General features: G+C 31.9%; 1 protein-coding gene across 1 annotated transcript; it reads left to right on the plus strand.

The window, feature by feature from the left end:
* The first annotated feature begins 6 nt into the window (after window positions 1-6).
* LOC119606810 (asparagine-rich zinc finger protein AZF1) lies at window positions 7-50,067 on the plus strand. The gene is made up of 2 exons (XM_037960417.1): window positions 7-157; window positions 47,663-50,067. Exon 2 carries the CDS (start codon window positions 47,835-47,837, stop codon window positions 49,668-49,670), a length of 1,836 nt encoding a protein of 611 aa, XP_037816345.1. The 5' UTR covers window positions 7-157; window positions 47,663-47,834; the 3' UTR covers window positions 49,671-50,067.
* Window positions 50,068-50,524: the final 457 nt, after the last annotated feature.

Here is a 50,524-nt window from a genome sequence, read left to right on the forward strand (position 1 = left end):
AAATCCAACAACAATAATAATATACATAATTGTCATCTATTGAAACGTTTATTGATTTCTAATCAACGCCACCATCATCAGAAAATTCCGCTGTTGTTTCTTTTTTTCTTTCCTCACTGGATCCCATCCGTTTTTTTCTTTAATTTCGCCTGATCATGTAAGTAGTGGTTTTTACCGTAATACCTACATATTGCAATAGTTTATATCTGTTTCTACGTATGTACTTGTATTGTTTAACAAATATATTTGAATTATGATAAGGAAATCTATTAAGTTACAACAGTCTCTGGACATCGTCCATCATTAAAACCGGTTAACATACAATGTTTTAAATAAATTGTAAAATACATATTAACAATAAAAAATATTTCCTTATGATTTTATGAGATTTTAATATTAATTAAGAGGAAATTTTTAAACGCTTCAGCATTAACTATAACTATAACTTTATAAAGTTTGATTCTGAACACTAATTCTTTAAGAAGTATTCGCATGTTTTAGAACCATAAGTTTGAAGGGAAACTTAGAAAATCCTAATCGAAACGACCGACGGACGCTCTAAACTTAATATATTATGAAAAAATATTGTAACTACATTTTTCGTAATATTTACGAAAGTTTCGTATATAATATGTAATTGTATTTAATCAAATACAAAATAAAGAAAGTACGTAAAATTCTACACTAGAATTGTCTACACAAAGGCAACGAACTTAAAAGCTTTCATGACCAAACGTTATCCTTCCCTTTCTACTCCTATGAACCTTGTAAGGTTAAGGTGGTTGGTAGCAGTGTCAATAATCTGAATGGCTAATCAGTGGTTAAAGAAGATTAGTCGTTAACAAGGGAGCTGTGCTACGGTGCTACGACACAGGCCGTTTATAATGTCCTAATTTAGTCCATGTACGCCGCCACTGCATGGATCGTACTTTTTATTTCCCCCAACTATCCCATTCCCCACTTGTAAGGTTAAGGTGGTTGGTAACAGTGCCGATAACCTGAATAGCTAATCAGTGGTTAAAGAGGATTAGTCGTTAACAGCTCCCCTCCATTTACGCCGCCACTGCATGGATCGTACTTCGTACTTCGTGGGACCAAGCTATTTCACTTTAAAGTACATAGTTTTCTAAAGCAGACTTTGTATTCAACCCCAACTATCCCATCCCCCACTTGTAAGGTTAAGGTGGTTGGTAGCCGTGCCAATAACCTGAATGGCTAATCAAGGATTAAAGAAGATTAGTCGTTAATAGCTCCCCTCCGATGCTAAGACACGGGCCGTTTGTAATATTCTAGTCTAGTCCATGTACGCCGTCACTGCATGGAGCGTACTTCCCATTATGCGCCTACTCGTGGGACCAAGATAATTCACTTTATATTACATAATTTTCTGAAGGGGACTTTGTATGGGGGCCTAGGGTCAAATGAGGACCGATTACGAAAACCGGTAGCATATTTAAACTTATATAAAACCAAGATTTGCCGAATTTTGTATAGATTCTATAACATTTAACATAATTATAAACTTAAAATTCCTATCGAGGGGTACAGTTGTATTTGGACTAGATCGATTTCTACTATTTTCAATAGCTTTCGCCCTTGAGTCAAGAGTAGAGTATGTGGCAAATTTTATAAAATTATCTTGAAAATTGCGAACTGTTGCGTGCACATAAGGTGTACATAGACAAACAGACGGACGGACGGAAGGACAGACGGATATAGCTTAATCGACTCAGAAAGTGATTCTAAACCGACTGGTATGGGTGTAGCACCCATATTTTTGAGTGTTACAAACATCAGCACAAATTTCAACACATTTTTTATAAATTTACATTTACAAAAGGTTTACATAGACACACAGACGGACAGACAGACGGATGTAGCTTAATCGACTCAGAAAGTGAATCTGAACCGACTGGTATACTTTAAGATGGATGTAGGACACATATTTTTGGGTGTTACAAACATCAGCACAAATTTCAACACATTTTTTATAAATTTACGTTTACACAAGGTTTACATAGACACACAGACGGACAGACAGACGGATGTAGCTTAATCGACTCAGAGAGTGAATCTGAACCGACTGGTATACTTTAAGGTGGGTGTAGGACACATATTTTTGGGTGTTACAAACATCAGCACAAATTTCAACACATTTCTTATAAATTTACATTAACACAAGGTTTACATGAACAGACAGACGGACGGATGGACAGACGGATATAGATTAATCGACTCAGAAAGTTATTCTGAACCGACTGGTTTGCTTGAAGGTGAGTGTAGGACCCATATTTTTGAGTGTTACAAACATCAGCACAAATTTCAACACATTTTTTATAAATTTACATTTACACAAGGTTTACATAGACACACAGACGGACAGACAGACGGATGTAGCTTAATCGACTCTGAAAGTGATTCTGAAACGACTGGTATTCCTTAAGGTGGGTGTAGGACCCATATTTTTGGGTGTTACAAATATCAGCACAAATTTTAACACAATTATTCTAAATTTACATTTACACAAGGTTTACATGGACACACAGACGGACAGACAGACGGACGGATGTAGCTTAATCGACTCAGAAAGTGATTCTGAGCCGACTTAAGGTGGGTGTAGGTCCCATATTTTTAGGTGTTACAAACATCAGTAAAAATTTCAACACAATTATTCTAAATTTACATTTTACAATTTATATATAATTTTTATATAATTAATTTGTCGTACAATTTCTTAAATATGTATAACGAAACAATTTCGATGTATGAAACAACGAAGCCTTCATACTATATATGAAATTTTTCGTATACATTAGGCATAGATTATTGAACGTGTAGTTAAACTTGGAAGCCCAAAAAAATACTTTACTTTATTTCAACTAGATCACAGTGAACAGAGTGAACAAACATGAATTATCACTTATATTGAAAATTTTCAATATTTTTAGTAAATTACACCTTTTAAAAAAATTTTAAAGTGAAATAATTTTATAAAATTATTTGAACGCCAAACTATTACTTTTAGAGAAATACAAATCTATGTGGATTTTAGATTATTTTAAAATTTCTTAAAAAAAGTCAAAATTTTCCAAAAAATTCACAGTTTATAGATCATAACTCTCTAGGAAACAAAAGGGAGCAAGATAACTCCTAAACTATGCTATAGACAGAACCCTCCGCTACACGTGTATACCCCCTTTATATGTAAACTTATAGCAGCCCAGTTCTGTCAGGGAGTACTAGATAAATTTTTCTCACCCAAAGTCGTATATTTTGTGCACAATTTAAGAAAGTTTTCAAAAAATTAAATTTTCAAAGTGGGCGTGGAGCCACACGACGTTATGACGAACTTTAATAGATAGAAAAAACACACATTTTTCATTCATATAAACATTTTGGAAAAAGATTGGTGAAATAGAAATGGAGGGCGTGGCACCTCCCATATGCAGTAATTACTAAACGTACTGGAATCAAGTATTCTGTACTTGGTTTAAGGGAAAACGTACTAGTGAAAACTCTCCGTATTGAGTACGGATTACTCAGTTATTTTTTGAGTGTAATTTTAAAATAAAGTATTAAATATTTCTCTCTTTTCTTCTATTGATATTTATTTATTACCTAAAACGTTCGTTGTTCCTATAAAATATTCCAATTACAAATTGAGGATATTCCAATTAGTTAAAACAGTTGCAATAATATCTACAATTTTCTTTGAATTCATTTCCCCCAGAAACTACAGCTGGTCGGATGTTCATGTAACTTATTCATAGATTTCATATAATGACGAAAATACTTAAGAATTCAGAAATATTTGAACTTAAATATAAATTTTTTTTCTAAGAAAATCAATAGTGAATTCTTTTTTGGAATTTGTTTAGCATTTTAATAACGAGGGAAACACTGACTGAAATTTGCATTTTGAACATTTTCAGTAAGTGCTGATAGATCAAGATGTTCATATAACGATTTCGCTTCGAATGTCTTTTTATGTAATGTGTTAAAAATAGAAGTAACTTCACTGCACTTCGAAGATTATCTATGCAAAGTTATTGTATAAATAGTATGGGACGAAGATGTTACTGCTTATTGAAATTTAACTCAAAATGTATATAACCCTCAAGGCCTCAAGCCGCATTTTGAATAATGCTAATCTTGTAGTTAATGAGCGATATATTAAGGGCTGAAGTCAGGCATGGAAACAATACATGTAATAAATTTGGATTTTCTTTTGAAAAAAAAAACAATTTAATTTATTAAAAAACTTTAATTAAAATTATTTTAATGTTAATCTAGACGTGTGATGATTAGAAAAATGTAACAGAGCATTGCTAACAATTTAATGATTCATATATTAACCTGGTTTTTCAATTTCTATGCAGTACACTTTTTAGAAATTATAATAGTAGTATTCTGTTTATTTACAGAAAAAAATGCATAACTAGAATGAATTTTGTAATAAATAGTATGAACATGACATTTTTCTCATTTCATTCAAAATATGAACAGTTAGTTTTATATTATTATTCATACTAAAAACTTTCATACTTTTAAAAAAATGTAGACTATAGTCGTTCTGGTCTCCCAGATATTATAATTTTAATATTCACTTCTTAGGGTTGGTGCCTCGCCGACAAGCCCCTCAATTTTTTTCCCCACGCCACGCCCTCTATGTCTATTTCACCAATCTTTTTCCAAAATGTTTATATGAATGAAAAATGTGTGTTTTTTCTAGCTATTAAAGTTCGTCATAACTACGATTTTTAATATTTATTTTGTATGTGGGTGTGGCCCCACGCCCACTTTGAAAATTTAATTTTTTGAAAACTTTCTTAAATTGTGCACAAAATATCCGACTTTGGGTGAGAAAAATTGATCTAGTCTATAGTCTAGTCAATAGTCTAGTCTATAGTCTAGTCTATAGTCTAGTCTATAGTCTAGTCTATAGTCTAGTCTATAGTCTAGTCTATAGTCTAGTCTATAGTCTAGTCTATAGTCTAGTCTATAGTCTAGTCTATAGTCTAGTCTATAGTCTAGTCTATAGTCTAGTCTATAGTCTAGTCTATAGTCTAGTCTATAGTCTAGTCTATAGTCTATTCTATAGTCTAGTCTATAGTCTAGTCTATAGTCTAGTCTATAGTCTAGTCTATAGTCTAGTCTATAGTCTAGTCTATAGTCTAGTCTATAGTCTAGTCTATAGTCTAGTCTATAGTCTAGTCTATAGTCTAGTCTATAGTCTAGTCTAAAGTCTAGTCTAAAGTCTAGTCTATAGTCTAGTCTATAGTCTAGTCTATAGTCTAGTCTATAGTCTAGTCTATAGTCTAGTCTATAGTCTAGTCTATAGTCTAGTCTATAGTCTAGTCTATAGTCTAGTCTATAGTCTAGTCTATAGTCTAGTCTATAGTCTAGTCTATAGTCGAGTCTATAGTCTAGTCTATAGTCTAGTCTATAGTCTAGTCTATAGTCTAGTCTATAGTCTAGTCTATAGTCTAGTCTATAGTCTAGTCTATAGTCTAGTCTATAGTCTAATCTATAGTCTAGTCTATTCTAGTCTATAGTCTAGTCTATAGTCTAGTCTATAGTCTAGTCTAGTCTAGTCTATAGTCTAGTCTATAGTCTAGTCTATAGTCTAGTCTATAGTCTAGTCTATAGTCTAGTCTATAGTCTAGTCTTATAGTCTAGTCTATAGTCTAGTCTATAGTCTAGTCTATAGTCTAGTCTATAGTCTAGTCTATAGTCTAGTCTATAGTCTAGTCTATAGTCTAGTCTATAGTCTAGTCTATAGTCTAGTCTATAGTAGTCTAGTCGTCTATAGTCTAGTCTATAGTCAATCTATAGTCTAGTATTTAGTCTAGTCTATAGCCTAGTCTATAGTCTAATCAATAGTCTAGTCTATAGTCTAGTCTATAGTCAAATATAACTGTTATACAAAATTCCCAATTTTTGTTTTAATAACATTTGACTCATATGCATAATGCACATTAAACACTTAATAGATTTCTACAAATTAGAGCATTTGAGCAATAGTAGCAGTAGATTCCATTAAAATCAATCACTTGCTGTTTATTGCATTTAAATATTTGCTCTTTCTCTCTCTCTTTTCCCCATTTTGATTTAATTCCGGATACGAAAGTATTTTAATGATTATGCACAAATCCATTTTAAATTGAAAATAAAAATGTGTTGGATGTGGCTGCGGCTGTGGCTTTTGTAACATGATTTTTTTTTTCTTTTTGTTATATTAATTAAAAAACAATAATAAATAAATAATTTCGTTTTGTACTCTCGTACTTTAACGCAATACATTTAATCACCGTTTAGTTAAATATACATTTTTTTCCTACAATTATAGTTAAACAGTGTTTTGTTTTTGTTGTAGCTGTTGTTAATTTGATTGTTAATCTGGAGGAAAAAAGTGATGGTTAGAAACATTTAAAGAGGTATTTTAAAACAGAGCATTACTAACAATTTAATGATTCAAACTTGGGTTTTTCAGTTGAAATCCATTAAGATTTCTTTATATTAATTGAGCGGTAAGTGAAGTTTGATGAAATGCATTGATTTTTAGGCTTTATTATTGAATTATCAAATATTAGCTAATAATTGTTTTAGTTTTTAAATGCGTTAGTGTTTGTTTATTAAAATTATCAATTATTGTCAATAATCAAAAAATTTATTGGAAATGAATCAATAAGACAATTTATTGAAGAAATAAAAATAGTGTTCTGCCTTTTTATAGAAAAGAAATTATACATAACTAGAATGAAATCTGTAGTAAATAGTATGGACATGACTTTTCTCCCAAAACCACTTCCTTCCGTTATGGATTATTAAGTTTCAGTTGGTTGGTTAGTTAGTTAAGTTTATAGTGGCTTTTTCTTTTATATGTACCACAGAAGGAAAGTCTGATGAGCTGAAAAATCCTTCTCTCAGTTCTGCTCGATCTTGTGTGGTCTCCGCAACAACAAAGAAGTTTCTTACGATACTTTAGAGAAGTATATTTGAAAAACTCCAATAACTTCATTAACCAACCTGGGACAATGGGACGTATAATTTATTTTGACGAAATTCAGTATTATACACCCAATCCCCTCTTTTGAAGTTTATTGAACTCGTTCTCCCCCCGGAGCATGTTACCTTGTTGACCTTCCCTCATCTTCGTGTTATTGCAATCCGGGGGAAAAAGAGGTGATGGTGGACTATCAACTGGTGATGATCAAATGTATCATCGGTCTTTCCTCTGGAATTGATTTAATATGGAGCAGAGCCAGAGAACCCACATAATCTGGTACCGGACTTTGTCTTGTCCATGTTATTGGAGACCGTACTTCGGGGTTTATTCGGAGATAATGATAGTTATTTAGTAGCTCAAGTTCCAGTTAAGTAGATTACTGATTAGTTAGGTTAGTTAGTTAGTTAGTTAGTAGTTAGTTAGTTAGTTAGTTAGTTCGTTCGTTCGTTCGTTTTCGTTCGTTTCGTTCGTTCGTTCGTTTGTTCGTTCGTTCGTTTTCTTACGTTCGTTTTCGTTCGTTTCGTTCGTTCGTTTTCGTTTCGTTCGTTCGTATCGTCGTTCGTTCGTTCGTTCGTTGTTGTTCGTTCGTTCGTTCGTTCTGTTCGTTCGTTCGTTCGTTTCGTTCGATCGTTCGTTCGTTCGTTCGTCTTTTCGTTCGTTTCGTTTCGTCGTTCGTTCGTTCGTTTCGTTCGTTCGTTCTTCGTTCGTTCGTTCGTTTCGTTAGTTCGTTCGTTCTTCGTTTTCCGTTCGTTCTCTTTCGTTTTCGTTTCTTCGTCGTTCGTTCGTTCGTTCGTTCGTTCGTTCGTCGTTCTTTCGTTCGTGTAGTTCGTTAGTTAGTTAGTTAGTTAGTTAGTTAGTTAGTTTAGTTCGTTTAGTTAGTTAGTTAGTTAGTAGTTAGTTAGTTAGTTTAGTTAGTTAGTTAGTTAGTTAGTTAGTTAGTTAGTAGTTAGTTAGTTAGTTAGTTAGTTAGTTAGTTAGTTAGTTAGTTAGTTAGTTAGTTAGTTAGTTAGTTAGTAGTTAGTTAGTTCGTTAGTTAGTTAGTTAGTTTAGTTAGTTAGTTAGTTAGGGTTAGTAGTTAGTTAGTTAGTTAGTTAGTTAGTTAGTTAGTTAGTTAGTTAGTTAGTTAGTTAGTTAGTTAGTAGGTAGTTAGTTAGTTAGTAGTTAGTTAGTTAGTGTAGTTAGTTAGTTAGTTAGTTAGTTAGTTAGTTAGTAGTTAGTTAGTTAGTTAGTAGTTATGTTAGTTAGTTAGTTAGTTAGTTAGTTAGTTAGTTAGTTAGTTAGTTAGTTAGTTAGTTAGTTAGTTAGTTAGTTAGTTAGTTAGTTAGTAGTTAGTTAGTTAGTTAGTTAGTTAGTTAGTTAGTTAGTTAGTTAGTAGTTAGTTAGGTTAGTTAGTAGTTAGTTAGTAGTTAGTTAGTTAGTTAGTTAGTTAGTAGTTAGTTAGTTAGTTAGTTAGTTAGTTAGTTAGTTAGTTAGTTAGTTAGTTAGTTAGTTAGTTAGTAGTAGTTAGTGTAGTTAGTTAGTTAGTTAGTTTAGTTAGTATTAGTAGTTAGTTAGTTAGTATAGTAGTTAGTTAGTTAGTTAGTTAAGTTAGTTAGTTAGTTAGTTAGGTTCGTCTAGTTTAGTTAGTTAGTTAGTTAGTTAGTTAGTGAGTAGTTAGTTAGTTAGTTAGTTAGTTAGTTAGGTAGTTAGTTTAGTTAGTTTAGTTAAGTTAGTTAGTTAGTATAGTTAGTTAGTTTAGTTAGTGTTAGTTTAGTTAGTTTAGTTATTAGTTAGTTTAGTTAGTTAGTTAGTTCGTTAGTTAGTTAGTTGAGTTAGTTAGTTAGTTAGTTAGTAGGTTTAGTTAGTTAGTTAGTTAGTATTAGTTAGTTAGTTTAGTTAGTTAGTTAGTTAGTTAGTTAGTTAGTTAGTTAGTTCGTTAGTAGTTAGTTAAGTTAGTTAGTTAGTTAGTTAGTTAGTTAGTTAGTAGTTAGTTAGTTGTTAGTTAGTAGTTAGTTAGTTAGTTATAGTAGTTAGTTAGTTAGTTAGTAGGTAGTTAGTTAGTATTAGTTAGTTAGGTAGTTAGTTGTAGTTAGTTAGTAGTTAGTTAGTTAGTTATTAGTTAGTTAGTTAGTAGTTAGTTAGTTTAGTTAGTGAGTTAGTTAGTTAGTTAGTTAGTTAGTTAGTTAGTTAGTTCGTTAGTTAGTTAGTTCGTTAGTTAGTTAGTTAGTCTAGTTAGTTGTTAGTTTGTTAGTTAGTATAAGTAAGTACCTATTTTGTGAGCTTTACTGTAAAACAAACCCCTCGAAAGGATGGAAAACTCCAATTAATAAACAATAATTATGTTAACACCATAAATCATTAAAGTGTAACACAGTTTAAAAAGCAATTACTAGCAAAATAAATACAAAAAAAACAAAATTCACACTACAAGCTAAATGTGCGAAAAAATCATAAAATAACCAACAAAATACACACATAAAAAGCATGAAAATTAAAATGTTTAAATTAAGAAAACAGCTTAAGACTTTTAACATTAACCAACAATTTTATTTTACGCACTTTCAATAAACTACAAGAGTTTTTTTTGCGAAAATCAAACAACATAAAACTAACCTCACGCTCAAACGTGTGTAAAGTCGCGCAAACATGTCGGTCAGTAAGTCAAATAGGCAGACATTTAAGATAAATATTTTATTAGTATTTATGTACAACGGATAATAATAGCATAAAGAAAAATCGAAAAAAATACCAGCAATTCAAACCAACCAAATACTTCAACATTAATTTTAAACTCATCCGCCGATTATTATTAAACATCATTTGAATTAAGAAAATTTGCAATTGTAGCAAAACCTTCAGAAAAACACAAACCTACCGAACGGAATCTAAACCAATTTTTAACAAAATTTTCATAAAAACACGCAATTTGCCATACCTTAATTTAAAGCAAAAAAAAAACAAATCAAATATAGAAAAAACAAAACACATCAACAGATCATAAAAGGAAATAACATCAATAATCGTGAATGATCGCAAAATTTCATTCATATTTTGTTTTTTAGTTTATATTATCATTAAATGAATGAATTGTGATTCAATGTTTTTTTCTTTTATGTTGACCATTTTTTTCTTCTTCTTCTTCTAAGTTATTTAATAAACAAAATCAGTTGAAAATTAATGAATGTTGGTCAAGGCTGACTGGAAGATTCGGTACAGAAATATGTTAAACGAAAAATATTTGATGACTAGCAAACTGCAAAAATAAACCAATTTAATTAATTTAATTAATAGGGTTTAATTAAAAATGTATTATTTTTTTTTTTTTTCAAACCGAAATTAAACTATTTTTTCAACGCAGGTGAACCAAAGCTACAAAAATGACACGCCTTGATTTCTTTGTTGCAAATTTGCTTATGTGTCAGCAGGACATTGTTTTAATGAAAATTGAGAATTCATACAGTATAATATATGCAGTATTGTTCGATAATTAAGCAAGTTTTTATTTTACCAGCGTTATTAAAGTCAGAGAACTTCTTGTTCAGTTCTAGTTCAGTTCTAGTTCAGTTCTAGTTCAGTTCTAGTTCAGTTCTAGTTCAGTTCTAGTTCAGTTCTAGTTCAGTTCTAGTTCAGTTCTAGTTCAGTTCTAGTTCAGTTCTAGTTCATTTCTAGTTCAGTTCTAGTTCAGTTCTAGTTCAGTTCTAGTTCAGTTCTAGTTCAGTTCAAGTTCAGTTCTAGTTCAGTTCTAGTTCAGTTCTAGTTCAGTTCTAGTTCAGTTCTAGTTCAGTTCTAGTTCAGTTCTAGTTCAGTTCTAGTTCAGTTCTAGTTCAGTTCTAGTTCAGTTCTAGCTCAGTTCTAGTCAGTTCTAGTTCAGTTCTAGTTCAGTTCTAGTTCAGTTCTAGTTCAGTTCTAGTTCAGTTCTAGTTCAGTTCTAGTTCAGTTCCAGTAGTTCAGTTCTAGTTCAGTTCTAGTTCAGTTCTAGTTCAGTTCTAGTTCAGTTCTAGTTCAGTTCTAGTTCAGTTCTAGTTCAGTTCTAGTTCAGTTCTAGTTCAGTTCTAGTTCAGTTCTAGTTCAGTTCTAGTTCAGTTCTAGTTCAGTTCTAGTTCAGTTCTAGTTCAGTCTAGTTCAGTTCTAGTTCAGTTCTAGTTCAGTTATAGTTCTAGTTCTAGTTCAGTTCTAGTTCAGTTCTAGTTCTAGTTCAGTTCTAGTTCAGTTCTAGTTCATTCTAGTAGTTCTAGTTCAGTTCTAGTTCAGTTCTAGTTCAGTTCTAGTTCAGTTCTAGTTCAGTTCTAGTTCAGTTCTAGTTCAGTTCTAGTTCAGTTCTAGTTCAGTTCTAGTTCAGTTCTAGTTCAGTTCTAGTTCAGCTATCAGTTCTAGTTCAGTTCTAGTTCAGTTCTAGTTCAGTTCTAGTTCAGTTCTAGGTCAGTTCTAGTTCAGTCTAGTTCATTCTAGTTCAGTTCTAGTTCAGTTCTAGTTCAGTTCTAGTTCAGTTCTAGTTCAGTTCTAGTTCAGTTCTAGTTCAGTTCTAATTCAGTTTTAGTTTCAGTTCTAGTTCAATTCTAGTTCAGTTTTAGTTCAGTTCTAGTTCAATTCTAGTTCAGTTCTAGTTCAGTTCTAGTTCTAGAACTGAACTAGTTCAGTTCTAGTTCAGTTCTAGTTCAGTTCTAGTTCAGTTCTAGTTCAGTTCTAGTTCAGTTCTAGTTCAGTTCTAGTTCAGTTCTAGTTCAGTTCTAGTTCAGTTCTAGTTCAGTTCTAGTTCAGTTCTAGTTCAGTTCTAGTTCAGTTCTAGTTCAGTTCTAGTTCAGTTCTAGTTCAGTTCTAGTTCTAGAACTAGTTCAGTTCTAGGTATAGTGTGAACACCTTAATGTTCCTAAACACATTCATACGTTTTTGTCTTTTAACCTCAAATACTAACAACAATACTATTGATTTAATATGTAGGGTATAAATCCAATTATACAATTGTTACCGTTACTTATTTTATTATAAAGTTTTTTTGTGCTTGTAGAAATAAGAAAAAAAAAATATAATATTAAAACATTAAAATTAAAATTTTTTTACATCTTCATCATCGGTATCAATCAAGTAAACATATTTATAACTACTATGTGAAAACAGTGGGTAATAAAACTTTAACTAACTGTTAAAACTAATACAAAATATAAAATTTGTTTCATTTTGTTGCTTTGTTCGATCAGATTAATTGTATATTAAGAAAAGAGTAAGATCAATAAAATTATTGCACAACATTGTACCCAATATTTATGTCAGATATGCTTGAGATATTATAGTATATAAAAATTTTGGCAAAATTTCCTTTCCTCTGATATACAATTTTTAATATTGCTTTTATAAGTTTTAATTGGAAGACGTTGCATAAATTGTATATATTTATCAGCTTCATAATTAAAACTATATATATTTTTGTAACTCTTTTCTTTGCCACTGTTCCCATACATCTATTTATCTAACAACTACTGAGACCTGAGTATTAAATGTATGACTATGAAGAAGTTATGTAGAAGAATAATATTGTTGATTTGTTTTGTATAATGGGAAATAATCTCAGAAAATTACTTTTTTTAACTTCATCATCTTTTTTATTTTTCAAACTGTATTGCAAATCGAAAGAAGTAAAATAGGTATGTAATAATAATCGCAGTGTGTTTATTTTTTTTTTTTTCTATAATTCAAACGTTCATTCATTCCGATACGCAAACCAACATTCAACAAAAAATTATATATATAGAAAAGTACATGTGAATGGATGACAACGAAAAATAATACAATGAAAAGAAGAAAAAAAAAATAAACGTCAAGTGCTTCTGTCGACCTTGGACCATAAAACCCATTGTACTAGTAGTATAATGAAAAGCAACAATAAAAAAACAACAACGGCGACGACATAAACAAGCGATGTAACAAAGTTATTGTTAAGACAGTTAGTTAGTAAGTAGTTAAGAGCATTTTTTTTAATTCAGATCAATTATATAGAGTTTGACTTTTAATCTTTGAATACAATAAATAACTAAATTGTTTTTGTGATGCGGTATGCTGTAAGTATAGGAAATCTCTTCAGGGTAATTTTCTTGTAGTGAAAAGTTGTTAGAAATGTGTAATTCGAGGCGTGTGATACATTTGTAAGGAGTGGTGCTTATTACTTGTATGAATGCAAGTTTTTTTGTTGGTATGTCAAATATGTTTGTGGCATTGTTAGCTATTAATTGTAGAGATTTTATGCAGAATTAAATGAAGTTTTTAAATGATAAATTTAATATCATAAATATTTAAACTATCAACTGTCAGATACAAGTTTCTTATAAGGGAGTTTTTTACAATATAAGAATCACGAAAATTCTCGTTCGATCTATAGCATCAACATAATCAGATCGCAGTATTATCCAGATTGATATAATAAGAACACAGTATTCATACTAGTTAAAAGAAAGAATTGATTTCTTTGCTAAAATACACCCAGACCGTTGCCTATAGTCTATAATCCAGAATATAGTTCAGCACTAGTTTAGTTCTAGTTCAGTTTTAGCTCAGTTCTAATTCACTTCTAGTTCAGTTCTAATTCACTTCTAGTTCAGTTCTAGTTCAGTTCTAGTTCAGTTCTAGTTCAGTTCTAGTTCAGTTCTAGTTCAGTTCTAATTCAGTTCTAGTTCAGTTCTAGTTCAGTTCAAGTTCACTTCTAGTTCAGTTCTAGTTCAGTTCTAGTTCAGTTCTAGTTCAGTTCTAGTTCAGTTCTAGTTCAGTTCTAGTTCAGTTCTAGTTCAGTTCTAGTTCAGTTCTAGTTCAGTTCTAGTTCAGTTCTAGTTCAGTTCCAGTCAGTTCTAGTTCAGTTCTAGTTCAGTTCTAGTTCAGTTCTAGTTCAGTTCTAGTTCAGTTTAGTTCAGTTCTAGTTCAGTTCTAGTTCAGTTCTAGTTCAGTTCTAGTTCAGTTCTAGTTTAGTTCTAGTTCAGTTCTAGTTCAGTTCTAGTTCAGTTCTAGTTCTAGTTCAGTTCTAGTTCAGTTCTAGTTCTAGTTCAGTTCTAGTTCAGTTCTAGTTCTACTAGTTCAGTTCTAGCTCAGTTCGTTCAGTTCTAGTTCAGTTCTAGTTCAGTTCTAGTTCAGTTCTAGTTCAGTTCTAGTTCAGTTCTAGTTCAGTTCTAGTTCAGTTCTAGTTCAGTTCTAGTTCAGTTCTAGTTCAGTTCTAGTTCAGTTCTAGTTCAGTTCTAGTTCAGTTCTAGTTCAGTTCTAGTTCAGTTCTAGTTCAGTTCTAGTTCAGTTCTAGTTCAGTTCTAGTTCAGTTCTAGTTCAGTTCTAGTTCAGTTCTAGTTCAGTTCTAGTTCAGTTCTAGTTCAGTTCTAGTTCAGTTCTAGTTCAGTTCTAGTTCAGTTCTAGTTCAGTTCAAGTTCAGTTCAAGTTCAGTTCAAGTTCAGTTCTAGTTCAGTTCTAGTTCAGTTCTAGTTCAGTTCTAGTTCAGTTCAAGTTCAGTTCTAGTTCAGTTCTAGTTCAGTTCTAGTTCAGTTCTAGTTCAGTTCTAGTTCAGTTCTAGTTCAGTTCTAGTTCAGTTCTAGTTCAGTTCTAGTTCAGTTCTAGTTCAGTTCTAGTTCAGTTCTAGTTCAGTTCTAGTTCAGTTCAGTTCTAGTTCAGTTCAGTTCTAGTTCAGTTCAGTTCAGTTCAGTTCAGTTCAGTTCAGTTCTAGTTCAGTTCAGTTCAGTTCTAGTTCAGTTCAGTTCTAGTTCAGTTCTAGTTCAGTTCTAGTTCAGTTCTAGTTCAGTTCTAGTTCAGTTCTAGTTCAGTTCTAGTTCAGTTCTAGTTCAGTTCTAGTTCAGTTCTAGTTCAGTTCTAGTTCAGTTCTAGTTCAGTTCTAGTTCAGTTCTAGTTCAGTTCTAGTTCAGTTCTAGTTCAGTTCTAGTTCAGTTCTAGTTCAGTTCTAGTTCAGTTCTAGTTCAGTTCTAGTTCAGTTCTAGTTCAGTTCTAGTTCAGTTCTAGTTCAGTTCTAGTTCTAGTTCAGTTCTAGTTCAGTTCTAGTTCAGTTCTAGTTCAGTTCTAGTTCAGTTCTAGTTCAGTTCTAGTTCAGTTCTAGTTCAGTTCTAGTTCAGTTCTAGTTCAGTTCTAGTTCAGTTCTAGTTCAGTTCTAGTTCAGTTCTAGTTCAGTTCTAGTTCAGTTCTAGTTCAGTTCTAGTTCAGTTCTAGTTCAGTTCTAGTTCAGTTCTAGTTCAGTTCTAGTTCAGTTCTAGTTCAGTTCTAGTTCAGTTCTAGTTCAGTTCTAGTTCAGTTCTAGTTCAGTTCTAGTTCAGTTCTAGTTCAGTTCTAGTTCAGTTCTAGTTCAGTTCTAGTTCAGTTCTAGTTCAGTTCTAGTTCAGTTCTAGTTCAGTTCTAGTTCAGTTCTAGTTCAGTTCTAGTTCAGTTCTAGTTCAGTTCTAGTTCAGTTCTAGTTCAGTTCTAGTTCAGTTCTAGTTCAGTTCTAGTTCAGTTCTAGTTCAGTTCTAGTTCAGTTTCTAGTTCAGTCTAGTCAGTTCTAGTTCAGTTCTAGTTCATTCTAGTTCAGTTCTAGTTCAGTTCTAGTTCAGTTCTAGTTCAGTTCTAGTTCAGTTCTAGTTCAGTTCTAGTTCAGTTCTAGTTCAGTTCTAGTTCAGTTCTAGTTCAGTTTCTAGTTCAGTTCTAGTTCAGTTCTAGTTCAGTTCTAGTTCAGTTCTAGTTCAGTTCTAGTTCAGTTCTAGTTCAGTTCTAGTTCAGTTCTAGTTCAGTTCTAGTTCAGTTCTAGTTCAGTTCTAGTTCAGTTCTAGTTCAGTTCTAGTTCAGTTCTAGTTCAGTTCTAGTTCAGTTCTAGTTCATTCTAGTTCAGTTCTAGTTCAGTTCTAGTTCAGTTCTAGTTCAGTTCTAGTTCAGTTCTAGTTCAGTTCTAGTTCAGTTCTAGTTCAGTTCTAGTTCAGTTCTAGTTCAGTTCTAGTTCAGTTCTAGTTCAGTTCTAGTTCAGTTCTAGTTCAGTTCTAGTTCAGTTCTAGTTCAGTTCTAGTTCAGTTCTAGTTCAGTTCTAGTTCAGTTCTAGTTCAGTTCTAGTTCAGTTCTAGTTCAGTTCTAGTTCAGTTCTAGTTCAGTTCTAGTTCAGTTCTAGTTCAGTTCTAGTTCAGTTCTAGTTCAGTTCTAGTTCAGTTCTAGTTCAGTTCTAGTTTAGTTTCTAGTTCAGTTCTAGTTCAGTTCTAGTTCAGTTCTAGTTCAGTTCTAGTTCAGTTCTACTTCAGTTCTAGTTCAGTTCTAGTTCAGTTCTAGTTCAGTTCTAGTTATAGTTCAGTTCTAGTTCAGTTCTAGTTCAGTTCTAGTTCAGTTCTAGTTCAGTTCTAGTTCAGTTCTAGTTCAGTTCTAGTTCAGTTCTAGTTCAGTTCTAGTTCAGTTCTAGTTCAGTTCTAGTTCAGTTCTAGTTCAGTTCTAGTTATAGTTCAGTTCTAGTTATAGTTCAGTTCTAGTTCTAGTTTAGTTCAGTTCTAAATCAGTTCTGGTTAAGTTCAGTTAATTATTTTCTAAGATCGCTTAATATCAATTAGATCTTCACCAAAACTTTTCCTTTCCGTTCCAAACAAGGTTCTGAATTCTATATAAACACTCGCCTTATGCACTGAAAAAAACACCAAAACGGTCAAATACCTTCATTTCCGCACAACCAAAATACCTCCTACATTATAAGAACAATTCCAAATATGTTTAGACCAAAAGTGTCAGACCATAGAGTTGATTTATTAAATTTATTTTACAAAAAACCCCCCAAAAGAAGTAAAATTTGACAACAAAAAAAAACAAATAAATTAAAAAAGCACTATCAAAATTAACAACAATAACATACATCCAACAAATAAGCAAAACTTTAATGTATTTATCAAATTTAACAAGCCAAAACATCTTAACCAATGTTTGGCTTAAATGTGTGGTGCACCCACCAACATACACTCATTCACTCTCCTTACATACCAACATTTAGTTCGTTCGTTCATTTATTCATTCATTTATCTATTTGGCACCACCACCACCACTAAAACCATTACCATCTAATATATTTAACTTCATACATATGCTTCAAGTAAATTACCCAAAAAATAAGCTTCATGTGGTTTGTAAGACATTTGTTGTTGTTGCTGCTGCTGCTTTTTTTGTATTATTCCTCCGCTAACCATACATATGGAAAAAATGAAATAAAATCAGCCAAGTTAATCAATTGTAGTTTCAGTGCTCATAAACGTCAAAATAAAGGCACGTGACATGTGTGGTTGTTTTCTGACATTTTTGTGCAAATGTCTCTTGTTTTACACTTTGTTTTCAGTTCAGTTTTGTTTTTTTTTCGGTTTATTATGTATTTCTATATCTTTAAGTTTGCTAATTTTCCTAAATACAAATACAGTTAGTTTTCTAACGGTAATTGCATAAGGGGGCTGCCAATGAGGTTTTTTTGGCGAGTTTTGTTTACTGTTTTTCTAAAGCTAAAATAGTTGACAGATATTTGTCATTCCGTCTGTGTTTACCTATGTACGTCTGTCTGTCTACATGTTTATTGAAATAAATTTTCTGAAGATCCCTGTTTTTCTTTGGACCCAAATCATTAACAATTCTTTCAGACTTGCTTACCAGAAATTTCCTATATCAGCAAAATCGGTTCATAAATAAGGGAGATATGAGCAAAAATTCGAGACAACCTTTGAAAATTTAGATTTTAGAAACATTAAATTCATTATTTAATGAGAACGTATAAAAGATCCTTCAAAAAGTACTTTTCTATAATATCGAACCTAGAGACCACCAAGTTAAGCATGTAGAGCCCGGAGTAAAAGAGGACATTTTGGTACTTTTTCAATCTTTGAAAGAATCTTTCTGAGTTTTCTGTAATATTGAAGTAATATAGGGCCGGAGTAAATGAGAACCTATAAAATAGGACTTTTTGGTACTTTTTTGAGATTTCTGTAATATTGAACACACTTAGTTAGTTAGTAGTTGTAGTTAGTTAGTAGTTAGTTAGTTAGTTAGTAGTTAGTTAGTTGTAGTTAGTTAGTTAGTTAGTAGTAGTTAGTAGTTAGTTAGTTGTTAGTAGTTAGTTAGTTAGTTAGTTAGTTAGTTAGTTAGTTAGTTAGTTAGTTAGTTAGTTAGTAGTTAGTTAGTTCGTTAGTTAGTTAGTTAGTTAGAGTTAGTTGTTAGTTAGTTAGTTAGTTAGTTAGTAGTTAGTTAGTTAGTTAGTTAGTAGTTAGTTAGGTAGTTAGTTAGTTAGTTAGTTAGTTAGTTAGTTAGTTAGTGTTAGTAGTTCGTTAGTTAGTTAGTTAGTAGTTAGTTAGTTAGTTAGTTAGTTAGTAGTTAGTTAGTTAGTTAGTTAGTTAGTTAGTTAGTAGTTAGTTAGTAGTTAGTAGTTAGTAGTTAGTTAGGTAGTAGTTAGTTAGTTGTTAGTAGTTAGTTAGTTATAGTTAGTTAGTTAGTAGTTAGTTAGTTAGTTAGTTAGTAGGTTAGTTAGTTAGTTAGTAGTTAAGTTAGTTAGTTAGTAGTTAGTTAGTTAGTAGTTAGGTTAGTAGTTAGTAGTTAGTAGTTAGTTAGTTAGTTAGGTTAGTAGTTAGTTAGTTAGTTAGTAGTTAGTTAGTTAGTTAGTAGTTAGTTAGTTTAGTTAGTTAGTAGTTAGTTAGTTAGTTAGTAGTTAGTAGTTAGTTAGTTAGTAGTTAGGTAGTTAGTAGTAGTAGTTAGTTAGTTAGTTAGTTAGTTAGTAGTTAGTTAGTAGTTAGTTAGTAGTTAGTTAGTTAGTTAGTTAGTTAGGAGTTAGTTAGTTAGTAGTAGTTAGTTAGTTAGTTAGTTAGTAGTTAGTAGTAGTAGTTAGTTAGTAGTTAGTTAGTAGTAGTAGTTAGTTAGTTAGTAGTTAGTTAGTAGTTAGTTAGTTAGTTAGTAGTTAGTTAGTAGTTAGTTAGTTAGTTAGTTAGTTAGTAGTTAGTTAGTTAGTTAGTTAGTTAGTTAGTTAGTTAGTAGTTAGTTAGTTAGTTTTAGTAGTTAGTTAGTTAGTTAGTAGTAGTTAGTAGTTAGTTATTAGTGTTAGTTAGTAGTTAGTTAGTTAGTAGTTAGGTAGTTAGTTAGTTAGTAGTAGTTAGTAGTAGTTAGTTAGTTAGTTAGTTAGTTAGTTAGTTAGTAGTAGTAGAGTTAGTTAGTAGTTAGTTAGTTAGGTAGTTAGTTACTTAGTTAGTTAGTTAGTTAGAGTTAGTAGTTAGTTAGTAGTTAGTTAGTTAGTTAGTTAGTAGTTAGTTAGTTAGTAGTTAGTTAGTTGTTAGTTAGTTAGTAGTTAGTTAGTTGTAGTAGTTAGTTAGTTAGTTAGTTAGTTAGTTAGTAGTTAGTAGTTAGTTAGTTAGTTAGTTAGTTAGTAGTTAGTTAGTTAGTAGTTAGTAGTTAGTTAGTTAGTTAGTTAGTAGTTAGTTAGTTAGTAGTTAGTTAGTTAGTTAGTTAGTTAGTTAGTTAGTTAGTGTAGTTAGTTAGTAGTAGTTAGTTAGTAGTTAGTTAGTTAGTTAGTAGTTAGTTAGTTAGTTAGTTAGTTAGTTAGTTAGTTAGTTAGTTAGTTAGTTAGTTAGTTAGTAGTAGTTAGTTAGTAGTTAGTAGTTAGTTAGTTAGTAGTTAGTTAGTAGTTAGTTAGTTAGTTAGTATGTAGTTAGTTAGTTAGTTAGTAGTTAGTTAGTAGTAGTTAGTTAGTAGTTAGTTAGTAGTAGTTAGTTAGTAGTAGTTAGTTAGTTAGTTAGTTAGTAGTTAGTTAGTTAGTTAGTAGTTAGTTAGTAGTTAGTTAGTTAGTTAGTTAGTTAGTTAGTAGTTAGTTAGTAGTTAGTTAGTTAGTAGTTAGTTAGTTAGTTAGTTAGTTAGTTAGTTAGTTAGTAGTAGTTAGTTAGTTAGTTAGTTAGTTAGTTAGTTAGTTAGTTAGTTAGTTAGTTAGGTAGTTAGTTAGTGTAGTTAGTTAGTTAGTAGTTAGTAGTTAGTTAGTTAGTTAGTTAGGTAGTTAGTTAGGTTAGTAGTTAGTTAGTTAGTTAGTTTAGTTAGTTAGTGTTAGTTAGTAGTTAGTTAGTTAGTTAGTAGTTAGTTAGTTAGTTAGTTAGTTAGTAGTTAGTTAGTTAGTTAGTAGTTAGTTAGTAGTTAGTTAGTTAGTTAGTTAGTTAGTAGTTAGTTAGTTAGTTAGTTAGTTAGTAGTAGTTAGTAGTTAGTTAGTTAGTTAGTAGTTAGTAGTTAGTTAGTTAGTTAGTAGTAGTTAGTTAGTTAGTTAGTTAGTAGGTTAGTTAGTTAGTTAGTTAGTTAGTTAGTTAGTTAGTAGTAGTTAGTTAGTTAGTTAGTTAGTTAGTTAGTTAGTTAGTTAGTTAGTTAGTTAGTTAGTTAGTTAGTTAGTTACAATTCCTCAGGTGAGAATGTTGTTGTAAAATATTGGCTGTGACTGGATGCTCTTCTATGGGGAAAAAATTTCCGGTTGATACTTCTGGTGCTGAGTTAGCTATCTTTGGCAGATTCAGAATCGGGTCTTTCCGGAGCGTCATGAGAACTCTCAGATGAAAATCGAACCTACCACTTCCGATCTACCAGATTAGAACACTAACCAACCGGAAGCCACAATAAAAATCTATAAAACGTCTACCTGGTACTTTTTCGAAACATGAAATTAAGCATGTAAAGTCCGTAGTAAATGAGAGCCTATAATAAGGGACTTTTATGCACTATTTCATCCTTCAAGACGTACTTTTCGAGTCTTCTATAATATTGAACCTAAAAACATAAAATTTAATATTCGGAGTCGTGAGTGAATGAAAATCTGTAGGAAAGGCTTTTTGGTAGGTATTACTTCTTTCTTAAAAGGGTACATTCTGGGTCCTGAGTAAATGAAAATCTGTACTAAAGGATTTTTGATAAATTTTCGTTCTTCAAAAGGTACTTTTTGAATCTTCTGTAATATTGAAGTTAAAAACATAAAATCAAACATTCAGAATCCCGTGTAAAGGAAAATCGATAAGAGGAAATGTTTGGTACTTTTTTCAATAAAGAAATCAGTTTAACATTAATACAAACCAGACACTAAGTCTATATCGATATATTTAAAGATATCAAAAGTAAAATATAAAAGATTATGCAAAGACTATAGTTATAGTTACAATTATCGCGATCATCATCTTCTTCTTTTCCATCATCATTATGTTTACGAGATGCTGGCTGCTGTTTGATGATGATAGTGCTGATAAAAATAAATAACATTCAACACATTTGTGCAACGAAAAAATGCAAAAAAAAACAAAAAAATATTGTTAATTTTCAAATGTTAACTCCTCTAAACCAATTTAGCATCATAAATGGATTTTCATTCCATTGAGCAAAGTGAAAGTGCTCCAGATGGTACGAGTGAGTAAAGTAGCTGGATGGCTGGCCGATTCAAGAAACCGAAGATGTTACTATTATTGCTACACTTTAAAAAATAGTATAAGACCATACTTAATGAATGCAAGCAGTCCATTTAAAGCACCACCACCAACGTTTGCCAAAAACACATGTCTTTTACATTTTCAAACCGTTAACAATTGTTAGTTGCGACATGTCAACCACAAAATTTTTGTCTTAAGCAAGTAGTGCTGTTGAGTCCATAACTACTAAAATTTGTTTAAATACTAAAAGCAGGAGGCTCTATAAGTATAAAGTTCTTCTTTTTTTGAGTGTAAAATGTATTGGGTGAATGTTGGTGGTTGGTGGCTTTTGTCTAAATATTGAACTACTAAAAGTGGATGCCTCCAAAAAAAAACCCTGCATGCCAAAGTTTGATTTTTTTTTTTTGCTATTGTAATAAAGAAAATTGTTGCTGTTACCGTTAAATGCTTTTATTTTAACAGTTGGTGCTTTAAAATTTACTGTTTAATAGAAGAAAACAAAAAAAAAAGCTTAAAATGAAATTGTAGTATGGATGGATATTGTGGCGTTGGTTGCTCTTGAAATGTCCACCTTCCAGTTTTTATTGGTACGTGTGCCTGTATGTTTTTAAATGGTTTAAAGATTACCAACAAACAAACACAATTATTATACTCTGCTATACAATGGTCGATCGGTGGTCGTTTCGTTAATAGTATTCGCTAGTATTCATAGTTACTTTAGTTAATATTCACCAAAGAAGCCATTGATCAGTTAAAAGTTTTCTTTATGGTGTTTTTTTTTTTTTTTCAAAATCTACTGTTGTTGTGGTTATAATTTCATTTTACTTTTATATTTGTACTTTTTTTTCTTTTACGTTGCATCCGCTAAACTAAACCATATCAAAAACCATTGCATTTCTATAAGTAGTGTAACAAAAGGAAACTGCTGTACAATTTTTTTTTTCTTGGACTTTATTATCTATAGGTTTGTTTATATGTTCGTATGTGTCTATATAATAGTCGTACTGTTGTTGCCTTTGGACCACAAAACAGTTTTAAAACAGATTAAAATGCATCTAATCCTCACATTCACTCACTAGCCGTCAGTAGTTACTTGCATGCATACTTTATAAGGGGAATAGAGTTTATGCATTTGGTAGTCGTACTATAACTATTTAAGTCTTCTCTATCTCTCCCTCTATATCCCCCATTGTCCCTGTCCAAATACTGTTAACCATATCCGCATAACTATTGTGGTCACTTTACTCATTTAGCTGATAACAATGAATGAAATTAACTACACAACCACCAACTATTTAGTAATCCAAATTCCATTCTAATCGAAGATAGTACCGTGAAAGGGCACTACATATAATCTAATTGTCTTCTCACTCATACATACACAATTGCACAATCTTTCGGATTTGGTTAAAGTTTAACTTTATACAAACATCTAATTGCTAGACTATAACTAGACTATGACTTGAGTATGACTTTACTAGACTACGACTAGACTACAGACTAGTATATAGACTAGATTATGGATTAGACTAGACTATAACTAGACTATAGACTAGACTATAGACTAAACTATAGACCAGACTATAGACTAGACTATAAACTAGACTATAGACTAGACTATAGACTAGACTACAGACTAGACTATAGACTTGGACTATAGACTAGACTATAGACTAGACCTATAGACTAGACTATAGACTAGACTATAGACTAGACTATAGACTAGACTATAGACTAGACTATAGACTAGACTATAGACTAGACTATAGACTAGACTATAGACTAGACTATAGACTAGACTATAGACTAGACTATAGACTAGACTATAGACTAGACTATAGACTAGACTATAGACTAGACTATAGACTAGACTATAGACTAGACTATAGACTAGACTATAGACTAGACTATAGACTAGACTATAGACTAGACTATAGACTAGACTATAGACTAGACTATAGACTAGGACTATAGACTAGACTATAGACTAGACTATAGACTAGACTATAGACTAGACTATAGACTAGACTATAGAAGACTAGACTATAGACTAGACTATAGACTAGACTATAGACTAGACTATAGACTAGACTATAGACTAGACTATAGACTAGACTATAGACTAGACTATAGACTAGACTATAGACTAGACTATAGACTAGACTATAGACTAGACTATAGACTAGACTATAGACTAGACTATAGACTAGACTATAGACTAGACTATAGACTAGACTATAGACTAGACTATACTAGACTATAGACTAGACTATAGACTAGGACTATAGACTGACTATAGACTAGACTATAGACTAGACTATAGACTAGACTATAGACTAGACTATAGACTAGACTATAGACTAGACTATAGACTAGACTATAGACTAGACTATAGACTAGACTATAGACTAGACTATATACTAGACTATAGACTAGACTATAGACTAGACTATAGACTAGACTAGACTATAGACTAGACTATAGACTAGACTATAGACGAGACTATAGACTAGACTATAGACTAGACTATAGACTAGACTATAGACTAGACTATAGACTAGACTATAGACTAGACTATAGACTAGACTATAGACTAGACTATAGACTAGACTATAGACTAGACTAGACTATAGACTAGACTATAGACTAGGCTATAGACTAGACTATAGACTAGACTATAGACTAGACTATAGACTAGACTATAGACTAGACTATAGCTATTTAGACTAGACTATAGACTAGACTATAGACTAGACTATAGACTAGACTATAGACTAGACTATAGACTAGATATAGACTAGACTATAGACTAGACTATAGACTAGACTATAGACTAGACTATAGACTAGACATAGACTAGACTATAGATAGACTATAGACTAGACTAGAGACTAGACTATAGACTAGACTATAGACTAGACTATAGACTAGACTATAGACTAGACTATAGACTAGGACTATAGACTGGACTATAGACTAGACTATAGACTAGACTAAGACTAGACTATAGACTAGACTATAGACTAGACTATAGACTAGATATAGACTAGACTATAGATTAGACTATAGACTATAGACTAGACTATAGACTAGACTATAGACTAGACTATATACTAGACTATAGACTAGACTATAGACTAGACTATAGACTAGACTATAGACTAGACTATAGACTAGACTATAGACTAGACTATAGACTAGACTATAGACTAGACTATATACTAGACTATAGACTAGACTATAGACTAGACTATAGACTAGACTATAGACTAGACTATAGACTAGACTATAGACTAGACTATAGACTAGACTATAGACTAGACTATAGACTAGACTATAGACTAGACTATAGACTAGACTATAGACTAGACTATAGACTAGACTATAGACTAGACTATAGACTAGACTATAGACTAGACTATAGACTAGACTATAGACTAGACTATAGACTAGACTATAGACTAGACTATAGACTAGACTATAGATTAGACTATAGACTAGACTATAGACTCTCCTATAATATAAAATAGACTAAGGTCTAGACAATAATATAAACTAGACTATAAACTACTCTATAGACTAGACTGTAGACTACACTATAGATTATACTATATACTAGGCAATTGACACCTCTATAGTCTAGACTATAGAATACCCTACAGACTGGACTATTGATTATCCTATAGACTAAACTATAGACTACACTATATACTAGACTATAAACAAGTATAAGTCTTCCGTCAAGTATTCTTGTTATTTTCGGAACTCACAATTTCCCTAAGAATTTATCAAGGGTATATTCAATAAAAGCAGGACATATAACGGGAACGACTTAGGAAGTCAAGCCTCAAACTTTTCCTTTAACTTTGGCCCTTTTATAGGAGAAAAAAACAAAGACTCTAACAACCTTCACCCCTTTCCAACTAACCTCTCCGGACAAACATCCCTATCAATTTAATGTACTCTTACAAACTAAAATCGATTCACAAAAAACACCTAACATGACGAATATATTCATTACGAAACATAAAGCAACTGTTTTAATTACCGTTACAATACTGACCATCACGTAGGACCAACATTTTTGGTTTATCCTAATCTACAAGAAAAAAAAAACTAAAAAAAACACATTTACCAACTTGGGCAATCGTCCTAACACTTGGTCTAAATACATATTCACAAGACATCAAATAACTGAAGTGCTGCCCAAGTAAATTTATTTGCTTAGATGCACACAATCTAGCGCAACTTCAATGAAAAATAAGAGTCAAATTAAAAGAAAAAATAAAGACTCTGTAACCAACACGTACTAAAATGGAAAATTAAACCTTGTTTAATGGTTACATCAGAAGAAGACAAAAACAACAAACAAAAAAACACAAAAAAAAAACTGCAACATCAAGAAACCAAAATAGAAGTAAAAATGCATCAGCAGCATTTTTAAAAAGCGCCAGTTTTAGACTAGAGAGACAAACATAACTATAACAGGATCAAATGCAACAACATAAAAATGCTTTTCTATTACAACAAAGTTAGATGCTAGAGCTTGGAATGCATGCAACAACAATCAGTGCGAAAGCAATTGCAACCGAGTCAACTGCTGCAGATGGTGGTTGTTGGACGATGATCATGATGTTGTTGTTGTTGATGACTCTTAACTAGGCAGGCAGTTAGCTGCTGATGCTGCCTGCCTGCCTGCCTGCAACTTCTACTACATACATAGTCGTATACAAATGAAATCGAAACCGATAGACATAAATGAAACAACAACATGCCACATACCACTGCAACACTAACATACAACAAAATATGAATAAAAAGAAGACGCATTTTTAAGTTGCTACTTACTCTAAAGTAACAGCAGCAAGAGCAACAGCAGCTGCTTGCTTTTCAACTCATCTATCGAATGTTGGCTTTTAAATCTATCTTGGCCAATATACTTACATACTAACTAACTATTTATGTATGAATGTGTGTATGTATGATTGTGTGCATGTAGTATAAATATGTAATGTCTTTCAGACGGCAACAAGTGTTGCAACTATTGCAGTTATAGCTGTTGTTGTCGTTGTTATTTTTGCTCTTGTTTTTTTTTTTTTTGTTGTATTTTTTGCTTTAATATAAAAAGTGAGAGTGACATCGGAAATTGTTTCAATTTCTACTATAAAAAACAAGATTTTACTCGTTGTTGTAACGTAATGAATGGACAAATGTCGAAAACTGTAACAGCCACATTTTTTTTTTCGTTTATGTTTTTTTTTTCTATTTCAGCTGCATGCCATTGCATGCTTAAGCTAGCCAGAGTAGCTAATAACGACGACCACAAACAGTCTTCCAAAACGACAAGCTAGCGAATGAACCAGCTAGGTAGAGATATAGATAGATATATTATTAAGCTAGAAATGGATCGCCAACACCTGACTGAACATTGTAAAAGAAGGAAAAAAAAAAAAAACATTGAAACAACATCACACAGCACAGCAAATGGTAACAGTCTCCCCGTCATTGTCGTAATCGTTAAACTCGATCATTTTATGTATGCGAACACTTTCCCATCTTAAAAGACTTTACTTTTAACCCGTTAGGATGCTGGATGCTGGTGTTGATAGGAGTTTACTTTAAGGGGATTAAAAATATTCTCTGTCTTTCATCGGAATGATGGGGTCTAACCAGAGGACCAGACAATCTGGTATTACGGGTGACCAATTGTCCGCAGGTCTTTGTCTTTGAAGTTTCTTCGGGATCCATGTAGTGACTGTGGTTTAAAACCAAAATCGTGGGGAGATAATGTTAGACCCGTTTTACTCTTCTCGTAGTAAAACGCCAGTATTTGTATGTTGGGGAATTGTCAGGTTGGCATTCAGTAATTGCCTGTCATTCTGTAGATTGTTCTTTACGATCTGAGAATGGATCTGATGTAAATGTTTGAGGGCTGTGACGCAAACTCTAGGAGAAATACTTTGGACTTTCCTACATCCTTTGTCACACCATCTTGACATACAGAGGAATTCTGATCAATTGTTTGGGTATTTCGGACTACCAAATAAGTAGGGGCTGAAGCAACAGAGCCTTATTACGAAATCTGCCTAAGCAGATCATTGGAGGATGGGAACACCTCTAAGGTGACACTCATGGCTTTGTATATACTTGTTAGTCCATCCGGTGTCATTCCTGGTGCTAAAGCAACAGAGCCTTATTACGAAACGTGCCTAAACAGATCGTATATACTTATTAGTACATCCGGTATCATTCCCGAGATTATGGATTGTTCAGGTGCGTTTATTGGGGTTTGGGAAATTCCTCTCTTTTGCATCGTCCTGTACTTCTTTGGCATCGCGCTACCTGTCTGTTCGCAACGTTATCGCTTGGCAAGAGATTAAATTACCTCGAGTACACCAGCAAAGTGTTTATATATATGGACCGGCAGAACCATGTCAACTGAGTGTTCTTAATTGAAGCAACTTGAGGGGGGGGGGGGCGAAAAACATCACTTATGTTACAGGCATGCCTGGGAATTCCAATGAGGATTCCATATTCCAAAAAAAATCAAATTCTCTCATTCAGAATGATTTAATTTTACAATTCTGCGTCTTCAGTTAATGGTGGAATTCGTTCTTTTATTCCTAATTTTTGAAATTTAAAGCACCATGTTACGGACATATCCCAGTTATCCAAGAATGATAGTATTTCCAACACGAGCTAATGTCAAGTATAGATCCGAAAGACAAATTCTGCCTTTCTGAATGATTTACTAAAAGTAGCGAGATATTCTGCAACCACTCCTTACCCAAAAGGATCACGTGGATTCGATCACCATTCGATATTCTGCAATCACTCCTTACCCAATAGAAACGGACATGTCTGGAATTTCCAGCAAGAAGAGCACTCTCTCAAATTCTCTCAATTTGGATGATTCACTATTCCCATAACCCGATACATCTGTTTGGCGAATCTTCTTTATTCATTCTAAATTTACAATCATTCAAATTCCGAGCTCTCCGAAAAAGAAAGCGCTATTATGATAGTGTTTAAACCCCAGAAGACACATTCTGCCTTTCGGAATGATGTACAAAGGACTTCTAACCCGAAGCGATCATATGGATTCGATCGACAAACATCTGTAGTCTGTAGCAAACAATCGAATTTAGAGTTCTATGTTACGGACATGTTCGGATTGGAGGACGTTCTTCGAGATGACAAAATTGTCATTCTGGATGATTCAGTTTCACTTTTCTGTGATCACTACAATCAATTAAATTTAAAAATTTGCGAGGATATTCGGATTTTTCAAAGTAGAGGGCGCTTTTAGCGTTCCAGGAAACATAAGGAGTTCTTGAGCAAAATATCTTATCTTAGTTTCCCAAACTATAACTTCCAAAAAAAAACTTAAAGGGTTAATAACAAATCAAAGTTGTGGTCGTACTTTATGGTTATAATATACAAAAACAACAAAAAATTAAATAAACAACCACTATACACCAACAACAACAACAACAAATACTGTGTATTGCAGAAGCAATGCAATGCAATTAAAATTGCAATTGTTTTTTTTTTTTTCTTCTCTGCTTCTTCTCTACGGCATAATATTTGTACACGTCTTCTTACAGACATGGTCAAACGTTGGGTAGACCAGTTTAAATCGACCAAATTGACTTTTGCTTGACATAACCATGTTTTAGTTCTCGTCACTACGAAAGAAATTGTAGTGGACAAGTGATTTAGTTGTATGTAGTTTGTAAAATACTTTTAATTTTTTCTGTTTCTGTTTCTGTTAGCTAAAGCCTCTTGCCGAGCGGCTTTGTTTTTGGCTACAAAAGTAAAGCAAAAATTTTAATTTAAAATATTTGAAAACATTTTGGGAGCAGCGTTTGTTTAAGGATAGGTAATTGAACATTTAAGGAAATATGGGTTAACTAGGATTAATATAGTACCAAACCATTTAAAGTATTGGAGTATTAAGCTGTTTAAGGTACTGCAGTAATAGAGAGTTACTTCTTTCAAGTTAGCGCTAAGTTACTGTAAGATTTCTTGGTATTTAATAAAGTTTTAGAAGCACTGTAGAGCCTATAGTCTAAGTTTAGCTTTATTTTCTCTTCTATATAGATTGCTACTTCCAGAACAGCAATTATTCGAATAGTCTTACTCCCTAGCGAGAGTTGAAAAACAAAGATTTTCAAGAAATCCTTAATGTTGTCAATCCTTATGCTCTAATTTAAATAGCATTGTTCGTCATAGACGAACTCCAACGTATACAAGCATAAATAGTTAAATATAAAAGCAACATGCAGATTATGATTTTTATGACAGTAAAACAGTTGAAAACAGCAAAAAAAAAAAAACAACAACAAAGTGTTGCGTAGAAGTAGAGTTTTTGCCTTGTACGAGTACCGAGTATTTTCATTTAAATTAATTGAGATGATGATGATGATTTCGTTTTCTTTAGCTAGTTATGAAGTTTTATATTAGTCTGCTGTTGTTTATAAGCACAACATGACAAAGGTAATTTCAACTTTTACTTTTGCTTGATCATACCGCAATTGGGAATTGAATTCGAGTGCAATGAATGAATGCATTTAATTTAATTTTCTGTTGTTGTTGTTGTCGTTGACGATGATGATTGTAACTTTGTCACCGTGTATTTAAAATAGATGAAGAAACAAAAAAAAAAAAAGAGATCGCCACAAGGTTGTATATGGAAGTACACTTGCAATAATATGATTACACAGTGATAGTTTAATTTGATGAGTTAATTTGTTGTGTTTAGTTTTGTAATTTAATTTTTAATTTTGGTGTTTCTTTTCCATTTCACAACATTAACATGGAGAGTGGAAAATGTTAAGTTCCTAGTGGCTTTTTCTTTTATATGTACCACAGAAGAAAAGTCTGATGAGCTGAAAAATCATTCTCTCAGTTCTGCTCGATCTTGTGTGTCACGTGGTCTCCGCAGTAACAAAGAAGTTTCTTACGATTCTCTAGAGGCGCATATTTGAGATACTCCAATAACTTCATTAACCTACTTGGAACAACGGGACGTATAAGTTATTTTTGACGAAATTTCAATTTTTCTTCAGTTTATACACACAACTCCCTCTTTTGAGTTCTGTTGAACTTTTTCTTCCCCTCGGAGCATGTTACCTTGGTGACCTTCCCTCATCTTCGTGTTATTGTAATCCGGGGGAGAAGACGTGCTGCCAATATCTCTAGTCCGCCGGGACTATAAACTGGTGATGATCAAATGTATCATCGTCTATCCGATTTAGCTACATAATCTGGTACCATGGAAACCGGTGGGCCTCAAGGCAGAGTTTCGAACTTTGTCTTGCCCTGCTTATTGGAGCGGTTACTTCGGGGTACACGTGTTGGCTGTGGTTTAAACCCAAATTCGAGGGAAGATAATGTTTGTTTAAAGACTGATACATGGTAAAGTCTATAATTCGGGATAAGAAGAGACAACAGATATCCTGATGTTTTTTTTTTTTTTTGAATGAGTGTGTCGGATGAATGGGAAGTGTGCTGGCGATGGATGTAAGGTATCTTATACCAGTGTTACCATTGAATTGTCCTTCCTTGGCCGAGTATGTTCAGAATTTAGTCGATTCATGGACGGGATTACAGCAGTGTATTCTCCGATGAAGTCTCTAGTGGCGGTGCTATATAGTTAGTTTAGTTAGTTAGTTAGTTAGTTAGTTAGTTCGTTAGTTAGTTTAAGTTCGTTAGTTATTAGTTATTATTAGTTAGTTATTAGTGTTAGTTTAAGTTAGTAGTTAGTTAGTTAGTTAGTTAGTTCGTTAGTTAGTTTAGTTAGTCGTCATTTAGTTAGTTATTGTTAGTTAGTAGTTAGTTAGTTAGGTAGTTAGTAGTAGTTAGTTAGTTAGTTAGTTAGTAGTTAGTTAGTTAGTTAGTTAGTTAGTTAGTTAGTTAGTTAGTTAGTTAGTTAGTTAGTAGTAGTTAGTTAGTTAGTTAGTTAGTTAGTTAGTTATTAGTTAGAGTTAGTTAGTTAGTTAGTTAGGTAGGTAGGTAGGTAGGTAGTTAGGTTATAGTTAGTTAGTTAGTAGTTAGTTAGTTAGTTAGTAGTTTAGTTAGTAGTTAGTTAGTAGTTAAGTTAGTTAGTAGTTAGTTAGTTAGTAGTAGTTAGTTAGTTAGTTAGTAGTTAGTTAGTTAGTTAGTTAGTTAGTTAGTAGTTAGTTAGTAGTAGTTAGTTAGTTAGTTAGTTAGTAGTAGTAGTTAGTTAGTTAGTTAGTTAGTTAGTTAGTTAGTTAGTTAGTTAGTTAGTTAGTTAGTTAGTTAGTTAGTTAGTTAGTTAGTTGTAGTTAGTTAGTTAGTTAGTTAGTTAGTTAGTTAGTTAGTTAGTTAGTAGTTAGTTAGTTAGTTAGTTAGTTAGTTAGTAGTTAGTTAGTTAGTTAGTTAGTTAGTTAGTTAGTTAGTTAGTTAGTTAGTTAGTTAGTTAGTTAGTTAGTAGTTAGTTAGTTAGTTAGTTAGTTAGTTAGTTAGTTAGTTAGTTAGTTAGTTAGTTAGTTAGTTAGTTAGTTAGTTAGTTAGTTAGTTAGTTAGTTAGTTAGTTAGTTAGTTAGTTAGTTAGTTAGTTAGTTAGTTAGTTAGTTAGTTAGTTAGTTAGTTAGTTAGTTAGTAGTTAGTTAGTTAGTTAGTTAGTTAGTTAGTTAGTTAGTTAGTTAGTTAGTTAGTTAGTTAGTAGTTAGTTAGTTAGTTAGTTAGTTAGTTAGTTAGTTAGTTAGTTAGTTAGTTAGTTAGTTAGTTAGTTAGTTAGTTAGTTAGTTAGTTAGTTAGTTAGTTAGTTAGTTAGTTAGTTAGTTAGTTAGTTAGTTAGTTAGTTAGTTAGTTAGTTAGTTAGTTAGTTAGTTAGTTAGTTAGTTAGTAGTTAGTTAGTTAGTTAGTTAGTTAGTTAGTTAGTTAGTTAGTTAGTTAGTTAGTTAGTTAGTTAGTTAGTTAGTTAGTTAGTTAGTTTAGTTAGTTAGTTAGTTAGTTAGTTAGTTAGTTAGTAGTTAGTTAGTTAGTTAGTAGTTAGTTAGTTAGTTAGTTAGTTAGTTAGTTAGTTAGTAGTTAGTTAGTTAGTTAGTTAGTTAGTTAGTTAGTTAGTTAGTTAGTTAGTTAGTTAGTTAGTTAGTTAGTTAGTTAGTAGTTAGTTAGTAGTTAGTTAGTTAGTTAGTTAGTTAGTTAGTTAGTTAGTTAGTTAGTTAGTTAGTTAGTTAGTTAGTTAGTTAGTTAGTTAGTTAGTTAGTAGTTAGTTAGTTAGTTAGTTAGTTAGTTAGTTAGTTAGTTAGTTAGTTAGTTAGTAGTTAGTTAGTTAGTTAGTTAGTTAGTTAGTTAGTTAGTTAGTTAGTTAGTTAGTAGTTAGTTAGTTAGTTAGTTAGTTAGTTAGTTAGTTAGTTAGTTAGTTAGTTAGTTAGTTAGTTAGTTAGTTAGTTAGTTAGTTAGTTAGTTAGTTAGTTAGTTAGTAGTTAGTTAGTTAGTTAGTTAGTTAGTTAGTTAGTTAGTTAGTTAGTTAGTTAGTTAGTTAGTTAGTTAGTTAGTTAGTTAGTTAGTTAGTTAGTTAGTTAGTTAGTTAGTTAGTTAGTTAGTTAGTTAGTTAGTTAGTTAGTTAGTTAGTTAGTTAGTTAGTTAGTTAGTTAGTTAGTTAGTTAGTTAGTTAGTTAGTTAGTTAGTTAGTAGTTAGTTAGTTAGTAGTTAGTTAGTTAGTTAGTTAGTTAGTTAGTTAGTTAGTTAGTTAGTTAGTTAGTTAGTTAGTTAGTTAGTTAGTTAGTTAGTTAGTTAGTTAGTTAGTAGTTAGTTAGTTAGTTCGTTAGTTAGTTAGTTAGTTAGTAGTTAGTTAGTTAGTTAGTTAGTTAGTTAGTTAGTTAGTTAGTTAGTTAGTTAGTTAGTTAGTTAGTTAGTTAGTTAGTTAGTTAGTTAGTTAGTTAGTTAGTTAGTTAGTTAGTTAGTTAGTTAATTGCTTCGAAATCAGGATATATTTTACACCCGATTCGAAGAAATACACCTATCGGGTCCATTCTACTACACTACCAATTAACCTAAATTACATTGAGACCAAGAAGTCTCAATCTGCGTTCATCTTGAGTATGGCAGTATTACACAAGTTGTTGTTGTACCGATCCTTCTTCATCCATACAACTTCTACAGTAATTGTTTTGGGGATAACTCACTCCTTCTAACATGGGATGTCCGCAGAAAAGAATTGTTATTAAGATGATTCAATTTCACTATTCTGTGATCCTTCCTCAAACATTGCGATCATCGGCACTCGGTTGGCAAACATCTCTCGGTTTTCTCTGAATTTTCATGCAATTTGTTTTGGTTTTTCAAGAAAGAGTCAGTTTGATATACAGTGTTTAAGGGTCAACTTTTGCCAAAAAAGATCTAAGAGTCAAATTTTCAAATTTAAATAACATTTCTTAGGCATAGAATAATTATTCTGCAGTAAATTCCTTCATTCTGGACGATTTGATTTATGCAAACCTTTTAAATCCGATGCCTTCGTCTTGGATTGTCAAACATCATTCGTTTTCGTCTTCGACTAATCGATCATATACGGAATCGCGAAAAACTTTATATGTTGTATTATATATTCTACTGATTTAATAAGCCACGTTATTAAGAAAGTTTCCACTGATTTTTTTTTTTGCAGTGTATTTAAATTGTTTACGTTGTGCAAAATTATAAAAAAAAAAACAGTGCGACAACTATGATCTGCTTTCGTTTTGATTGTACGAGTATTATTTTAAATACTTTTTTCTTATTTCTAAATACATTTACTATTAGCATACAACAAACACAACTAACAACTGCACACTGAAAGTTTTATTTTTCTTCATTATAAATATAACAGTACGACGATGAATACAATTTTGATTAAAATTTTGTCAAGTAAAAGAAATGAAAAACAAAATAAAACCTCACTTACAAGCCTTCATTTAAATCAGCCAACGACTATTATTCAGTTTACCATAATGGAACAACTGCAGTCAGACGGACAGACGGACGGACGGACACTAAACCCATCCACATTCAACCACAAAATCATTACTGGACAAATGAACCAACCGAAAACAGCAACAAAAAAAAAGCACAAACAATTTACACACAGAAAAGCTGAAATTTATTTTCAAATATAAAAATATAAATAAAAAGGCAAGAAACGAGTTCAGTTATTGACATCGGATATCAACGTCAGCGCGTCATCATGATCATGGTTAGTTAGAGGGAAAATGATTTTCATTTCTATTTTATTTGCTACATTCATAAACTCTAAAAAGAAATAATCATAATGATGATGATGTTGATGTTGACGAAGATTAAGACGATGATGACAATTGTAAAAATTTTTGTCCAAGTTTCATCTTTATATGGAGACCATGAAATTAAGGGAGGGAATTTCATTTTGTTTTTTTTTTGTCTTTAAGTGATTCTGTTAAAAAAAATTTGTTGTCTGGCAATTGTTGTTAATAAAGTGAAAATTACATTTAATCTAACAACCATCAACCTACCAAACTTCAATTCAATTTAATAAAGTTTAGCTTAACTTGACTCACAACTACTTACTACTACAACTACTTGGCAAAACACTTTAGGAGATATTTCTTCTTTTTTTTGAAGATCATCCATGGAAGATGTTCATATAATAAATGAATGTGTTGTGTGTGTTTTGTTGGAAATTTTGTGCCATTGAAAATTATGATAAATGAAAATACATTTCTTTTGAATAACAGGTCTCAAACTATCGATTTATTTAAATCGAGTAGAAAATATTACTGTCAGTAGTTCCTTAATAATACATTTAAATATTTATGAAATACTGCTTGAAGTATAGTATCATCTTTAAGTCATCAGATCATCAATATTGATATATAGTTAACATTTTTGTTTTGAATTTGTACTGATAAATGATGATTGTTTTAAAAGTGAACTATAAACAAATTACTATTTTGGTTAGAGTATCTAATTTCCCGGACTTTATTCAGCCGATACAAAGCGTTGTTACAACAAATGTCTACAAAGACAACGTAAGACAGTGGTCTCAGCATTGACACTTCAGGTGTCAAGTCTTAAAAGAGATGAGGTAATCATTTACTCGCCAGAAGACACAGTTGCGGTATATTCCAAAATTGGGAATCACTAGGCCTGATAAGGACACCGCTATACCATTAATAGTCACTTCAGGCAACCCTGACAGGTTAAATCCAAAGGGCGAGGAGTTGATCACAATCTTGATAGAAAAAACGTATGGTTTTTCTCTCAATAAGGTTGTCAACCTAGGATTCAACGGTGCTGAAGCGAGAGCTTGGAAACATACCTAGCATCTGCTTAATTGTCCTTCGATTCTCACTACCCTAAACAACAATCGCGGGGGACTGTTCTTATGGATTTCTTGAATACGAAAGACTTGATCACAGGGAATAGATTAGATATAACTATATGTTCAAAAGATCTTATAAATGAAATTCAGAATTGGATAGTTTCGTAAGAGCACTCCATTTCAGATCATCGGTACATAAGATTCAAAACATAACTATGGCCATGATATAAGTCTAAAACTAATTGAGAAATTTTCCGGACCTTACTAAAGAACCGTTTAGGATAAGAAGCTTTTCAATGTAGACACATTCTCAAATGTAGAGGTTGAATCATTCGAAGACAGCTGTCCTCTACGAGAACAGAGAAGGTAACAGGAGATATCCGAAACCTTGGAAAGTCTCTTCGCAAAAACTTTAACCGGGCACGGCGCAAAAAGACCGAAAATCGTTCAAAAAGGCAAACGAGACTTTTGGAAACATTTCTGTGAACAGGTAGATAGCGGATATGACGTATCGAAGATAAAAAATTTCTATATAAAACTCATGTCCAACCGGAATCTATTATCAAAGGCAAGGGGATGAAGTTAATGGACTGTCATTAACCACCTTGTATATCGGGTACTACAGATGATTCGAATCTATGATCGATGATATGGGCAATATACTGGAGAATAAAAAGGAAACAATGAAACTCCTAATGAACTCTAATTTACCAGCTGGTATATCGGGTACCATAGATGAACCGATATTGGAGAAAGAGGAGAATTAAATGGCAAAAGGCCCAGACAGTGATTAAAATTACTAATATATTAGTAACCAAAATGCATATTTTCTCCTATGCATACGTATGTAATATTAAAATATAAATATATTTTATGAATATAATATATTTAATTGCTCCCATTCGAAATATTTCTAGTATTTTTGCTAAAAATATTTACCCATACAAACTATTGCATATTACAGCTTACAGACAAATATAAAATGTTTTCACATACAATATATTACGCAGCAACTCGCTAACATATTTATAATACCCACATATATTTCATATGGCTTGCCTATAATATTAAAATATTTTCCTACACAAATTATTCGAAGTCAACAATATTGAAGCCATGCAAGCAGTAATATACGAACATGAAATGTACGCAAGCAGAGCATATATGTGCCGACGAAAACACGAAACAAAACGATAGTCGCGACTATAAGGTTACAATATTTTTACTATCAAACTTAAATATTATTTACTATAGGAAATGACTTATGGTCTAAAATTTAACATTTCATGTTGAACTTGAAAAATTATAAAATGTGAAAAATGTATGCAAGATATAACCAAATTTTATTTAGAAAATAATTGAAAACGTTTATATCTATGTATGTATGTTTTATGTATATTATGGGCAAAATGTATGCATAAAATAACCAAATTTTAATTAGAAAATTTTTGAATTGAATTATTGAATGTATGTATTTATTAAATTTATGTTTAATTTTTATGTGGAGTATTAAAATGTATGCATTTGTATTGATTGTAATATAATTAGAAAAAAATTATATAAATACTTAGAGGATCATATGAATGTAAAAATATATTCAAATATGCAACACCATTTATATCTGGTTTTGTATATACATATGTATGTATGTAAGTATGTGTGAAACAATAACAAAAAACACATTCGTCATAAAAATGACCTGTAACAGCACTTTTCTTTCCTACTTTTCACGCACATTCCATAACGGTGGATTACGATAGGTAATTTTTTGCTTTACCTTTGAATTGGTGGAGGGAAGAAGATATGTACGTGTGATGCAAAAATACATTCGTCATAAAAATGACCTGTAGTAGAACTTCTCTTTCCTACTTTATCATTTTACGCACATTCCTTAACGATGGTTTACGCAAGATCCTTTTTTTTTTTTGCTTTACTTGAATTTGTGGTGGAGAGAAGAGGAAAGAAATATCATTATTATTTAGTCTCTCTCATGCAAATTCAAAAGGTTGGCAATGGCATATGCAAATTTATTAACACCTATATATTTTTTTCTTCGCGCCTGTTCATTCATTATTGTAAGATAATTGAGAGTATGTAATAATAATTTATAGAAATGTGACATATGTATATGTACATGCATATGAAAAACATACATGTATATGTATGTAATACACTCATACATTTTTGTTGTTTTAACCTTTCACAATGTAAAATTACAAAAACAACTTTTTATGTTTTTATGTCCCCTCTTAATTTTTTGCCATCCTGTTACAAATTTCTAAAATACCTATAATTTCCTTCATTATTGATCATTTCATAGACACTACTATTGCCTTACTACCTGTTTACAAACTTATTGTTAGTGTTTCTTCTTTATATTCATATCATCCTGTTACAAACAATATGTTTAAATATAGCCTGTAAAAACAATTTTTTACATACATATATACATATTTGAATACACCTGTCCCTCGATTTGCACGATAGATTCGTTCCCGAAAAAATTGTGTAAAACGAATTCAAAAAAATTTGTATTGAAAATCGTGTAAATCGAAAAAATTACAAAAACTGGTATATATAGTATTTTTTTAATATACTTTTATTTGTTTTAATGTGAATAACATAACAAAGCAAACAAAAATAAACAATTCCATTTTATTTCACAACCAAAATAGTTATAAAATTCATAAAACTTAAAAATTAAATGCAATACAAATTGGAAAAAACAAAAATATACATACAAAAATATTATGAGCAAAAAATCAATACATAAGCCGTTAAGCAAAAAAATAAGTTATATTCAACCAATTTCAGTATATGTACCTACATAATCGAGGAATCCCCTTTTAAATATCGTTGATTATTATCGTTATTTTTAAAAAACTGTTAAATAACCTGTACAATTTTAGTATTTATATTGTTTAAGTACACAAACGGGAAATTCCCTTTCTAATGCTATTATTAATGTTGCCAGAATAATATTTATTATCTGTATTTTTAATAAAATAGTTAAATTTCAGTAAATAAATGTTGTTTTAGTTATTTATTTACAATAAATTGTGTCGAAAGCTTGTTTTCATTTAAATAAAAAAATCGTGCAAAACGAGATATTTTTCATCCCTCGATTTACACGAGAAATAAAAAAATCGTGTTAAATCGAAATCGTGCAAAACGAGGGATAGGTGTATATTTTTACATTCATATGATCCTCTAAGTATTTATATAATTTTTTTCTAATTATATTACAATCAATACAAATACATACATTTTAATACTCCACATAAAAATTAAACATAAATTTAATAAATACATACATTCAATAATTCAATTCAAAAATTTTCTAATTAAAATTTGGTTATTTTATGCATACATTTTTCCCATAATATACATAAAACATACATACATAGATATAAACGTTTTCAATTTTCACATTTTATAATTTTTCAAGTTCAACATGAAATGTTAAATTTTAGACCATAAGTCATTTCCTATAGTAAATAATATTTAAGTTTGATAGTAAAAATATTGTAACCTGATAGTCGCGACTATCGTTTTGTTTCGTGTTTTCGTCGGCACATATATGCTCTGCTTGCGTACATTTCATGTTCGTATATTACTGCTTGCATGGCTTCAATATTGTTGACTTCGAATAATTTGTGTAGGAAAATATTTTAATATTATAGGCAAGCCCCATATGAAATATATGTGGGTATTATAAATATGTTAGCGAGTTGCTGCGTAATATATTGTATGTGAAAACATTTTATATTTGTCTGTAAGCTGTAATATGCAATAGTTTGTATGGGTAAATATTTTTAGCAAAAATACTAGAAATATTTTGAACAGAACCATTTTTTAAATATGCATATTTTTAAATATGAGGTAAATGCATATTTATTGCAAAGTCAAAAATAAAAATATAAAATCATCTACTAATATTTAAACTCTGGGCCCAGATGATATTTTTACCCAAACGCGGAAAACCTAGTTATACGACACAAGAGTCCTATCGACAGATAAATTTTACATCCTTCCAACTTCAAACGGCTTGGTTAAAGCAGTATATCAGACAAAGATCTCAAATATAAACAACATGCTTCTGTAAAGGAACCAGGGAAGTTGTCCACTATATAGAAATCCAACGATTGCAAACTGTATACACTGGTAAGCATTGATATTGAAAGCGCCTTCAATAAGGATCACACTGATACTCTTATCCTATGCTTAGAGCAGTTTTATATTGACCTGGTTATCCGTAAATGGCAAGAGGCATAGGTAATACCCAATCCCGGAATGCTACACCAGCGTCCCATCGACAGATAAACCTTACGTCCTTCCAACTTCCAACTTGAAAATGGCTTGGATAAAACAGTATATCAGACAATTGTCTCAAATAAGGAACAAAGGCAATTGTACACTATAGGAATCCTACGAAAGCAAACTGTATACACTGATAAGCATTAACATCGAAGGCGCCTTTAAAAGGGATCGCACTGATACTCTTATCCAATCGTTAGACCCGTTTTATGTTGACCTGGTTATATGTAAATGGATCAAGGAAGGAACCAATGGATAAGCTGCAAAATGTACGATTTAACTATCAGGGTATTTTGTGGTACACCACAGCGTGGCATTTACTCTGAATAACTTCAACCATTCAATTGGATATTTTCGTTATTCTAGTTAGAAATTACCGATTTCAGAACTCTATTAGTCTGCTTCATAACCATAACTAACTTATTGTATTAAAGACATTTCTTGCTGCCTTCCTTGCATTTAAGAATATTCCTTAAATTAAAAATTTAGGAAGGACATAAGCCGTTTACGATCGGTTAATTTAAATACCGTTGGAATGCCGCCTAGGAACTGTTAAATAAACGTCTCTGGTTGACACAGCTTCAGCGAGTATAACTCATTCAGAAAATCGGTTAGGTTATTACATTTAACCCATTGAGATAACATGGTTTCTCGTTAATTTAAGCAGCCTTTCCCAATCATAAAATAAGCTTGTAGAATGGAAACGGTCAAATGAAAGATGTCATATCAATTCTTCTTAGTACCTTCCTGTAACGATTCTTCTTAGTATGGTATGAACAACCTCTGCTGTAAATGTTATGTGGTCACTCCTGATCGAACACGAAACCAATTACAAAGGAATTGTTATCATGCGCCATGAAAGCCATGATATTGAGTATACATTTCGATCTTCGATTCTCTTCTTAGTACCTTCTTGTAACGATTCTTCTTAGCATAGTATAGAACAACCTCTATTGTAAACGTTATGTGGTCACTCCTGATCGGACACGAAACATAAAGGAATTGTTATCATGCGCCATGAAAGCCATGATATTGAGAATACATTTCGTTCTTATTACGTTCAAGGAAAGATCCTTAAGAGATGATACAGTTATTTTTGAAATTTAATTATTTTCCGAATCGTTCCCGGAATTTAGCATGAAAAACAGTGTAGAAATTAGATCAAGGATAACAAGAGGTTCTGTAAACTGTAAACGTTTTAAGTTTAAATTAAAATCGAGTCGATCGTAATTACAATGTTTCAGTTCACACTTCTCTTGTTGGTATTCTGTGTGGACATTCAAACTCGATTGGAATCTTTTTAAAATTATATGACGATATTGGTCTGTTGTTTGCATTCCTTCTCGCAAACTTTAAATGTGGATGTATACCGAAGAAAAGATGAACTGATGCAGCAGTACATAGAGACATTAGGCGGTATAATTGGATCTGTCGTAACATGCATTTCTATTATGAAAGAAAAACATCATTATCCTAAATGCTTCCAAACCCAGCAACCTATAATTTTAACTCAAATAAACGTTAGAGTTCACATGTCCTCCAAAATATCGGCCTTAGGGGTCTTGCATCAAACACAAAAAGATTTAAAATATAAGGAACGAAGTAGATCAACCTTTAGACTTACAATTAGTCCATAAAAACCAGTATGTTAAGACAGAGTTTGACGACTTTAAATACGTATATCGTATGGATTAAGCGTCCCCAGAATAATATACAGGTTCGATTAGATTGAGGTGCATGATCATACATGCCATTATAGTATACGCACAATTGGGACGAACGACGAATTTTTCAGAACGAATATTCGTCGTCAGAAATAGAACACACTTGAGTATATGAAAATGTACACAATCTTTGCGTATGACGAAATTCGTCGTACGTAACGAACTATGCGATAGGTTTATTTCTATTTCTTACGCAGACGAACGACGAATTAATTGGGGAAAATTGTTTTAAAACCAATTCCGGTAGACCGAATTTGCTAAAATTTGGCGATTGTGAGTACAGCTAATGACAATACAATATTATGTTCGAATATTCGAAATTATATTCGAAAATTCGAAGTTATGTTCGAAAAATTTTTTATGCTCTTAAAATAATCTCTGGGTCATAAAAACTAAAAATAAAATTTTCAAAAATTCGAACTTAAGTTCGAAAAAATTTTAAAGCCATTAAAACCAGTTCTCGTGGCCCGAATTGTCTGAAATTTGGCAGTCTGGAGTACACTTGATGACACTACAATGCTATGTTGGAATATTTAAAATTAAGTTCGAAAATTCGAAGTAATGTTCGAAAAAATTTTGGAGCTGTTAAAATAATCTCAAAAATTGGGGATATTCACAAAAATATAATTTTAGCTCTTTCTTACATTTCTAATTACGAAATAATGTTCGAATAAATTTTAAAGCTGTTAAAATTATCTCAAAATCGTGGAGGTTCACAAAAATAGAATTTTTGTTCCTTTTTCTTACTTTTTCCAATTTCGAACAAACAAATTTTAAAACGAATTCACAGTACGAATAATTTGATTGTGTTCCATTCGACGAATTTACGCAACGAATTTGTGTCGACTTGTTCGTCGTGCTATACGAAATTCGTCGTTCGTCCCAATTGTGCGTATACCATTACCCTTTCGCTTTATACATAAAGTGTATGGATTATAAACAAATTTTAAAAGATATTTCGTATTATATTAAAGTAATTTTCAGCATCAAACTTAATTTAACATTTTGGCCAAGAAAAAAAAGTTTCCAACAAATGACAAATATGTACATATGTAAGACGACGGTATTTATATTTTTGAGGCCATGTGATGATGGCTTTTATTTATTTTATCAACACTCGGCCTTAAAAACTGACAAATGTTAAAAAAACATACACAGATATACAATTGCTAAGTTCTGGCAGTACATCAAGTCTTTTGTTTTCTTTTCTACTTACGAAAATTTAACCAAAAAAGGTTCTATTGTTTAAATATTTACCAACGAAAAAAAAAAAAAAACATTTTTGAAAAATATGTAATAATAACAAGTAGTTGTGGCAACATTTAATAGTAACACTGAACGAAACCCTAAATACACAATTTAACAACTGAAAAACAAATTAACGTTTTAGAATTGAATTGAAGGGAGAATAAAACAAAAACAATAGAAATGCTCTAAACAAATTAGAAGCAAAAAACAACGACTCGTGTAGTTCGTATTTAAAAAAAAAAAAAATAACAAAACTGTGAATTGGGTTTTAGGGCATGGAAAAAAAAAAACTTCAAATAATTTAATTATAATATTGTGATATTAAGAAGACAAAAATTGACCTCCACCTGAATGGAAAAGACAAAAAACTTGTAGTTTCATATAGTAATAATGAAAAAAAATTATTCGATTTATTCATCTAAACTAACCGCTAAAAGTAATGCGAACCCTAATACATTTTTTTAAATACGTCATTTTCATTAGAATATAATTAGTTTATTTTAATGAACGATTTGAAATTATTTATTAATATTTACGTTTAATGGTTTTATTTATTAGTTGTTGTTATTGTTTTATATGTATATTTATAGCTGAACATATTTTCAAGTTCTTCTTAAACAAATATTATTTCAATAAAAAAAAAAAAAAACTGTTTTGAATCTTGTATCTGGAAATATTTTCATAACTCCATTTTTAGAATATGCAAACAAATAAACACACACTTTAGTTTTTAAGATGATACCATCAATTGTTTAGCAATAATTAAGTTTCAAAATATGTATAATAATTTCAATTTATTTAAACGCTAACTAAGTTTGACAACTTGAAAGTCGTATAGACAAAAGTCCATCCTACAGACTAGACTATAATCCAAACCATAGGTTATAGTTCACACTATACAGAAAGCTAAAGTCCATACTAGATTATACTACAGATTTTAGCCAAGATTAGAGACCAATCTACAGACTGTAAACTAAAATGTTGGCATGGCTACGTATTAGGAAAGAAACTGGTCTATAGTCTAGTCTATAGTCTAGTCTATAGTCTAGTCTATAGTCTAGTCTATAGTCTAGTCTATAGTCTAGTCTATAGTCTAGTCTATAGTCTAGTCTATAGTCTAGTCTATAGTCTAGTCTATAGTCTAGTCTATAGTCTAGTCTATAGTCTAGTCTATAGTCTAGTCTATAGTCTAGTCTATAGTCTAGTCTATAGTCTAGTCTATAGTCTAGTCTATAGTCTAGTCTATAGTCTAGTCTATAGTCTAGTCTATAGTCTAGTCTATAGTCTAGTCTATAGTCTAGTCTATAGTCTAGTCTATAGTCTAGTCTATAGTCTAGTCTATAGTCTAGTCTATAGTCTAGTCTATAGTCTAGTCTATAGTCTAGTCTATAGTCTAGTCTATAGTCTAGTCTATAGTCTAGTCTATAGTCTAGTCTATAGTCTAGTCTATAGTCTAGTCTATAGTCTAGTCTATAGTCTAGTCTATAGTCTAGTCTATAGTCTAGTCTATAGTCTAGTCTATAGTCTAGTCTATAGTCTATAGTCTAGTCTTAGTCTAGTCTAGTCTATAGTCTAGTCTAGTCTATAGTCTAGTCTAGTCTATAGTCTAGTCTAGTCTATAGTCTAGTCTAGTCTATAGTCTAGTCTATAGTCTAGTCTATAGTCTAGTCTATAGTCTAGTCTATAGTCTAGTCTATAGTCTAGTCTATAGTCTAGTCTATAGTCTAGTCTATAGTCTAGTCTATAGTCTAGTCTATAGTCTAGTCTATAGTCTAGTCTATAGTCTAGTCTATAGTCTAGTCTATAGTCTAGTCTATAGTCTAGTCTATAGTCTAGTCTATAGTCTAGTCTATAGTCTAGTCTATAGTCTAGTCTATAGTCTAGTCTATAGTCCAGTCTATAGTCTAGTCTATAGTCTAGTCTATAGTCTAGTCTATAGTCTAGTCTATAGTCTAGTCTATAGTCTAGTCTATAGTCTAGTCTATAGTCTAGTCTATAGTCTAGTCTATAGTCTAGTCTATAGTCTAGTCTATAGTCTAGTCTATAGTCTAGTCTATAGTCTAGTCTATAGTCTAGTCTATAGTCTAGTCTATAGTCTAGTCTATAGTCGTCTATAGTCTAGTCTATAGTCTAGTCTATAGTCTAGTCTATAGTCTAGTCTATAGTCTAGTCTATAGTCTAGTCTATAGTCTAGTCTATAGTCTAGTCTATAGTCTAGTCTATAGTCTAGTCTATAGTCTAGTCTATAGTCTAGTCTATAGTCTAGTCTATAGTCTAGTCTATAGTCTAGTCTATAGTCTAGTCTATAGTCTAGTCTATAGTATAGTCTATAGTCTAGTCTATAGTCTAGTCTATAGTCTAGTCTATAGTCTAGTCTATAGTCTAGTCTATAGTCTAGTCTATAGTCTAGTCTATAGTCTAGTCTATAGTCTAGTCTATAGTCTAGTCTATAGTCTAGTCTATAGTCTAGTCTATAGTCTAGTCTATAGTCTAGTCTATAGTCTAGTCTATAGTCTAGTCTATAGTCTAGTCTATAGTCTAGTCTATAGTCTAGTCTATAGTCTAGTCTATAGTCTAGTCTAGTCTAGTCTAGTCTATAGTCTAGTCTAGTCTATAGTCTAGTCTAGTCTATAGTCTAGTCTAGTCTATAGTCTAGTCTAGTCTAGTCTAGTCTAGTCTAGTCTATAGTCTAGTCTATAGTCTAGTCTAGTCTATAGTCTAGTCTATAGTCTAGTCTATAGTCTAGTCTATAGTCTAGTCTATAGTCTAGTCTATAGTCTAGTCTATAGTCTAGTCTATAGTCTAGTCTATAGTCTAGTCTATAGTCTAGTCTATAGTCTAGTCTATAGTCTAGTCTATAGTCTAGTCTAGTCTATAGTCTAGTCTAGTCTATAGTCTAGTCTAGTCTATAGTCTAGTCTAGTCTATAGTCTAGTCTAGTCTATAGTCTAGTCTAGTCTATAGTCTAGTCTAGTCTATAGTCTAGTCTATAGTCTAGTCTATAGTCTAGTCTATAGTCTAGTCTATAGTCTAGTCTATAGTCTAGTCTATAGTCTAGTCTATAGTCTATATCTAGTCTATATCTATATATCTATATCTATATATATAGTCTAGTCTATAGTCTAGTCTATAGTCTAGTCTATAGTCTAGTCTATAGTCTAGTCTATAGTCTAGTCTATAGTCTAGTCTATAGTCTAGTCTATAGTCTAGTCTATAGTCTAGTCTATAGTCTAGTCTATAGTCTAGTCTATAGTCTAGTCTATAGTCTAGTCTATAGTCTAGTCTATAGTCTAGTCTATAGTCTAGTCTATAGTCTAGTCTATAGTCCAGTCTATAGTCTAGTCTATAGTCTAGTCTATAGTCTAGTCTATAGTCTAGTCTATAGTCTAGTCTATAGTCTAGTCTATAGTCTAGTCTATAGTCTATATAGTCTATAGTCTATAGTCTAGTCTATAGTCTAGTCTATAGTCTAGTCTATAGTCTAGTCTATAGTCTAGTCTATAGTCTAGTCTATAGTATAGTCTATAGTCTAGTCTATAGTCTAGTCTATAGTCTAGTCTATAGTCTAGTCTATAGTCTAGTCTATAGTCTAGTCTATAGTCTAGTCTATAGTCTAGTCATATCGTCTAGTCTAGTCTATAGTCTAGTCTATAGTCTAGTCTATAGTCTAGTCTATAGTCTAGTCTATAGTCTAGTCTATAGTCTAGTCTATAGTCTAGTCTATAGTCTAGTCTATAGTCTAGTCTATAGTCTAGTCTATAGTCTAGTCTATAGTCTAGTCTATAGTCTAGTCTATAGTCTAGTCTATAGTCTAGTCTATAGTCTAGTCTATAGTCTAGTCTATAGTCTAGTCTATAGTCTAGTCTATAGTCTAGTCTATAGTCTAGTCTATAGTCTAGTCTATAGTCTAGTCTATAGTCTAGTCTATAGTCTAGTCTATAGTCTAGTCTATAGTCTAGTCTATAGTCTAGTCTATAGTCTAGTCTATAGTCTAGTCTATAGTCTAGTCTATAGTCTAGTCTATAGTCTAGTCTATAGTCTAGTCTATAGTCTAGTCTATAGTCTAGTCTATAGTCTAGTCTATAGTCTAGTCTATAGTCTAGTCTATAGTCTAGTCTATAGTCTAGTCTATAGTCTAGTCTATAGTCTAGTCTATAGTCTAGTCTATAGTCTAGTCTATAGTCTAGTCTATAGTCTAGTCTATAGTCTAGTCTATAGTCTAGTCTATAGTCTAGTCTATAGTCTAGTCTATAGTCTAGTCTATAGTCTAGTCTGCTGTCTAGTCTGTAGTCTAGCCCATAGTCTAGCCTATTGTCTAGTCTGTAGTCAAGCCTATAGTCTAGTCTATAATCTAGTCTGTAGTTTCGTCTATAGTCTAGTGGACAGTCTAGTCGATAGTTTAGTCTATGGTCAAGTATCAAGAATAGTCTATAGTATAGTATATATTCTACAATGTAGTCTTCAGTCTATTCTATAGTCTGGTCTATAGCCTGGTCAACAGTCTATTATATATTGTAGTATGTAATCTATTCTATAGTCTATTCTAGTCACGTCTGTAGGATACATAGTATATAATCTGGACCTTAGACCAGTCTAGAAGTAGTAGTGTTTCATGTTATCAATTCTAAAAAATTCTCTGAACTTATGTTTAAAAATCAGTTCTATATTTTAACAAATTTTTCCCTCATTTCTAATTACAGGTATCCAATTGGCTATGTGCACAACCACCTATAAATTAAGAAAATTTGTAATCCGGAAAGAGAATTATAAAAATCTAAACACTGTACACAACAACAATAAATTATTCAACAAGTCATAAGGAGCTACAAACTTGAATGCAGAATATAAAAAGTATTGACTTGCATTTCTAGTATGAGAGAAAAACACCATTCTCCTAGAAAAATGCTTCCCAGCCCCAAACAAGGGTCAGTGTACCCGATTTTAGGCTCAGTGCCCTACAATTTAAACTCAAATGTACCTTATGATTTGACATCGCCTTCAAGAGCCTCTACCACCGCATTGACATCGGCCCTGACGGCCTTGTATCAAACACAGAAAGAACTAAAACACAAGGAACGAAGGCGTGGCACTGTAGATCAACCGTTAGACTTACGATTAGCCCATAAGAAACAGGATGGTGCAATTGGTGCAGCTAGTGTAGAGGAAGATGATCAAAATTCTACCACAGAAATGATGGAAGATGAAAATAGTAATTTAGTTATGATAGCTTCATCCCACAAACAATCGTCGGCGGCTTTGGAAAAATCTTGTCAAAGTTCGGAATGTAATAACAATAATATTATGAACAATCATTCGTTACGTATACAAACCGAACATCAAGAAAAGTTAGAGGGCAACCTTTTAAATGAAATGAATAATAATGATACCAGCTTATTGCAACAGAATCAGAATCATACGGTGCGTAATCAGTTCGATAATTTGAATAGTAAGAAAATATTAAGAGTATTGAGGGACCAGGCTAAATCGTTACCCAACAATTTGGAACAATTGCCTTTTCCCGTTACAGCTTTACATCCCACTCTTCTGGAGACGATAGCCAAAGCAATGCCACCCCTACCATATAGAAATCTCTTCTTTATGCCGCGGCCAAACCAACCGGGGAATACGTCCAATTTTTCCTTCTTTAATACACCTCTTGGTAAAGACACGAAAAAAAGTTCCAGCACAGTCTCAGCGACTACAACCACACCTCCTATAGCTACTACAGATGCTTCTACGCTTAATGACATTAATTTTGAGGCAACACAACAAACACGCTGTTCTTTAACAGAAAATCTTACCAACTCCCTGCTAATCAATCAAAATAGTCCAACAGCGCCTGCTACAACTCCTAACCAAGCAACATATCGTCATAAACGAACCACTACTACTACTACTACTGTCAACTCTCGTACAAACACTCAAGTCTCGGGTAACCTTTCGTACAAATCTAAAGATCGCTACACCTGCAAATTTTGTGGCAAAGTATTTCCTCGCTCTGCAAATCTAACGCGTCACTTGAGAACCCACACGGGTGAACAGCCGTACAAATGTAAATACTGTGAACGTTCCTTTAGTATATCATCGAACCTGCAACGACATGTCCGAAATATTCACAACAAAGAGAGGCCTTTTAAGTGTGAAATATGTGAAAGATGTTTTGGCCAGCAAACTAATTTGGATAGACATTTGAAAAAGCACGAAGCCGATGCTGCCTCTATGGGTCTGGGACTAAACGAGCGATTAAGGGGCGGTTTACGACGCTTTTGTGAAAATCCTGCCGAAGAATCTTATTTCGAGGAAATACGCTCCTTTATGGGCAAAGTAACACAATTGCCACTAAATGCCACCACCGCTAGTTCAGCTAAACATGCCATTGCCGGTCCCGAAAGCTCCACAACACCACATTCCGAACCTCAATCACCTGGTCGAAGTTCTTCATACGCACCTTCCGATCCCGACTCGGCAGCCAGTGGCTTGAGAATTATAACACATGATGATCAAAGCAATCACAGTAATCAATCCAACGAACAGCATAACTACCCACAAAGACAACCGCAACATCCTGGTCAAGGCGATAAATTATCGCTATCAAACTCTTCCTCACCATCTTCCACCGATGACAATGAGGCCTCTACTCCTACAACAGCAACTAAACTAACAACATATGAATCGTCGTCTACCAGAGGGTGCCCCACAACAACCTAACACTTATAATAATATCTACTATTTGTATATGTATTTACTAGTAATTTATGTACAGTTTAATGCACTTTTAACATTCTTTTAAAGATTCTAAAGAATCTGATTTTATCGGTGCATTTTTTATAACGTAAAAATTTCTTCCTATTGTATATTAAAGTAAAAATGTTTATACTCAATTCTGAAATCAACTTAAGTACTTTTTATGTATAAATATTTTAGTTTTAAACTCAAGTCGTAAACAGAAAGAATCATTTTATAATAATAACCAATGTCAGTTAACTACTCCATAAGAGGGCTTGTGTTCGTGTTCGTTCTTGAAATTATATTGTATTTGTAAATATGTATTAAAAACACTTCCTTAAACTCTTTTTTTATTGTCATAAGAAAATAGGTAAAATGTTTTGTTTGTTTAAGAATATTTACATGTTTTATATTTTTAATAAATGTTTGAAAAAGTATACATAAAAACTGCATTCTATATATAATGATAATCTTTTGGAAATCATTTAACGGGTAAGTTATAATGAAAATTGAAAAACTTACGTAATATTTACGAAAATTTCGTCACCTCGGCTCGGTAAATAAGGTTAGAGTATAAATTCTAACAAACAAATAAATTATTAGGTATTCGATTCTAACAGCAAGATATATGAGTCAAAGTATCCGATTTTAGGCTCAGTTGCGTACAATTTAAACTCAAATGTATCTTACCCTTTGACATCTCTATTAAGTGCGTTTTACAACTTATAGACATCAGTGTTAACGGTGTTGTATTATAAGAACTATAAGAACTATAGAAAAAGAAGCGAAAGCTTGGTACCTTTAACAATGTGGCTAAATCGAAATGAATCCAAAAT

The sequence above is a fragment of the Lucilia sericata genome, unplaced genomic scaffold (genome assembly GCF_015586225.1).
Source record: "Lucilia sericata isolate MDLA Ls3-8-SP2 unplaced genomic scaffold, ASM1558622v1 Contig000625F_arrow, whole genome shotgun sequence".
Classification (NCBI taxonomy): domain Eukaryota; kingdom Metazoa; phylum Arthropoda; class Insecta; order Diptera; family Calliphoridae; genus Lucilia; species Lucilia sericata.

What these genes read in the sequence shown, in the direction of transcription:
- LOC119606810 (XM_037960417.1), top strand. Translation starts at nt 47,835, where the DNA reads ATGAGAGAAAAACACCATTCTCCTAGAAAAATGCTTCCCAGCCCCAAA.